At 32.0% G+C, this 72,089-nt stretch overlaps 4 protein-coding genes across 6 annotated transcripts in view; 3 read left to right on the top strand and 1 right to left on the bottom strand.

The window, feature by feature from the left end:
* Nucleotides 1–2,664: 2,664 nt before the first annotated feature.
* On the top strand, nucleotides 2,665–14,834 carry LOC101262630 (subtilisin-like protease SBT2.5). Of its 2 annotated transcripts, none has more exons than XM_004242779.4 (11): nucleotides 2,665–2,874; nucleotides 3,690–3,912; nucleotides 5,772–5,916; nucleotides 6,026–6,420; nucleotides 7,010–7,105; nucleotides 7,204–7,276; nucleotides 9,106–9,391; nucleotides 10,193–10,518; nucleotides 11,771–12,038; nucleotides 12,410–12,691; nucleotides 14,068–14,834. In XM_004242779.4, exons 2-11 carry the CDS (start codon nucleotides 3,737–3,739, stop codon nucleotides 14,472–14,474), a joined length of 2,454 nt encoding a protein of 817 aa, XP_004242827.2. In that variant the 5' UTR covers nucleotides 2,665–2,874; nucleotides 3,690–3,736; the 3' UTR covers nucleotides 14,475–14,834. The 2 variants fall into 2 exon arrangements, with proteins under 2 accessions (XP_004242827.2, XP_010323354.2); XM_010325052.4 differs by having other exon boundaries at nucleotides 2,777–3,207.
* Nucleotides 14,835–15,795: 961 nt separating this feature from the next.
* On the top strand, nucleotides 15,796–21,463 carry LOC101262931 (uncharacterized). Its single transcript, XM_004242780.5, has 8 exons — nucleotides 15,796–15,989; nucleotides 16,077–16,188; nucleotides 16,653–16,772; nucleotides 16,867–16,945; nucleotides 17,165–17,251; nucleotides 18,704–18,766; nucleotides 20,837–20,936; nucleotides 21,021–21,463. The coding sequence occupies exons 2-7, from the start codon at nucleotides 16,133–16,135 to the stop codon at nucleotides 20,912–20,914; spliced, it is 483 nt and encodes a 160-aa protein (XP_004242828.2). The 5' UTR covers nucleotides 15,796–15,989; nucleotides 16,077–16,132; the 3' UTR covers nucleotides 20,915–20,936; nucleotides 21,021–21,463.
* A 10,411-nt stretch (nucleotides 21,464–31,874) lies between these two features.
* Nucleotides 31,875–40,257, top strand: LOC101265450 (oxysterol-binding protein-related protein 4C). Its single transcript, XM_010325053.4, has 7 exons — nucleotides 31,875–32,171; nucleotides 35,535–35,693; nucleotides 37,015–37,260; nucleotides 38,187–38,283; nucleotides 38,424–38,712; nucleotides 39,350–39,452; nucleotides 39,942–40,257. Exons 1-7 carry the CDS (start codon nucleotides 32,169–32,171, stop codon nucleotides 40,194–40,196), a joined length of 1,152 nt encoding a protein of 383 aa, XP_010323355.2. The 5' UTR covers nucleotides 31,875–32,168; the 3' UTR covers nucleotides 40,197–40,257.
* Nucleotides 40,258–70,378: 30,121 nt separating this feature from the next.
* The window catches only part of LOC101263427 (glycosyltransferase BC10), a 6,606-nt gene continuing 4,895 nt past the window's right edge, over nucleotides 70,379–72,089 (bottom strand). For both annotated transcript variants that reach the window (XM_004242782.5, XM_019214926.3), the window contains 4 exons: nucleotides 71,772–71,834; nucleotides 71,568–71,690; nucleotides 71,098–71,136; nucleotides 70,379–71,002 (listed from right to left, as the gene is read on the bottom strand). In XM_004242782.5, coding sequence (XP_004242830.2) covers nucleotides 70,874–71,002; nucleotides 71,098–71,136; nucleotides 71,568–71,690; nucleotides 71,772–71,834 — 354 coding nt within the window. In that variant the 3' untranslated portion in view covers nucleotides 70,379–70,873. The remainder of the gene's footprint in view (nucleotides 71,003–71,097; nucleotides 71,137–71,567; nucleotides 71,691–71,771; nucleotides 71,835–72,089) is intronic.

The raw sequence follows: 72,089 nt of genomic DNA on the forward strand, positions 1-72,089 counted from the left end.
GATAAACATAGTTTTTTCACAAAAAATGAGTATTTCATAGTTATAATAAATTAATACACAAAATCATATAAGAAACTATCTTTTTAACCATAAAATGCTTACACAATAATTAAATTTTTTAAAATAACATGGTTATACATTTTAACAAATACAACCAAAATAACATAAATATAATTAATAAGTAAAATATGAAAATGATATATACACAATATAGAAAAAGAATAACTCACATCAACATAATAAATAAAGGACATACAATAAATACAAACAACATTTGTTTGTAATTTATTTACTTTGCAATAAGTGCACTCAATTATTCAAAAATTATTTTCATAGGGAGGAAATGTGATTGTGACTATAGGCTCAATCTTTCTATATTCAATTTAATTAGAATATTTCATTTTCAACCCACTAAAAATGGGAAATGAAAATCCAACTACTTAATATTATTTAATTCTTCACTTTTTTGACTTCATAATCTAAAAAGTAAAAATAAATTAAATAATTGTCTCTTATTACTCAATCTTCAAAAGTATGTGTCATGATGAAATAACTTTTTGAAGAATTAATTAATGGCGTGAACTTTTTTACAGCTATAAAAAGTAAAAAAAAAAAAAAACATCAAATTTCCAATTGTACACCCTAAACTTTTCAAAAATGTCATAACACCCCTTAATGTATTTGAATTTGTAATTAGGTATAGTAATCAAACTTTTATTATTTAACTAATTGATTTGTAAGGTTTATAAAATTTTAAATTATGTGGTTACATGATTAAAATAACCTATAATATTTTTTTAAGCTCTAACTAAGTATTGCTTATATCAAACAAAAATTAAAAATAAATAATTTCTTAAAGCTACGACAAATAATATAAAGATGATCGATGTAAATATATATTAAATTTTTATCAGATATCTTATGTGAAATACAATTTAGTACTTTGTTGTTGTCAATATGAAGTTTAGCAAAAACCAAGCATTAAAAAGTCACATGATATATAGCTTTAAGCTTACTTATATCTAATATGGATTAAAGTGCAATATTAATTTTATAATCTATACAATAAGATGCTTTCCAAAATAACATGGAAACTCTCATCTTTTAACAGTAATTTTTGTCATTAGTGTATTCCTAAAGAATCTAAATCTAGTTGTTAATTATAAAATCTATTTTAATTATTGCTCTATTTTTTTTTACGTTCATAAAATATAAATAATATGTACTAAATTATTCTTTTTTAACATAGAAAGTTAATTATTTCGTCTTAAATTTTTAGCATTGGTGAATTCGTAAATTAATGCTATAATTATTTCGAAATACGTAATATTTTAGAGCTAAAATGACAGTTAGTTTGAGACGAAAGGAAAAATTCATTTTTTTTCATTGTAGATTTTAGAATTTTTTTGTACTAATATTATCATGTCTATTTTTTCACGGTAAAAGGTGTTATTTTATAAAAGAAAGATGGTCCTATTTTAATTATTACAAAATAACTTTTTTTTTTTCCCTTTTAGTTTATAATGATTTCATACAAAACTCCTCCATCTATGGTGATTTTGTCTAAACGCGTTTCTACAGTAAAAAACAGGTAAAAGCATCCAAATATATATACATAAAAATAAAATAATATAAGATATAAAAATTGATATATTAAAGTAATCATAATAACCTTTAATTGAAGTTAGTTATATAAATTATTTATATTAAGGATAAAGCACAAGTATCCCTAGAATATAATCAAAATTTTAGAGACACACCTTAATTAAACTAAAGTCTTATTATCTGCGAATTTTATTTTTTTTTTGATAATTTTGTATACCTTTTGTCTTACGTGACACACTTTGTGATTCCACACAATTGAGGCTCGTGAGAGACATTTGGATGTCATATGAACAAAAAAGGTGCACAAAACTTAAAAAAAAAAATGAATTTAGGAATAATAGGATTTTAGTTTAATTAAAGAGTGTCTCTAAAATTTCGATTATAGTCTAAAACGTATGTATACATTTTGCTTTGTACTATAATAAAAAATAATTAATATGATAATTACGTCTATCTAATTTGAGAAACTTTTATAATTAAACATAATTGATGTATTAAACTTTATTAAACTTGTGATAAATAATAATATGCATGCACAACTTTAAGAATATAATGAGTTTGAATACTAAAAACCTTAAAGATTGAACGTTCTATATGATATTTTCATATCTACACAATCTTACTTTTGATTATTATTATTATTGTTTTTTTTAATTTGTGTTCGATATTTATATTAGAGTTTGACTACTTCAGATTTATATCAAAAAATTTACTTTAAAAAATAAAATACTTTCTAACAAAAACAACTCTTACTTTACCTTTTTTATTATTTTAAATTTATTCTTGAGATGAATATCTGATTGAATAGAACTAAGATTTTTATACACTTTACTTCTTTTATATTTACTTATATAAGATTATATTAAATACATCGGTTTATTATTATTGCTTTGTATAAAAATCATATATATATATATAAGAAAATTACATAATGCTATTATTTAAAAATAATGTTAATTTTAAAATAAGCTTATTTTGAAATTATACTGTTATTTTTGTTTTGTTTTGAGGATTTATAATTAATTTTGATTTAATTAATATCGAAATAACTTATTTTCTAACCAAAGGTTTCCTAAATTTTTTTCTCTCTCACACATTACTCTGTTTCTCTCTCTACAAAGACATACATTTTTCTGTATCTATAGGTTTTGCATTCCCTACTCTTTTAACTCTCTTTTGAGTAGTGACCCTCTAACAAAGCTACATCAACAACTTCATCATTGTGTGATCCTTCATGGTGCCTCTGCTTTTCCATTGATACACAAAAAAGTATAATATACACATATATTCCTTCTTTGTTTGTGTAAAAAAGAGTTCATATTTACCATTTTTGATGATTTGATTCTTTACTTGGATCATTTTGTGACTAAAGATCTCACCTTTATTTATTTTCCTTCTTTTTCTTACTTGGGTTTTTGTGCTTTTTCTCTGATTTGCTTTAGCTGCTTCACTTCTAAGTTAAAACACATTTTTTCAAGTAATGTAGTTGAAGAAGAAGAAGAAGAAGGGGTTTTGCTTCAGCTTGTGGATCAACTTATATGACTACTTCTGTTTTAGTAGTAGAGATGAACATTTGCTTTATCTAGTCTATTTGGCATCTGGGTAGTTTTCATTTTTTTTTTTTGTTGTTGATATATTTGGATTTTCTTAGTTTAGTTGTGAATGCCCTTTTAAATTATTTGAGCTGGAGATATAATTGGTGCTCTGTATTTTGCTTGATTTTTGAGGTGGGTACAAGGGGTGATGCATAGAGTACAACACAAGTTTACTATACTGTTAGTTTGCAGGGTTGTACAATAATGGTATTTTATGGTATTGGACATCTGGGGTTTTCTGTATTTTTTGAGTAGTTGCTTTGAGATAGATGAAGTTATGAATACCCTTTGAGTTTCTTGAGCTGGATTGAGTTCTTCTTTGTGATTTCTTGCTTTTGTGAGGTGGGTACAAGAAATGATGCATATGGTACTATTACTAGTGAATTTCAAAGTTATACGTGTGTGCTACTGTGTGTTTGTGTGAAACTTTGTGGTAATTGTGTTATTTATTGGTATTTTGGATTTGATATTTTGTGTGGATTGGAACAGACACTGTAGGCATCTTGGATTTGGAGGTGTCTGAAAAGACTGCTAAAATGGGAGTGATATGGTGTAGTGTTGTTATTGTCTTGTTATTCGGTATCTTGAATGTCGGGAAGGCTGAAATCTACATAGTGACAGTTGAAGGAGAGCCTGTCATAAGCTATAAAGGTGGCATTGATGGTTTTGAAGCCACTGCTGCAGAGTCTGATGAAAAAATTGATACCACTAGGTATGACCACTTCTTTTGCTTTTCTCTTATTTCACCTTTTCTTCCATCAGGTGTTGGAACATCATGAGGTGAAGCGTGAAAATAACAGTTGATTAGTATCCTTCGGGGTGGCTCAGATGGTTTGATATAATGGAGCTCTTGAGTTTGAAACCACTTGCCTGCGACAACAGGGGGTTGGCTTTCGGGGTCGAGCTCATCACACAGAGCTTGCGTACTGTGGCTTAACTCTGTGATTTGCGAGCTATTGCACAGCTGCGGGGTTCACCTTGTGCACACCCAAGGGGTAGAGGTTGTGGGTTCCCTGTCACACAAAAAAATAAAAAATGAAAAAGTAACAGTTGATTAGTCTGTCTATGTGACTACATGGTTCATTTGATATATTTGATAACTTTCAATAATTGATGAGAAAATAAACGATCTTGTTAAAGTTGTTAGGTGCCACCTCAATTTTTTAAATATCCATTTTATGAAGGTGCTTATGGAGTTGATAACTTCTTAAAACATTATTTGACCTTTTCTCAAGTTGTTTTTATTAATGACTTATTTGTTTTTCCGCTAAGATGGATGCTGACGTAACTAACATCTAGGGTCTTTCATTGTCTTTTTCATTCAAGGAAACAAAATTCATCTGGAATTAACAGTTAACTTATCAGAGAAAAAAAAGAAAAAAAATATATTAAGTTTGTGCAAAATGCATTTGTTTAGAGCTAAAACTAGAGTATTTAGGAGAGATTGCAAAAACTGTTGCATGACTATTTTTCAGCAGGTTGATTTTCTTGGAATCAGTTGCTGAACTAAGCTATGTTTTAATTATGCTTTTCCAGTTTTGATAAATCCTATCAAGTTTTCAATCATGTAAATTTTACTTTCACTTTTAGGTATATGTTAGAAAGGAAAGTGATGTTACAATTGGTTGTGACAAAAATGTGATAACTTTACAACTTAGTAGAACTTGGTAATATTATCAGTGTGACATTGCTATTTTATTGCTTTGAAGTTTATTTTCCATAAAAGATTATTTCTCCATGCATTTGTATTTTTTGTACAAAGGAAAACGGTGTTACAATTATTTGTGAGTCATCACAAAAACTGTGATAGTTCTGAAATTTGTAGAGCTTGGTAGTATAATCAGTGTGGTATTGTAATGTTATTTCTTTGATACTCATTTTTACATAAATTGTTAATTCTCCATGCATGTGCATTTTGTACAATGTTAACTTTGTTCCACGATGCTCACTTGTAAACAATAATACCATGATGTACCTAAAAAGAAAAAAGATGAAAACAGGTTTGAGTTCGATATAAAATGAAATATTTACCTCAAAAATGATTTCCTTGAAAATGTTTTCTAGTCTTTGGATAGTGAGTAGAAATATTTATTTTAAGGGTGATGATAATGTCATCAGTTGGTTGGTATTTAACATGTTCAAAATGTTGTCAGTTTGCTAGTGTTTTGCATTGATAAGTTTGATGAAGCTTGGAGTGTTAAAGATTGCTAATGATATTCAAGTTTTGGTTGGAGCAATTAGTATAGAGTAACAGTTAGGATATCTGTAAAAGAATTGTTTTTTGCTTATAAGTAATCAAAACACCAGATTGTACGAGTATAGAGAGCAATTAGTCTTCATGATGGAAAACATTTTCAAGAAAATGTTCTCCGTCATACCATACATACTGAGAGTTCTCAGTTTGTACAAGAAGCTTTATTCTCATTCGATATTAGCATGTCACTATAGTTCTCTCTTCCAGATGCCTGTCTGTGATATGCTTACTCTTATTTCCATTGTGCTTACCTATAGTTCTCTCTTTCAGCTGACCTTTCTGTGATATGCTTACTCTTATTTTCATTGTGCTTTTAGTGAATCAGTTACATCCTATGCCCAGCATTTGGAAAAGAAGCATGATATGCTTCTAGCTTTGCTATTTGACCGTGGGACCTACAAGAAAATCTACAGCTACCGTCATTTAATTAATGGCTTCGCAGCTCATATTTCACATGAGCAGGTGACACTCAGCTCTTTCAGAGACTGCTCTTCTTTTTCCTTCTATTTATTGTTGAGAATGATCAATATTTTTCTACCTGTATTTTCTTACATAAAGAATACATTAGTAGGCAGAAATCCTCAGACGAGCTCCTGGTGTGAAGTCTGTGGAGAGAGATTGGAAGGTGAAGAGACTTACAACTCACACGCCACAGTTTTTGGGGCTTCCTACAGGAGTATGGCCGACAGGTGGTGGATTTGACCGGGCAGGCGAGGATATCGTAATAGGTTTCATTGACTCTGGCATCTATCCACACCATCCAAGTTTTGCAAGCCACAACACTGAGCCCTATGGACCACTTCCTAAATATAGAGGAAAATGTGAAATTGATCCTAACACCAAGAAAGACTATTGCAATGGGAAGATTATAGGTGCTCAACATTTTGCGAAAGCTGCAAAAGCAGCTGGTTCATTTAATCCTGCAATTGATTTTGATTCTCCTCTAGACGGTGACGGACATGGAAGGTTTGAGATTAGTTATTTACGATGTTAACTTCATTGTGTTTTACAAAGCTAAGTAATGGTGTTCTCCAAATGCTATTCTGTTGGGTAAATTTCATTTTTTCTTGGCAGTGTCTTGCACAATTGCAGATGCTAAAAGAAATTTAGCACTTTGTGGGAGTAGAGAAGTAGCTATGTTCAAGAAACTGCATAATTGCCTGTATACAGAAATATTTTATTCTTCAGTGTGTACTAGGACCAAGTACCTCTAGTTGTCGAATCACCAGAATGATACAGGCTTAGTGACTACTAACAACAGAACATTATTATTATTTTGTGGAACCTCAAGTTTTTCCACTCTTTACCAACATCAATACATAGAGCTACTTTAATGGGAAATCATTCTATCGACATCGTCATTTAGTTTTATTGAACAATTCGATGCAAGAAGAATTACTTCATAAGATTGATCTCCCCATTTTTTTTTTCAATAAAGCTTCTGTATTTGAAATCTACTTTTCTCATATAGACTATATTTATTGTTTTAATTTTTTTCACTACTGCCTTTCACAATATTTGTGTCCAGACTGACATTAATTGTACTTTTTGCCAGCCACACGGCAGCTATCGCTGCTGGAAACAATGGGATTCCTGTCAGAATGCATGGATTTGAGTTCGGAAGAGCAAGTGGTATGGCACCTCGTGCGAGGTAAGTCAATGTAACTCTTTCAAAATTTGACTAGCATATTTTGTGGTCTATTTAGTATTATAAAGTGGTCTAAACATTGAAATTCTTATTCCTTGTAGAATTGCTGTATACAAGGCACTATATAGGCTATTTGGAGGGTTTGTTGCAGATGTAGTTGCCGCTATTGAACAGGTATTGATGAACTTTAACTTGTAAGTTGTTGCACAACGGATTTGAGTGGCACTGAGATTTCATGCATAGGTCTTATAATCAATATTTGAGTTCACAGTGGATAGGAGGACATTCGAGTGACCTTCATTAAAAAACAAGAGTTCACTTGGAGAATTAGTTATCCTCTGTGGCTCAGATACTTTTTGTATGCCCTTAAAGTAAAATAATCACAAACGTACCCATTTTCTTGCTTACAGGGTCTCTCTCCTCGATATAGTCTAAATGGTTTCCCCAGGGCCTAGGCATAACAAAACTTCTAATGATTAAGTTATCATTCTCAAAAAAAAAAAAGGGTTTATACAAGTTGAGACTAGAAGTCTTGAAACATCAACTAGATATCAAATCTAACAGAAACAATGTAAAAGCAGATTTCCTTACAGTGACAGAAAATAGAAGCAAAAGATGATACCTATATCTGAGCTATCACCCTTTGTAGGCAGTGTATAGTGTAATAGCCAACATATTATCGAGAAGGCTAGGACCGGGTAATGTATTGGCACTAGGTGGAATGTATATATTGGCCACTTGGTGGAACTTATATAGTCTAGTAGGTGCAATGTATATATCTCACACTGACGACACACTAATTCTTTCGGAATCACATGCAAGATGGTTGTGGTATCTCTTTAGGACACTGCTGTGGCTTGAGACGATTTTCAGATTGGCAAATTCAAATTGATATCAGTTGGAGAAGTAGGATATATGAACTCAAAAGCGCTACAATACCCATTAGGTGCTTGAAAATGCCTTTAAAATGAAAACTGATATACAAAAGTCCTCTTTGGTAACTGGTTCTTGAGGCCAAGAAAACAACACCACCTCAATCCCAAACAAGTTAGATTGACAATATGGTTAATCATCTCTATCTAGCTTCTCCAAATTTTTCACGTCCTCATATAGTGTTGTATATATCGTCACCTGTCCCAAATCAACTGGGAGATTTGATGAGAGACTTCCAATAGGACGTAAGGACGGGGAGAAAACAATATCATCTGTTCTAATGAGGAAATGGACAATATCCATGTAAGGAGGGTTGGTGATTCTGTGGTAGAGTATTTTCTACAAGTCATTGGTGGGAAATGGCTGTGAAGTTTGCTCACGAGGGATATACACTATGGAAAGGATTATATCAGGGACTAGGGAGCATATCATCATTTACTACATGCAGGATCACTGCTGAACTTTTAGTCTTTGTCATTGTTTAATATTAATTTGTTGTTATGGACAATGGTTAAGTGAGAGTTGAAGATTCCAAAAATCTGGAAGAGGAAAAGCTGCTTGAGAAGTAACACCATTCTGCATTTTCTGGGTATGGAACGAGAGGAACGAAAAAATGATTTCATGATTTGTACCATTTAATGAAATTGCAACTAAAATAGCTATTCAGTATACAATAATGCCGGTATTAATTCAACTCCTCTAAATTGTGATTCAAAGAACTAACAGCAACTCGGTAGGGATCACTTCATGTTCAAACTTCTCCTGAGCGTATTTCTTCACCTATGAAGAGATGACCCCTTGTTTCACATTCTTCACTTTCAGCATCAAAGATATGGGTTTTTAATAACACTGCGTACAACTCGTTCATTCAAAGCATACAGAGCTGAAGTCAACTTGGAATCAGCAAGTATTTTGAGGCATGATTAGCAAATTCTTGTGATTAGTGTACTCATTTGGAAAGTCATATATAAAACTTATAAATTTGCTCGAATTTTATAACTGATTGGTCTTACAGTGATAGTGTCATCTTTTAGACTGTAAACCTGATAAAAGAGCACTTCCATTTACAGGCTGTTCATGATGGTGTGGACATTCTTAATCTCTCAGTGGGGCCAAACAGTCCACCAGCAACTACAAAGACAACATTTTTGAACCCTTTTGATGCTACTCTTCTTTCAGCTGTGAAAGCCGGTGTATTTATTGCACAGGCTGCTGGAAACGGAGGTCCTTTCCCCAAAACTTTGGTGTCTTATAGTCCATGGATAGCATCAGTGGCTGCTGCAGTTGATGATCGTAGATACAAAAATCATTTGACATTAGGAAATGGGAAAGTCTTAGCTGGACTCGGTCTATCACGTAAGCTTTTTATGCATTTGACATACTCTTAAGTGGTGCCCCTCAATCAGTTGATCTTTCTCTGGTTCGTTCATTAATAGTCTAAATCATCTTTAGACACCATCACCCTTTGTTTTTACATTAATTGCAAATGGATGATTCATTTATGTTTGATCCAGAACTTTTACATGCTCGGTCTTTGAAGAAAATTTTGATTGCTAAAGTTTTTAGATGTTTCTTTTTAACTCTTCTGTTATGGTCGGGTCGTATTTTTTTCTTTCTTTTTTTGTTCTTCTTTGTTTATTTGATAATGTCGTTGATTAATCTACTTGTCAGAGTAATGATCAATTTATGATCTTTGTGTTTTAAAGTAACACATCCAGTTTAATAGCACCATGAAGAACAGCTTAGCAGCTTCTTTGCTGTAGCTGGCATCATTTCCTTGTAATCCACCTTCCATAAGTATTTAGTGCTCATGACATCATTCAACTAAGGCTAATCCACATCCTCAATTGCCATATCATTGATATTGTGTAACATCCTTACTTGATCCCTCTTCTCCCTGTCTGTCTTCACAAAGTTCAGCGGCTTTTGAAACTTCAGATCCCCTAAATAGTGTAATCACTGAATGAAGCCAAACGTAGAAAATAAAAAAGAAGGGAATAGTCAGATACTTATTGATGATGAGAAGTGAGATCCTTATATATGGTATGCTTCTGTGGGGTGTTATATCTTGACCATTTTTACATTCATGCTAATATAGAGACTTAGTTTTTTGTTTTGAATCTCTGCCACTACTAAGCAAACGTCTGGTTGCTTCAGCTTCCACACATCCGAACAGGACATTCACTATGGTAGCAGCAAATGATGTTCTTTTGGATTCGTCGGTTGCTAAGTATAGTCCTGCTGACTGTCAAAGGCCAGAAGTTTTAAACAAGAATTTGGTGAAGGGTAACATCCTTCTTTGTGGCTATTCTTTCAATTTCGTAGTTGGCACAGCATCGATTAAAAAAGTTGCGGAAACAGCAAAAGCTCTTGGCGCAGCTGGCTTCGTTCTTGCTGTAGAAAATGCTTCACCAGGAACAAAATTTGACCCAGTTCCTGTTAGAATTCCTGGGATTCTTATAACAGATGTTTCCATGTCAATGGCAAGTATCAACACACTCTCTGTACTCTTTTATTCGTGTCATTGATATTGTCTTTTAGCTTTTTATGTGTAGGAAAGTCATAGTGCGTGGTTTCCTTTATACTTCTTGTCTCTTGCAATAGACAAGTTTATTTGCTATATTATTATACGTTGCAAACTGCCATGAGAGATTCTTAATATAATTGCTTTTTCCACCTTCTTGAGAATGGTAACAGTTAACCACTGGTATAGACAAGTTTATTTGCAAAATTATTATATGTTACAAGTTGCCATGAGAGGTTCTTTAATGGAAAGATAATTGCTTTTTCTGACAAGGTTGAGTGTACACCTTTTTGAGAATGGTAGCAGTTAATCTATATGTCCAGTGGATAGACAAGTTAATTTGCAATATTATTATACGTTGCAAATTGCCATGAGAGGTTCTTTAATGGAAAAATAATTGCTTTTTCCACCTTCTTGAGAAGGGTAACAGTTAATCTATATATCCACTGGTATAGACAAGTTTATTTGCAATATTATTTACGTTGCAAATTGTCATGAGAGATTCTTTAACGGAAAGATAATTGCTTTTTCTGATAAGGTTGAGTGTAAACCTTTTTGAGAATGGTAACAGTTAATCTATATATCAAAGTATGTAGTCGCCCTTCAAAAGTATTACAACTTAAATCTTGAACATCTATTTGTTCTTCCTATGAATAGTCTGAAGCTTCAAAAATATCTTCTGATGAGCTAATAATTTCTGTTTACACCAAAAATAAAACAGCGCTAAACAATTCATTTTAAACTCCTCTAAGTTGCTCTGCTTGCTTGTCTTTAAAACATCTCTTATTTCTTTCTTTCCACACTGTCCACGGAGTGCATTCAGAGACAATCTTCCATCTTCTTGGTTAATGATCTTTTCTTGGTTATTACTTATATGAAATATCGTGTCCAGAAATTGGTAATTCTGTCCTGTTTGTATGATGTTGCACTACATTCTAGTGATATATATGATTTCTGTGTCTTTGTCCACCACATAACTAGTCTTTTGTCTCCCTACCACTAAGGCAAATAGGAAAAAAACTAATAACTGATCTCTTTTCATATATAGCATCCGAAGGAGAAAAAGTAATTGCTGTTCCTTCTAATGACTCGCATCATTGTTTGGTTCAACTTGTGGTCTCATTGCATGCTATTGCAATTAGCTTCTATAGGTAGAACTTTCTCTTTTTTTCTCACATAATTTAATTTTGTATGCTTGTCTCTATTTTCAGGAGCTTGTAAACTACTACAACATCACCACTTCAAGAGATTGGACTGGACGTGTTGAGAGCTTTAAATCAACAGGAAGCATTGGGAATGGGTTGAGGCCGATACTCCACAAATCTGCACCTCAAGTTGCTGTCTTCTCTGCTAGAGGGCCTAATATCAAAGATTACAGCTTTCAAGATGCTGATCTCCTGAAACCCGATATACTGGCTCCTGGTTCTCTTATTTGGGCTGCCTGGGCTCCCAATGGGACAGATGAAGCCAACTATTGTGGTATGTAGCCTTCATATTATTGCTTATAGGTAAATCAACTAAATTGTTTATGTTGTCCATTAGATGGTAGATTTATATGTTTAACAGACATCTTTATTTCATTTTCAAGCCTAATTTTTACTTGGACATAAACAATGAACTAGCAGTTGAGGTTGTTGCTTTCTTTACTGATTTAGAAATATAAAAGATGCCTTGTATCCTGAATTGGATGGACTAAAATTTTAATCTGATACCCTAGAAAATTGATCATTTATGTCCATTTGGTTTGCTTTTAAGTTCAGACTAAAACGATAAGTTCAGTCTCAAGAAGAAATGTACTCCAACAGTATTTCAATGATATGTTCATACTTCAAAATATTGGCTGGAATCAGGTGAAGGATTTGCATTGATCTCTGGAACTAGCATGGCAGCACCCCATATAGCAGGAATAGCAGCCCTTGTCAAGCAGCACCACCCTCATTGGAGTCCTGCTGCTATTAAATCAGCATTGATGACAACTTCATCAATCATTGATAGGGCGGATAGACCACTTCAAGCACAACAGTATTCTGGATCTGAGACCTTGATGCTTGTTCCAGCTACTCCATTTGACTATGGAAGTGGACATGTTAATCCTAGAGCAGCTCTGGATCCCGGACTCATTTTTGATGCAGGTGATCTTCTGTTCCTCTTTCCCTCTAGTTTTGATATAGTTTATTGTTTCTAACTACTTAGATAATCCTCTTGCTAATTGGGAACAGTTAGTGCCTTTAACAATTTCTAAAGCTGGGGATCCTATTGACTAATTGCCTTTGATGCACTTTGAGTTGTAGTCTAGTTGCAAGATTTTCAGTCTCTCTTTGTTGTTTCCTTCTAACTTTGAATGACACACGAGCATACAATCATGACTTGTTTCCTCACTCGAGTTGTGATAATTTTCCACTCTTGGGCCCAAGGGTTTGGTCTAGTGCTAGGAATGCAACATCACAGGTTCGAACTCTGCCATAGACCAAAGATATGTTAAATGGAGGAGGGTAGAGGGAAGATCCATTATCCACGGAGTTTTGGACCTTGCGCCATTAGTACTCGGGGATTTCTTGGTTATAAAAAAGAAGTAATTAATTTTTTCTCTCTAGCTTCGTGAAGAAAAAATCAGCTGCATCAGATACCAAACTACCCTACATTGTCTCCTGCTTTGCAATTACTTTTGGTTGGCTGGAGTCAAACTTGACATTTTGGAATGTGCTGTTGTCATTTCTGTTGACTTGCAATGATTCTTGTTAAGTTCGGCATGTACTTATCTTCTCTATGGCCCTACTTTAACTTCTTCCCCTAGCCATCAAGCCCGAAAGCAGCAAGGAGTGTGAAAGAGTAAAGTACAATTTGAGAAAGCTAAATGCATATATGAAATTTTAGTTTGCTGAACCTGCATATTTAAGAAACTTATATGCATGTAAGAAATTTTAATTTGCTGAACCTGCATATAAGAAACTTATGGATGAATAGTATAACGTAAGATCGTGTATGGTTTCCTGTAGTTCGATTATAGTATTATTTTTGTTGTGGTACTGCTCTGCTACTATTTGTTGTTTTTCTTATTATATATTATATTCTGTTGCACTTCTATTACGTCTTTTTCTACACTGTTTTTCCTTGATCCGAGGGTCTATTGGAAACAACCTCTCTATCTCACCTTAGAGTTAGAGATAAGATTTGCGTACACTCTACCTTCCCTAGACGCCACTTTGTGGGACTACAATGGGTATATTGTTATTGTTATTGTTGTTGGGAGATTGTCTCTTCATCAAAGATGATATAAAAGAAGATTGTATTCTTGCTAAATTGCGAGAGTCGTGATGGCTCTTTTGGTTTTCAGGAATGTTATACTAAATAGTTTTTTTCTCCAGAACTTTTGCAGCTCTACAGTAGGTGTAACATTAAAACCGGATTGAATACCATATGCAAACAGCTTTCTGAGCTCCAGTCTGACACTTGATAACAAAGGTTTCAATATGTCTAACTGCTTTAGCTTTTGTTTGATTGATTTTAGGTTATCAAGATTATTTGGGGTTCTTGTGCACTGTGCCTGGAATTGATGCTCAGGAAATAAAGAAGTTCACACATTCCCCATGCAACTACACCCTTGGTCACCCATCAAATTTCAACTCACCCTCAATTGCAGTTTCACACCTTGTGGGAACACGAATAATCACACGTACAGTGACAAATGTTGCTGAGGAAGAAACATATGTTGTAACAGCAAGAATGGCTCCAGAAATTGCCATTGAAACTAATCCTCCTGCAATGACTTTAAGGCATGGTGCATCAAGGAAATTCACGGTAACTCTCACTGTCCGATCAGTAAAAGGAGCCTATAGTTTTGGAGAGGTTTTACTGAAAGGTAGCAGAGGTCACAAAGTCAGGATCCCTGTTGCAGCTATGGGTTATGATCGATAGACTGGTCGATGGATGATTGCTTAATCCAAAGTTGAAATATCTTGTTTGCTGCATATTCTTTGGATCTGTGAGAATAAGATGCATATGGTTTCTCCAAATATATAAGGTATGAAGTGAAAATGATGTAAAGTTTAATAGTAATGAGGGGAGAAGGTAGTTTCTTCCCATCCTAAGTTTTGCTAATTCTGTTGTAACATGATGGAATGCCCCCTTGTGGTATGTATGGCATATATAGGCCCTCAAGCCTTGTTTTAAGAGTTAGTAAAGGGAAGATAGGTAGATTTGTATCTTCCCTAGTTTATTTTTGACTTCCTCTTGTATAAGTTATATTAATCAAAGCTTCCAATTTATTGCATCCAATTTATCTCTATCTCACATTTGAAGATAGGTTTCTAATAAACGCTCGGCTCAAAATATATACCGTTTAAAAGATGTAATGAAAGTACAAGAGATAGGTTTCAAATAAAAACTCGGCTCAAAATATATACCGTTTACAAGAAGATGTAATGAAAGTACAAGAGATAATAGATACTCCCTCCGTCTCATTTACGTGGTGTTATTTGAACTGGCACGGAGTTTACGAAATAAATGAGGATTTTGAATTGTTTACCAAATTGTCCTTCAAAAGTGAATTCATTTTTCTGTCTCCTCATAACTGTATTAAAGTACTATTTAAAATTAAATGGGATCAACAAGGATAAATGAGGAATTGTACCTTTAAATGCTTACCATATAAGGAAATGTGACATTCTTTTTGGAACTGACCAAAAAAGAAATGGTGCTATATAAAATGAGACGGAGAGAGTAATAACAGTTAATAGTACTATACAATAATCTTATAATTGAACTACACGAAACAACATATAGGATAAATCGAAGAGCAAAGACACTACAAGAGTAGTACAACGACTACTAGTAAGGGGGAGAAAATAATACATTCCTATCTACTAGTATTTGATATTAAATTCCTCTTTTGAATGACCTGTGTATCAAATCTCACTTCTACGTGAGTTTCATGTGTTACATTACTAAACTTATATTCCAAGTATTTCATCCCGATCCTGCTCAACCTGAACTCTTTTAGACTCCAGGTTTAGCTCCAAACATCCAACTTAGTTTCAAAATTAACCTATTTTGAAAATGACATACACCATCACATCTCATCTTGAATTTGTCGCGTGAATATATTTATCGCCAAAACAAATAAAAATAGACTAAAAAATTAATACCTGGTGTAACCCCACCCAAAACATTGATCCTTGTTAAATATTTATTGAATTCTTTATATTAGATTTGATAAAAACAAATATAAGACAATTTTGAACCTACACAAAAGATAAGGGACCATTTTGTCATTTTGTCTTCTTCTTCTTCTTCTTCACTGCAAAACCCTGTAACCCTTGTATTTTTGTTTTTTTCAAAATCTCCAATTCCATGGAAATTCTCCATTTTCGTTTCTGAAAGTTGTAAATTCGATTTCTCGTTAGCAATAAACTTGATCTGCATCAAATTTGGGTTAGTTAATTTGAGTTTTTTTTTGTTTGGATTCAGCATCTCAACTTGCTTGTTGATTTGAGAGAGTTTGGTGTTCTCTTTTAACAGGATTTTGAAATTTATAGCATAATACGGAGACTAAATCTGCATTTTGATTACTTATTATGGAGGAACAATCATTCTTTACCAACTTCCTTGTCAACCTTCGTTCCTCTTGCAAGTATGTTAAACACTCACTTTGGCTTATTAACTAGCATTATTTGTGCGCATTCATCTTCTGTCTTGGTTGATCTTTGTTAAAATAATATGTTTTCTGCTTAAAGTTGCTAGCTTTGCTACCGTGACATGTTGTTAGCATTGTATAGAGAGTGATTGCTTAGCTTTACTGTGCTGTTTTTGCTAACTAGGAGAAAGGGGGTTCAATTGAATTACTTTCTCTGAAAAATTATACTTTGATAATAGGGTAGAAATTAGTTTTCTTTTTGGGTTATATAGGGGGTTGAATTCCCTTGACATGAGGGGAAATTCTAGTAAATTTAAAAAATTGGTTTAGATTGCTGGTTCTAATACTGTGAATGATAACTTTTGAATACCCTTCATGAACTTGGGGCACTGCCACTGTTTTGGTTTTTTATAATTGGTTGTACTTTTATCCCTGGTTAACTTTTTGTTTGGTATTTGAAGGTATTACACAGGCTATCCTAAAGATCTTGGGCCATCGAAGGTTATTCACTTTACCTCGGAAAGGGAATTTGTCCAACTTCTTCATCAAGGATACCCGGTAGTCGTTGCATTTACGATCAAGTAATATGAGTTTATAGTTTCTTTTCCTTCCTTTCATGTCTTTTGTAAATTTATAGTATTAATCCCTGGATCATATCGTTTTTGGATGCTGTAGGAGTAACTACAGCAAACATCTTGACAAAGTTTTTGAGGAGTCTGCAGCCGAGTTTTATCCACATGTAAAATTTTTACGTGTAAGACACTTCTTGAACTTCTCATTCAAGTGTAGGAAGAATATAATTGCTGGTATGGCATAAAAAGGTCTCTTCAGGCATCTGGAGTGTGGGGGTCTATGAGTTTATTTTTCAGTGCTGGAAATATGGAAAAGACCTCATTGTTTTAAATTGGATTTTGATAGTATAAAATGTTTTCATGCAAGGTCCATGTTTTTATTTTTATTTTGTATTGTTCAGGTCGAATGCCCAAAGTACCCAGGGTTTTGCATAACAAGACAAAAGACGGAATATCCATTTGTAGAGATATTTCATAGTCCAGAACAGGTATTTTTGTTGAGTCGGGGAATCATATGTTCACATAAGTGTGGTTTATGAGTGCCTCGATAGACGGAGGTCGAGACTAATATGCATTTGCAGATTTGCTACATAATGCTCTTGGCCTACAACTGGCAACTGGGTGGGGGGTGGGGGGGGGATGTGAATTTTTGCAAACAAATTTATTGATTTGTGAAAAGATACAAACTGTAATGGAATGATCGACTCCTCCTCAGAATCAATTGCAAGATGCAGAACACACTTCCACAGATTTACACTCTGCTAAAGTAGGAATAATATACTGGATTTACTTTGTGATTAAACTTATAGTAGGTAACTAATAGAGCGTGATATTAGGCTATATCGAATACAATGGGTGAAGAGAGGGAGTGGTTTTATTCTTCAGAACTTTTTGCCGTTGAAGCATGATAGGTCGTCATTTGTTTTTTTATGCTGCCTGCTGTAAAGGCTTGACTTGTTAGAATACTTAGAGGTCCAAACATCCCTTATCTTATGCATAATTCTTCAGCAATTAGAGGGGTGAACTTTTTGTTGCGTCTAATCCCTGCCTGACAAACTCAGCTATTTCCTGCTTAATAAAATGATGTCCTGACCTCAAAAGTGCCACTATCATCCAATGAGTTGGTGACTTACAACAAGCTATTGAATAATCTAGCTGAAGCACAACCAACCAATAGCTAGTGGCAAGCTTGTAACTACCATCTTACGCTACAGACGGCAAAACATGAACAAAAAGTAATCTTCTCTGTGTATGTTATTGCCATGACGTTCCAGGAGTTACTCTCATCCTTCCTCCCCCCTCTATCTCTTTCTGTCCGAGCAATTGTTTAATAATCTGTAAAGAGAGTCACAAGTTTATATTGCTTGCTTTATTTTCTTTCAATAGTTCAGGGCATAAGACAATTAGTCACTTTGTCCTTTACATATTACATAGTTTTGATTTGGGACAAAAGATTAAGAGGTTCATTTTACATTCATATCATAGAAGACATGATTGAATTGGTATGGTTTTTTAGTGAGAAAAACTCTTTAACGAATGAGTTAGTGGAACTTTTTGTAGGGTATACTTAACTCTTTAGTATTACTTGGAGAAGTTGTGAACTGTTCAATTCTATGCAGAAGTGGGAGTGTGTGATTTCTCTTCTCTTTCCGTTTTAAATTAATGCTACTTTAGTTTGTTTATTGTTTTTCTCTGCATGTGTACTGGATGTCTCCGCTACACTATTTGATTTCCGCTTTAAATTAATGCTACTTTAGTTTGTTTATTATTTTTCTCTGCATGTGTACTGGATGTCTCTGCTACACTATTTGATATGTCTCACAGTTCGTCAATAGCAAGGGCTTGGTGCTTAGATGTTTGTTAGCTGTGTGGCTTCACATAGCCATGAATTTCTTTTTTCTTTGTCTTCAATTGAGTGATTCTGGTTTGCTCTCTACCAGGCAGCTGCTCAGGGAAAGGTTGCTGATCCTAATATTACCAAATACTCTGTCAAAGTTTTACCTGTAAGTTCTCATGTTTGTGAAGTATCTGTAGAGAAAATGATTACTATATTTGCTTCTGTCCTTGAAATTTTATGTGCAAAATTATATTGTACTACATTGAAGTTATAGTTGGTGTAATTTAAGATCATATCTTAAAACTTCTTTTATAGTCAGTGTCATTTGTTCCATTAGCTTTTTGTTGTTTTTGATGAGGTAAAGGTAATATTTAAAATGGGAGTCTTTACAAGCTCTCCTAGCTTCGGAGAGTCTGAAAATCCAAAAATCGTATCATTCCATCCTTGCACCTTACATCAATAAGTATAAATTTTGCAGACATCTAGCTTTATAAAGGAAGTGTGTTCTATCTTCCTTTCAAAACATCTCTTGTTCCTTCCTAACCAAACAGTCCATGTAATGCACACGATGAATAGTCTTCCAAATGCGCTCTCTGTTGTCAATGTTTTTAAAAGCGAAAAGCATAAAGAATCGACAAAGCCCATGAAACTTGAGAAAGATGATAGGTGAAGCGGATCCTTCTCTGAAGAGAAGTGCACAAGCTACAGAATTTTTTTTTTTGACAACGGTAACAAGCTACAGAAATTAAAAAGTACCAAACATACAAATTTAATACTTTAATGATCAATTTACGGTTTAATCACTAATTTTAGAATCCAGTTTACACAGATGTTGATATCAATCCAACTCCTTTAAGTTGAGATTCAAACAATCAACTGCTTCTCATTAGGATCACATTGTGCGTCATTGTTTGAAGCGCCCTATACTCTGAAGTGCATAGCTTTGCCCATGAAATGATATCCCCTTGCTTTGCATTGCTTCATCCTTTAATTGATGCAATGATGGCTTTTACTGGCTTGCTATCTTCTTTGTTTCATCAGCTTGTATGTTGCTTGCTCTTGAAAACTCTACCATAACCTATTGGGTACATCAGGATGCGGAGTTGTTAGACTATCTTAATTGTACCATACTGCTAGTTGTCCTTGTTCCCCTTTTTCAAATCTTGGGGAGTTATTACCAAATTTTTGCATTCTAGAATTCTTACGAATGTCCTTACTTGTCATCAAGCCCGAATGTTGAATCCACTTCTTTTATTTTTTTCTCTTTTCTTTCTTATTCTAAAGCTGGTTAAAAAAGATTCATTATGGTTATACACAGCTTCATAAGGTTGTAGGTGGCAGGGAACTTCTCTCTTGCATTTCTTTGAGAGGAAATTAAGGCCTATAAAGGTGACAAATTAACAAGAAAAATAATTTTTGAGTTGCATGTTCCAAATTCACCTATTAATGGAGCCACCAGACACCCAATGAGTCCATGACCAACTTTATTCCAGGTGGAATGTTGTTAGGTTCAATATCCAGGTCAATAAGATCCTCGTGAAGGAGAAGCTCAACAATCATACAACCGATAGTAGTTCAAGATCTATTGCTAACTGGATTCAAGTCTCCCCTTGCTTATCCTTCTTCTTCATGCATTTCTTCTTTGCAATATTATCTAGCACAAGAAGAATGGTCATCAGTGGTGTTACTAGTGAGTCCAATTTTGTTACTAGTTATTTTATAACATCAAGTATCGAGTTCACAAAACTAATATTGTGCCACCTCCTCCATTTCTATCATTTGCTTCATTTATCTGCTAGATAAGTTGCCTGCCATTATAATCTTACTTTTCTGCTTTATCTCCACCAATCACACTGTATCTGAGTGACCCTTCGGGTAGTCCAGTGGTTTGAGCTTGCGACTTCCATGTTGGAGGTCTCAAGTTTGAAACCCCTTGCCAGCGAAAGCAAGGGATTTCCCTTCTAGGTCGAGCTCGTCGCACCAGACTTGCATAGTGCGGGTTACCTCTCCTATGTAATTTGTGAGCTATTGCATAGGAGCGGAGGTTTTACACTGTGCGCACCTAAAGGGCAGCGGCTGCGGGTTTCCCTTGTCATAAAAAAAAATCATACTGTATCTGAGTGAGATCTCTCTCATAAATGACAGAACAAGAGCATGTCGGGAAGTTATTGTGTAAACCAAACTCATCTTGTATTTTGAAGTGGTTCTGATCATTAATATATTCTTCTTATTTCAGTTCAACTATGATCTAAGTGCTTATGGATTTCGTGAGTTCTTCAAACGACATGGAATCCGATCATCAGATTCAAATTAAAAGTCAAGGAGTATCAAACATGGTATTTCCTTGCTCCAGATAGAATTATATGCTTTTTACCTGCTGTTTTAGACTGATCTCCCTCGTCTCTTTTTGAATTATCTAGCATATTGAGTAAAATGCTGTTCCTGAACGATCATCGATGAGCACAAGCAGAAACGAATGGCACGGGTGGTTTATGTTTATCGACGAACACAGTGAAGAAACTGGCTCTTGTGCATATATAGCTTTAATAATAGGCACCAGCAAAAACAGGTTTGGTTGGAGCACATAACTTTCTGGTCAGCAAATGAGAAAACTGTAATAAATTTCTTTAACCATGCCAAAATGAGCCTTAATTATATAGTATTACTATCTGTATCCTAAATTGTTGCACACTTTTATATTTTATAAACTGTCAAAACCTTCTAAACAACCAAGCTTCAATCGAAGTAGTTTGGGTCGAGTATATGAATTTTCGATGTATATTTAGTCCAGTTTGTAATGTTCGTTTTGGGAAAAGCGTCTTCTTTTGTATTGAATAATGTGAGACGCGATTTCTTTTGTTCATTACGATCTTTTAACTATGCAAGGGTCTTACGCACTACTCCTTTCGTTCACTTTTATTCTCGATGTACATTGCAATTTTTTCATATCAATATGATGAAAATATATATATCGTAAAATGTTAGTCGAAATTTTTATAGTTCGACTTTAAAAATGAAAAATATGATAATTAATAGTGGACGAAAGGAGTATTTTTTTGGTTCTGATAACAACAAAAATAGATTGAGTGTTATTTATGCACCACCTTTTCGTTCCAATAACAACAAAAATAAAATCTAAACTTTCTCAATTAGTCTTGCTTTTTAAAAAATAAGTATCATTTTAATAAGAAAAATAATTTTAAAATAAGTGTTGTTTTCGAAATTCAAAACAAAAATATCGTAGTTTCTATATGTTTTTATTTATCCACTATTAAAAATAGATATTCATTTTTACATGTCTAGTTTGAAAAAATCAAGAGATAATTTATCACTTCATTTTTAATTTATCTTTATTATTAATTATATAGTCACTAATAAAAATATTCGTGCTTCGCGCGAAAATTTAATATTACAGAATTTATAAAATAATACTTAAATCTATCGGTCATTAATACTAAAGCTCTATATTATCTGATTATGTAGTAAGAACCATTAACAATGTAAAGGAATATAAAAATTATCTTTAATAACATAGCATAGATTAGTGACTTTAAAAATATATATCAGGATCTGTAACATAAGCAATGATGGATGTTAGTCACTCAACAGGAGCAAGGTACATAAATATTTGATTATGAAGAAGAAGAAGAGGTTCAGAGAATTTTCGTTTTTTAAAATGAGAGGAAAACTCTCTATTTATAGACAACAAAGGGTAGTGTGAACGAATATTTATTGTGTCTTATCGGAAATATTACAACTAATTGGAAAAGCTGCAACCTTTGGTAATGTCACAACCTTTCATAAAAGTTACAACTCTTTATAAAAGTCGCAACTCTTCATTAAAGTCACAATTTTTCATAAAAATCGCAACTCTTAATAAAAGTCGCAACTCTTCATTGATGTTGCAACTTTTCATAAAAGTCACAACATTTCATAAACATTACAACTTTCTATGAAAGGGGAAGATTAGTTTTGAAAATAAATAAATTAAATTCTTGTTTGTGGTGGCACCACATAGACAGGGCAGACCCATGCTAGGTCCAGGGTGTTCACCCGAACACCCTCGGCTAAAAAATATACGATATGTATAAGGTAAATTTTCTATATTTTTTGTAGATGCATATATTTTGAACGCTCTCAATAACAAATAAAAATAGATGACTCAATGGTAAGACTCCTTTCCTTTATAGTTTCAGTTTATTTTTATTTAAAAAAATCAGTTATGTTTTTCAAGCATTTTTTATTTCAAAAATGTGCCAAGAGTGTGGTTTTAAACCCAAAAAAATTTAAAGGGCCCATATTTACACGTTTATATTTTTATTTTTCGAACCTCCTGAATGAAAATTTTTGGTCCGCCACTGCACATAGACGTGCCTAAGGTTCTCTTTCATGTAATTTGTATGATTTTTCAAAATACTGGGTTTTCTAAATTTAAAAGAGTGATATAATTAAATTATCATTTTATTTATTGCTTTTTTAAAAATGTGTCAAGAAATAAAAATAGATAAAATATATTATTCTTAATAGGCATTAAATGAGCTAAAACAATAGTCTAACTTTTTTATTTTTCCTAAAAGTGTTATTAATGTGTTAATTAACCACCTAATACCTAAGTGGATCCCCTCCAAGTTATCATAATTTAATGAGTTTTAAGAATACATGCTGTGATTTTGGTGACTTTACTAATAATACGATGTGAGAGGAGTATTTCAATTATTAGTTATCACTATGAAAAATAATAAATAATTCGATAACAATATGTTAATAATAATAATAACAACAACAATAATAATAATAATAATAATTTTTTTAAAATTAAATTCTTTTAAAGTTGACTATTTCTTATAAAGAGTGAATCAAGTCATTTTTCAACTCAAAATAGACTTGAAAGTTGAACTTTCCAATATAATTACTTATTTTTTTTCTATTTGGAGTTCAACATTTATATTTTCTAATTTACATTTTCATCTTGCGCATAAGACCAATTAGAAAAAAAGAAACGATTATTATTATCTTTTAAATATCTAAATTTGAATTTAGGATTTTTAATTAAAGTTAGATAAATTTAATTTATTTGATCGACGATGACTCAATTGCTACCATCTCCTTCTATTAGTTCTATAAGATTTTGGTGGTTCTTATTAACTTAGTTCTGATATTACGTGATATTCAAGACAAAAAAAAAGTCGTGAATTACAAAAATAAATTTTTTAAAGAATTTATTTGTTTTTACACTCACAATATCACTTTTCTTAATATAAATACATATTTGCCCTAGACTAAACATGTCCTAATAGAATTACATTATAGTATTTTCTCTCTAAATTGAATTGCAATTCAAGAGAGATTTAATTTGAACTATGTGGCTCTGCTCCTGAATAGTTTCATAAATTTTCGTAAAATAGTATTACGTAGAACTTGATCGTCTTGTTTTTTTTTACCTGGTGTTGTTATTTTACCATCAACTTGACTAATTCATATTCATGTTCATCAAAGAGAAGTCACTTTCTATCATGACTTTTAAAATATTCAAATTCAAATCTAAGGCGTTTAATTAAAGTTGGACGAATTCTACTCATTCGATCACAATAATTGATGGTGTCTCTTATTTGTTACTATCACTGATAGACATCTACAATAAAGAAATAATGACACCTCAATTTTCTTTTGTGAATGTTCAAGCCAGTTTCATATGTAATATACTTTTCGAGCTATTTAATTTGATTTGATTTGTACATTTATGATGAAAAAAAATATGTTGTAAACATAAGTTTGCACATGTTAGAGTTTGAGACTTTTTCTTCTAGTGTTACAATGTATTAGCCACCTAATACCTAAGTGGAACCCTTTTGATGTATCAAAAATTATTGAATTTAAGAATACATGGTATTAATTTGGAGATTTACTTATTATGATGTGAAAGGAGTATTTTAATTTTGACTATGGAAAGTTTATCTCGTGCATTATTTAAATTTTTTATTTTTTGAAATATAGAAAATAAAACGTCCCTAAATATACTGACAATTCACAAAAATGATCTTTATCGATTGATGATCAATTATATCGTATCTATAGTCTTAAATTACCAAATTATATTTTTTCTTTGCTTCTTTCAATTCTCGACACTGATCGACTCGACTCTTTTTCTTATCCCCGGCCAATCACTTTGTTACACAATGTGAAGCCAACAACCATTTTGGCAATTCATTTTGATTCGTTAGTTAGTAACGCCAACAAGATGAAAGAATAGTACATACAACTAACTTCTTTATGACTAATCTATATATTTGCAATGTGTCAGATTCTTTAAAATGAAAATTGTTGTACATCATAACTTTTAAAATATTAAAATTTTTGAATTCGAAACATTTAATTAAAGATAGATAGATGCTCCTTCATTTCATCACGTACACTAATTATTGGGCCTAATGGTCCTTGATACTATAGACAATAAGAATAAAGTGATAATGATGCCTCAATTTTATTTTATTTTTTTGATTGGATTCGTTGTATACTTTTCAAGCTATTTAATTCGATTCAGCTTACACATATCATCCCGTTTACTAATAATATATAGTAACAACTTTCACATTTATAATGAACAAAATGAAAATACATGTTGTAAACCTAAGTTATGCTTTTTTCAATTAATGTATTAGCCACCTAATACCTAAAAGTGGAACTTGTCCAAAGCATCAAAATTTATTGAATTTAAGAATATGTGCTACAATTTGGTAATTTACTTATAAATATGATGTGAGAGGAGTATTTCTTTTATGACTATGGCAAAGTATATAATGCATAAAAAATGGTCAAATTTTATTATCCTTATTTTGTAAAATTGAACAAAAACATCATCAGTTAATAGTTTTTTCTAAAATATTCTTTATCGTTAATAGATTGATCCAGAAAAACTTCTATTGTATTTGGTAGATCAAACTTATCACTTTTTTTTTAAATGAATATATTATTTTATTTCTTCTTAAAAGTACATTATTTTCTAATTTTTTTTAATTAGCAAATCTTTATTCTACTTATGTTCGAAAAGAATTAAGAAAAATAAATATCATTATTATCGAAATGAAACTAATGATAGTTAAAATGAAACTTAAGCCTTTAAAACTTTAATTATACACATGATATCAATTGAGGATTCCTAGAGGGGATCCCATCCCATTAAAAAGGTATATGTAGTTGTTTATATTATATTAATAATTGATTAAATGATATTAAAAAGAAAAAAAAAGATTATTTCCTACTTAATTAGAGTACTAGTTAAAGTGATTTTTTTTTCAAAAAAAGAATATAATTTTTTAAAAGTGATATTTTATTAGAAATAAAATGTATCTAAAAGAAAAGTAATATATATTTATCTTGGAATAATATTTTCGATTCAGTAAGGATATTCATTAGGAAAACAATAAGGATATTTTATGTCAACCAAACTATCAGAAATAGGGATATTTTAAAAAAATGGTCAAATATCTTCTTAATGTATATTCGAATTTTAAACTATACACTTCAATTTTACAAGGTCCTTTCACCCCCTCGTAAAGTATTTAAAATTGAAATTATTATCACCCTAAATGCATAGCTGACAATATGAAACACATCCGTTAAATTGAGTAATTAGACCTCTAGTTTTGCATGCTGAGTAAAAATCATGTTTAAATTTTTTTTCCTCATTTAAATATTCAATCTTGAATTCTACTTTTTTATTAAAAGATTGACAAATTCTATCCATTCCATCATGGTAGTTAATGATGTCTTTTTTTCGTTTTTCTGTTAAATATCACATAGAATAAATAGATAATGATGTTTTTTTAAGAAATTGTTAACCTTTTGCATATACAAATGTATTGATGATCAGAGCCGGAGTTAGGTAGGGTTCATGGATTCGGATGAACTTATTTGTTTTTATAAATTTTATATTTGTATTAGAAAATTAATTTTTTTTTTTTTATGTATATGAACTTGTGAACCTTCAAATAAGTTGATTTGAAATCTCCGAACTCCTAATCTTGGCTCTGTCTCTATTGATGACACCAAAATTTTTCTTATTATTTATTTTTATTTATGTCTATACACCTTTCAAGCTACTTAATTCGATTTGCCTTGAAACAATGTCACTTGTCTTTTATAAATAGTGGATCCAAGTTGAACAAGTCAATTTTAAAAATACTTATAATTATTTTTATAAATTAAAAAAAAAAGAGGGAAAAAGAAAAGGCCTAGAGCCAGATCACACAACAACATCCTCGTTAAGTTTATCTGTTCGGACATGTGAGATGAAATTATATGAGGTGAAATTAAGAGTTTTGTTTGGATACGTAGTTTAGATTTTTGAGTTGTATTTTTTGCTTATAAAAATAAAAAACTTCATAGGTCGTGAAAACTATCAAAAATTACATCAATTCTTTATACAAGCTTACCAAATAACTAAAATTTATAACCAAAAAAATATAATACTCTATCGCAAAGTTATATGTAATAAAACTCCAATATTTACTAATATAATTGAATATTAGTTCAATAAAAAAGAATTGAACATGAGTTGTAGACTTGTAGTGTATTACTCTTTAATATAATCATTCATCTCCGCGCATTGAATATACATTTCTTGATATAAATGGTTTAAATTTTGATAAAAAAGATAATATCAATTATAAATTTGATTGGTAAGAGTAATGGTTATACCATATATAAATGGTTTACCTATGAATAATGGTTGATAAATATAAAATGGTGGATTTTTCTTTTTTATAAAATATAAATTTGTGGGTCAATTTTAATATTTGAAAATTGTAAAATCATGATATGAAGTTGGGATTATTTTAAAGGCCTCTATCAAGGTTTCGATCTATAATTCTCACTATTCATATGGTTTACGACCTTACACCTATCTCCCTTGTTTTGATTGTTTTTGTAACCATTTTTTAAATCTACTTGAAATAAATATAAATTAATTATAATTTGTTAATTTTATCCCTCTATATTAATTTCTTATAATCCATATTTATTAAATAAATGACTTATTTAATAAATACTTTAAAAACAAATTAAAAACCATAAATTATTACTATAATATATACTATACATAATACAATAAAATATTATTCTATAAAAATTTCAAATCAAGTTCTTTGAATTTTTTTTTGAAATTTCTTCCCATGAGATGAAATTACATGTTTTCACATGATATGAAATCAATAATTTTTTCGTAAAAGTTGTAGCTTTATTTTCGAGCCTGGTGAAGTACTTTAATCGTAGAGTAAAATATAGTGTTCCACCTCATTTCCTCTAACAAGCTAACTAGAAAGTTTCATAAACTAAAATAATTTTCACTGAAATACTGAGAATAACGATTAAATATTTTTTTTCCTTTTTCTTAATAACTCAATTAAAATGTTTGTAATAATTTTGTAGGCTTTTAACTCTTCAATTCTCCATCACATCATTTCTATAAAGTTTCTTCGATACCTCATACGTAGTCCATATAGGCCATGGACCATTGGAGATGTAAGAAATTTAATGAAGAAAATGATGAGCCACTTAGTCGATATGTATATGTTTTGTACATATTTATACCAAAATATACAATAATGACTTCACTTTCATCTTTTTAAAATTTTTTTTATATCAAATTGAAAATTATTTTACTCACACATCGTAGTTATGTTTGTACGTATATAAAATTTTGTTCTAAAACTTTGTTATCTCAAATTGTATCGACCTTTTGTATAACTTTGCCTCTATTTAAACAATTTGAGTTTGTAGCAACTGAATCGTTATCGATGAATTTTAAAGTTTTCTTTTCGATTTAATATAAATATGAACACTAGTAGCATTGTAGATAGGATAGTTATGATCAAGTCATCCTATGAAATAAATTTAACCCACACACCTCAAAGATATGAATGTATATGAAGTTTTGAGAATAATGAATTGGATTTCTTTTTATTTTGAAAAACTATTGTAATTCGTAATATAACATGATAAATATAATAGGTAAATTGATGATTATATTTTGGTCAATTTCGACTTACATATATTCTTATAATAACGAATTATGACTTTGACTTTTTAACAAATATCTCAATTATATCATACTGTAATCCCTTACACATATATAAATATTTGAAATAAGGGAAAACGATCAAATATATCCCTAAATTATTTGAAAATGTTTAGATATACCCCAATTTAAGGTTTGGCTACCGTTCAATTTTTGCATAGATATGTCCTTATGGGCGTTAGTTGGTATGTTGAAAATATCCAACTCATTTGATATTTCTTTAAATTCCAAATGAAATTGTCACATCATTTTTACATTACCACATGACATTTATATTGAAAGGGAAAATGATCAATTATTCCTTTTCTTTTTAATATAAATGTCATGTGGTAATGTAAAAATGGGAATTCCATTTAGCATTTATAAAATGTAAAATGAGTTGAATATTTTCAGCAGATCAACTAACGTCAATAAAGGCATATCTATGTCAAAAGTTGAAAAGCAAGGGCACGAGTGAACCAAACTTTAAACGGGGATATATCTAGACATTTTCAAATAGTTTAGGGGCATATTCAACCCTTTTCCCTTAAAATAAAATACAAACAATTCTCTTTGTTAATATCAATCACAAAAATAATAATATTTGAATCAAGATAAAGTAGTCAACGTTTCAACATCTTGTAATTAATTACGATGTATTTGTTAGTATTTATATAATCAGAGGCAGAGTCAAGGGGTTTCACAAGTTAATATACATATTTTTTTAAAATTTTCTAGTACAAATAGAAGGTCTAGAAAAAAATAATGAATTTGTTCGAACTCGTAAACCCCCATCTAGCTCCGCCTTTAAATACATAACTTTAATTAAAAATGCATACCAAATGCTATAATATTCAAAAATTTCAATTTCGATATCGATCATACTATTCCCACACCTAATTGAGCTAAGATTCGAACGGTAGGACGGTAGAAAATGGATGATAATCTAGAAGAATAAAGTTGTGTCCAAATAAGAAAATCAAGAATCCAGTGTACTATATAGTGTTGGACAAACTAAAATTGAGTTTGAAAAATTGGCAGAGTATGTTAAGTAGAAAATGACAACATCAAATAATAATAATAATAATAATAATATTAATAATAATAATAATAATAATATTGAAATCGGGTGGGGGTGGGGGGGGGGGAAAGCTCCACTATAGGGTCGGAAAAAGAAATAGTTGTGAGGAAGAGTCTGTAATAAAATCAATTGAATAGATAGAAAAGCTCGGTAAGTCTATTGATTCAAGCAAGCCCGACTAGTTTAGGTGTCTTTTAGACTTCTAAAAGTGATGGTTTTAAGTCTAGAGCCCTATTCTGATTACAGAGTGCGGGTATTCGACAAATAGGTTAGCAAGTGGTGAATAAATAGGCTTTGCTCCAGCCTTCGCTTTCAAGAGGAAATTTTATCATTCATGACGAAGATATCGTATCATAAGAAAGGACTTACTTTTCAGAGAATCTTTCTCGATTTCAAAACAAAAAGGCTTGGTTCAAGATAAAATTCGATATAATTCTCTATTTTTTTATTAAAAAAAAAACGTATTAAAAAATCTTGCTTACTTTTATAATAATTAAGTGATAAATGAGATAATAATACTTTCTTTTAGATTTGACATCATATTATAAATATTTTTTGTAGTTTATAAATTATGATTTTTTTAAGAAAAAATATTTCAAAACTATTCCTAGAAAGAGAACTTTTTTGGAGACTTTTTTTGTCAAATAAGTGGATTCGAATATAAGTAAAATATGGTAGTGTCATTAGATATTTTGCCAAATAAGAAAATATGTTTTTCATTTTGGAATTGACTAAAACGAAAAATATGTCATATAAATTGAGACAAAATAATACTATTTTTTTCCTAATAAACGCACTATTAATAGTCTGTTTGGTCTAACTTTCAAATTAGCTTGTTATAAAAAATATTTATTTTAAAAATGTTTCTTTAAAAAATATTGTTAATGAGAAGCAATTTGTGTTTATATGAGACAATTAGTGTTTAACAAAACTTTTAAAAGTTCTAGATTTTACTTTTCTCAAAATTGCTTTTCAGAAAAGTAATTTCGAAAAAAATAATATATTTTTTATCTTATGCAAAATAACTTTTATTACTGCAAATAAGCACTTATCTTTTTCCAAAAATTTAATCGAATATTTACACACTTTTTCTATCCAAAACTTTTAGTGTGAAACTCAAAACTCTAAAAGTTTAGAATCTCGATCTTGAACTCAAACTCAAATAATTTTTCTATCTGAAAAATAATTGAAAATGAGTTTCTACTTTTAAAAAATGATTTTGATCAATTTTTCACGTACAATTTCCAATTAAAAAACTTCTGGCTTTTTTCAAATTAAATTCATACCTAAATGTGACTTCAACTTTTGAATATCTTTTTCAAACTTCTTTTTTTAGTACACTTTTTTTTTTATTTGTGTTTAAATGCCTACTAAATCCTTTGGTGCAAAAAGCAAATAAAATAACAAATCTGAAAAAAAAAAGTAGAAGAAAAGCATGTTCGTCTCCATGAAAAAAGAGAAAAGAGTCACAAGAATCATGATGTGATAGAATATTTTTATTCTTAATTAAATATTTTGACTTGAATTTTAATTATGTTTTTTTTTAATTTAGAAAAACATTTTTTTGAATGAATCTGCAACATTATAAATTTAAGTTTATCGAAGCTCCTGTATGAATATCAAACATCAAACAAGAATTTAAAAAGAAAAAATGCGTTGTAGGTATTTAGAAATGAGATTTGGGACCACAATTCAATTTTTTTTTTATAAAATAAATAAAATAAGTGCTTATTTAAGAAATTTATCTAAAAATTTGAATTTCAATTTTAAATCTCGAAATTCCGCAAAAGCTAGGAGTTCAAATCCCAAGTTATAATTTTTTAAAAAATATATAAAAAACACAAGTCATAAGTTTGCATTTTAGTTTATAAATTTATGTTAAATGTAAAGAGATTGTTCGTACTATGCCAAATGATTACATCATAGAATAGCTAGAATTACTATAATTATTAATCCGTTAAATCAATAAATCTTCATAAAATTATTTCATATTTAAAAGTTTAAAACAACATATAATCACAAAAAAATATTTATATATAAAAAAACATAAATATATATATATTATGTTACTTAATTTCATCCCTTTAGAATATTTCCTTATTCAGTTTATAAACAATGATTTACTCACTTACTAAAATTGAATAACAATTTAAATTTCCTAAAATAATTTTCGTAAATTATTAAAATTTCCATATTTACAATCTTTTTTTTTAGACAAATATAAATATCTAAATAAAATTTCAATTTCAAATCAATTTAAACGACAAACGAAGCCCTAATAAGAAGGAACAAGCCGCGTAGCCTGCACTTCAAAACCCATATAAACCTCTCATTTTTTGCTTTTTTTGTTAAATTTAATTCACTTCACATTATTTTTCTCTCTCTAACACAACAACAACTATTTCTTAGCCAACTTCTTCTCATCATCTTTCAATGGTAACTTCTTCTTCCTCCTCTCTTTATTTATATCGTAAATTTTTAAATTTTTCACGATCTTTAAGATTACGTATACATCATCATGATCTTCTTTATATCGGTTTTATCTATCTTATTACATTACATATGTTGTTCTTGTTATTGCTTTTATCTTTTCAATGTCATGAATTTGCGTGTACAATACTCTGTTCAAATTCAATCACGTTGTCGTTATCGTATTTTTAAAATTTAGTTAGATGCAGAGAAGATTGTGTACACGTTATATCTTCATGAAATTTTACTTTCTTGAAATTTCTTGATTGCATTGTTATTATATGTTTTGAGTATTAGATTTTGATTTCTTTGATCAATTATACCTCACATGAAGTAATTTTTTTTTTTTTGGGAATCTTTCTTTTGTTTTTTTTTAATTTTTAATTTTTTTTGGACTAGTCATTATAGAAAAGGAATATTAATAAAGAGAAATTAAAAATAGTACGACAAAAGTTGGTGTATCATTATTTTTTTGGTCTAAATTTATTTCTAAAATATATTGATATTACTATTATTAAGTATTGTAACAAAATTGCTTGCATCATATATTCAGAAAGACTAGACTTATAAGTTAACAGGGTTCGAGTGAATTTAATATTTATTCAAAATTTAAACCTAATAAGATTATATATTGATTTGAATTATTCATAAATTTTAAAATTGTTTGAGCGAGTGTTCATAGACTATTATACTCGTTATTTGAAAAAGAGATAGAATTTAATTATTGACAAATTTTGTTGATAATTGAAAAAATTCATCTAGGTTTGGGCTAATTCTTTTTTTTTTTTTTGGGGGGGGGGGGGGGTAGTGACTCTACGACATTATCTATTAATGTTTGAAATTAAACTATAATACTAGTTTAGTGATTAAATAGTCAATGTTTTTTTATATTTTTTTAATAAATTCAACTAAAATTGTGATATTTTTTTAAAAATATTTCTCCTCTTTTGATGTTTTCTTTTTTCGTGCACGTCTTAGTTTCCTTTTTTTTTCCCAACTTTTTCTTGTTTTGCTCTTTTTGATTTATTTATTTTTTGGAGAAAGGAAAAAAGTTTGATACACTTTTTGATATTTAAAAATTTTTGGCATCTTTTTAATTCTCTCTTTTTTTTCTTCCCTTTATTTGGTGGTGATAAATGGTTTTAAAATATCTAAACTGCTATTAAGATATTTTTCACGAAAAAACTTAAATTTAGCATATATTTGGAGAAGAGGAAAATTATTTTTTTTATTTTTCTCACGTTTGATGGCATGTTAGGAAAAATAGTTTTTATAAAAAGAAGAAAATAACTTTCCTAATATAAAAAGAAGAAAATAACTTTACTAATATAAAAAAAAAACTTTCCTAATATAAAAAGAAGAAAATAACTTTCCTAATATAAAAAAAAAGAAAATAACTTTCCTAATATAAAAAGAAGAAAATAACTTTCCTAATATAAAAAACAAAAGAAAATAACTTTCCTAATATAAAAAGAAGAAAATAACTTTCTTAATATAAAAAGAATAAGTTTTATAAATGATATTTTAAATCTATTATCTCCTCCTTATCTGCCCACCCGATGTCCTCATAACCTACTCCCAAAATATTTTTATTAAATTGTATATAAATATATAGAAATAATATTTTTTTTAATTACTTACCGAATATTAAAAGATCAATAAAAAACCTACTTAATTTTTAAAAAATATTTTCTAGAATTTTTTTTAATTTTTTGGGTACCAAACACACCTTTAAAGAAATGTCCACAAATGCTCAAGTAGGGTAACATTTACTAAAGGTCAATATATATACTATGCTTAATAATATATTTTTCAATTGGAATAATTTAGGCCTGGATAACAACACAAATATTAAGTTAAGTACTAATTAATTAATATTTTTGCTTAATTTCTACTGGAAGTTAGTGATATTTTTAATTTAGGTTTGCTTCTTTTGAGGGTATTTTTCTCCACCAATTTAGCTATTCTGCTAATCACTTTTTTAAATATGATTAATTATGTTTAAGGCAGAGTTGGCACAGTTACCTAGGAGTAATATCATTCAGCTTAATTAGATAATTTGAAACTTTGAACTTTAAAAAAATTAAATATGTGAAGTATATATTACTCATGCTATTATTGTATTTTAACATGTTATTATAATAAATAATTTGTCTTTATTTATCAAATTATGACTACTTTTATTTTTATAAGAGTACAAAATGCATGTAAATATCATTTAGGTAATCTAATTTCTACACTTTGCTTAAAAGAACACAAGAATTAACTATGAAGTTTATCACTAAATTATTTTCAAATAGTTTGTATTATTTGTAAATGTAAATATAATTTGTCACTACTCTTATCGTTGATAAAATATACTATTAATTTTATTATTTTATTTTTATTAGTAACCATCGGTACATAGAATTTAAACATTGTGATTTCTTCTTGTAGTTACAAGAAAATCTCTAGTTTTCATCCCTTTGATGTTCTTCATTGCTAGATTCAATAGTAATTATATTTGTTAAATTTAAAAATTTGAAGCTTAAAAGTTATTTGAATTAAAATGAATAATCGTAATTCAAACATGTTTAAGTTTTTCTAAATTATAATTGTTTTTTATTTTATTCTTTTATACAATTTTATTCTATTCTTTTATAAGTATATATAACATATTAAATAAAATTTTGACAAGATTTCTCATGAGTCGATTTAAACTACGTATATGTAAACCTAATTTTTAATAGGCTGAAATGAATTAAACTGAAATGAATTAAACTAATCCATAGTCCGTCCCCAACTTAAATAGATTTCACATGTTTGATTTGATTTTGCTACTTCTATTTATGACCTAATTAATTTGACTTTAAAGTTATTACCTCTATTTATGACCTAATTAATTTGACTTTAATTAACTTTAGATTAGGCATTATTATCCTTTTTATGTGGTGGAGTTGGTAAATAATAGTAATTAAGATGCAAACAAAGTAGGAAGATTCTATTACTTCCTCTATGCTTCCTTTTTTGGATTTTTTCACACCTCCCATCAATCGAACTTTCGCCATCATTCTGACATTTTCATACTCGTCTCATCAAATCATTAGCTCTGATATCAATTATTAAGCAACGTACATATGCTCTATTAAAAATATCATTAATTGATTAGTATCATTATATTTATCGGACTTTCTTTTTTTATGCGACTTTGTTTATACACCTAACCATAATATAGTGACACTAAAAACATACTAATTTAAATTTCTTTTTGATGAAAATTTATAATATTTTTTTTTTATAAATTTAGTATTAAAAAAATTATTTTTTTTTTTTGTAATTTTGTGGGTGTAGGTTATAGAAAGAGAGGTGGGGCCTAGGGTTTTTCTAACAGCACCCTTATCATTGGAGGAGGAATCAGATGTGGCTGACTACAGAGCACCTAATCTGCTCCAACGAATTTTAAGCCTTTTCAGCAGTGTACGGCCAGGATCTGATCTCACACGTATTCAGGTAAAGTTTTTATTTTAATATTTGCTTATCGATTCGTTCGATTTGATTTTTATTTTTAATTACTGCTTCGATTTATTAATTTTCATTAGTGAACACACTAAGTCGATAACCAATTTATACGTTATCTTTATTGTTTTAATTCACTAAATAGTATTAAAAAGGATATATAACTTTTTTTGATATTTCAACCTGATGTTCGAAACTTGTATTAGAACTTCGATTAAATCTAAATCACGCACTATAATGTCCATTTAGGGGTGGTACTCGTAACAAAATTTTCGACCATATTGATAAAATATATATAATTAATTATTAATTAGGATATTATATTTTTAGTTTGGTCCTCAACTTGTTTTTTATTCTAGTATCTACTTCAATTGTTTAGGTTGAGAATCATTTGTTGGTAAGGTAAGAGAAATAACAAAATGGAAAAAAGTTATAATCTACCTAATCCATAACAATCATGATAGTTGAAATTGCAATAAAATTCAATCAATAAAAGAACATTGTCTAATATTAAATAGTAAACAAAAATAAAATAAAAATTAGGCATAGTGACTAAAACTTAATTAGAATTAATTGTTAACACGGGAATTATTTGATGGTAGTTTCAAAAATAATAAAAGAAATGTAGAATACCTTGATCATCGTCGGTTAAATTTGCTAGTATATTTTGATTAAATACTTGAATTAAGACTTTTTTCAATTAAGCATTTAAATATATAATAAAATATTCCTATAATACACTCCCGACTCAAATTTGGAAAAGTTTTTGTATATTCTCAAGCATCCATTACGTGAATAAATTAACCTAATAAAATATATTACATTCCTTAAAACCATCCACATCAACCTCAACTAGAATGTACCTATGTTATACTATACAACTTATTTTTGTTGATGATAATTAAACTATTCCTATGCTTCTTTTTTTATTGCAAAAAGTCACAAAATTATGATGGAGTATATGCATCGATAGCCTCTTAAACTTGTCAGTATATTTCATTTAGATATTTAAATTACAGTCTGTTTTAATTGAGCCCCTGAACACATGATAATGTACTGTTCAAACGGTTAGATTCTTTTAGTTCAAATTCTTATTAAACTTTGTACCTGTTCTCAAGCGTTCGCTATGCGGATGAGTTAATCACATAAAATCTGTCACCCCCTTTAATTATACACATCATCTTCAGTATGATCATGCTTAATCTGTCACCTTCTTTAATTATACACATCATCTTCAATTTGACCATGCTTGAGGTTTTACAACTTATTTTTATTGATAATTAAACTTTTTTTTTTGTTTGGAATGTAATTTCAGCTACCTCCATTATTCAACCTCCCAAAATCACAGCTACAATGTTATGGGGAATCAGTGTATTGTATCAACAATGACATGTTAAGCAAGTGTGGAAAAGGGGAGAATTCACTTGAAAGGTTGAAATCAGTGGTGGGTTGGAGCATATCCACTTTGAGGCCTTTGATGTTTGGTGTGGCTCCATATAATCCTATTCTTGGTGAGACTCATCATGTCTCCAAAGCCTCTCTCAATGTTCTCTTGGAACAGGTATAAAATATCTTCTTATAATTGAATAAGTTACATACTTTTTTTTAAAATATTATGTTTGTTACCACTAATTAAGACATATATTGAGGAAGATACATGTATTTTGCTACAAGATACATACACTATAATGAGGAGAGAGGTGAGCGAGATTTGTATATCTATCTCAGATACATGCGAACCACGCTAGATACACACTGTATACATATATTTGTATGTATCTAGTATGACTCACATATATATGGTATTCTAGATACATAGGAGAGTGGCGACTGGCGAGCGAAATAGGAGAAAGCGAGGGAGGTGAGAGAGGTTTGCTATGTATCAAGATACATGTGAATCACACTAGATACATACTATATACATGTATTTGTATATATCGGGTATGATTCACATATATAAAGTATTCCACATACATAGGAGAGTGGTGAGCGAGATGGGAGGGGGCGAGGGTGGCGAGAGAGGTTTGTATACATGTGAATCCACATAGATATAATGTACCTAGAACAAATTACACCTAATTTTAATCATATGTATCCTGAGATACATGTATCTGAATGTATCTGGTGGACAAAAATCTGATAAGATTTGTAATATCGTAAACTAAAGTATCTTAAGTAATTAATTCCTAAACTAGTAGAATTTATGTATGTTTTCCCTTTAAAATCTAGGAGTATGTGAGAATTTTCATTACCCATGAAATGGTGGGCCTTGTTGCAGCTGGGCTTAGTATTTGATGTTGTCTTCTTTCTTCTAAAGAGATGAAAAATGGGATGATTGTAGCTGGGCTTAGTTTTTCTGTTCGGGTTTGAGTCTTGTTGAGTACGATATTACTTTTGTTAGAATTACGTACAACGATTTCATAATAGTTTAAGAATTTTATTTTATTTTAATAAAAGGATCTCACATTTGGTGTTTTATTATTTTAGGTGTCCCATCATCCACCAGTGACTGCTCTTCATGCAACTGATGACAAAGAGAATATTGAAATGATATGGTGCCATAATCCTGTCCCAAAGTTCTATGGTACTATTAATTATTTTAATCAATCTTTATAAGTATTATTTTCTAATTATTTCTTCAAAAAGGAAAGAGAATAATTTGGAGTTGTTTTTGCATAATTTATATACGTTTACTAAAAGACTGACGATTTCAATATGTCACAGGTACAAAAATTGAAACCGAGGTACATGGAAAAAAGGTGTTGAGGCTTCTAAATAAACAAGAAAATTATGTAATGAATTCACCAAAATTGGTGATTAAACTTCTACCATATCCTGGTGTTGATTGGATTGGAAATGTAACAATTAAGTGTGAAGAAAGTGATCTTCAAGCTGATTTATGTTACAAAGGAGCTTCTTTATTAAGCAACAAAGGATATAGATCAATTAAAGGCAAGATTTTTGTGACTTCAACTTCAAAGACAATTTGTGAGATCAATGGACATTGGGATAGGTAAATTTGAACTTTATATTATAAATTTTCTTCATCCTTCCAATTATTTGTCTTTTGTTAGTGAAACATAAAAGCTACACTAACCAGTAGCGTACCTCGTATTGTTAACTTTGTCTCATGCTGTCTCGCGATATCTTCTACAGCTTGATCAGAAATTAAAAAATATAAAAAATGTTTATGGTATAGGGGTGTGTTTGGTAGAAAGGAAAATGTTTTCACCGAAAAATATGTGGTTTTCTTCTTATTATTATTTTAGTTGGTAAATAAGTAGAAACCAAAAAATTTATTTTCAAAATATATATTTTTATGAAATCTAGGAAAATACTATATAGAGTTGGGGTAGGGGTGTTAGGGTGATGATGATGTGAGTATTGGAGCAAGATTTTAATATTATGAATTTTACTTAGATTTTAAATATGTTTAAAGTTACGTGCTTATATCTACTCATTATTACAGTATTATTAAATTATAAGTTTAGAATATTGAATTCACGTAAACTCGATATAAATAAGTTAAATTCAGCCATGTGTGGGATTGATAGTCAATGTGATGTCATTTGAAGACTAGAAAAATAATTTTTCAATTATTTTTAATCTAAGATGCAAAAATTAATTTTTAATTTTTTTTGTTGCCACAGAAGTGTGACTACTAAGGATATAAGCACAGGAAAAGTGAATGAGATATACAATGCAAAGGAATCTCTATCTGGAATGAAGACTCCAATTGTGAAAGATCCAAAGGTAATATTTCTTTAATTCTTATAGAAAAATTGAAATTGTTATTAAAATTGCTCAAAAAAAAAAACCTTTGAAATTTTGGAGCTAATATGCACACACTGAAATCTCTTGGTAAAACAAATTTGTATTCATGACATTTTATTTAAAAAAACATTTAATAGTTTAATATAGAATTTTTTTTTTAAAAGAAGGAAGCAATAAATTACTTCTCGTGTGTTTTCTACGATGTGAAATATTTTAAACAAATTCAATTTGCTAATACGATCAGTACTTTGGATGATTTGCAATTAAATATTATCAATCAGTTGCAACTGTTTCTTAATCATGAAATAGCGCCGCTGGCTATATAAATCACATGTGACTCCATTCAAGCGATTCATCATTTTTTTATTGCTGAAAAAGCCAATCTATCACGATTTTTCTTTTTTTCGTCACAAGATATATACATTTTGTTTCTTCTAATGTACTAACTTTGTTTCTTGTGTTTATTAGGTTGTTATGCCAAGTGAATCAACATTTGTATGGGCAGAAGTGAGTCAATCAATCCTAACAAGAAATTGGGATAAAGCAAAGCAATCAAAGGCAATAATTGAAGAAAAAGAAAGAGAATTTGCAAAAGAGAGAAAATCCAAATCTGAAAATTGGATTCCAAAACATTTTAGAGTATCATATAGTAAAGAATTAGGGTGGGAGTCCACACCAAATGAGAGGTGGGTCCCACAAGCTCCAATTATTGTTCCTACTTGATCAACTTGTAATTAGTAGAATTTTTTTAAATAATAATTTTAGGTCATTTTACATCATTAAATTCATTTGTTCTATTTATGTAGATGTAGATGTAGTTGTATTCCTAGAAATTGTCAATGGCTAATTCTCTCACTCTTAATTAAGTTTACCTAATCAAAAAGTTAAATTTTCAAATTGAAAGTGTGTACTTTTTTACTTGGTTTTGTTATGTTTGATTAACTTTAATTATTGATGTCAGACTTATAAATATACAAGAATTATAAATATCTTTATTTCATATATATATATATAGAGAGAGAGAGAGATAGATAGATATGACTTTTAACTTATTTTTGCTTTTTTTTTTAATTTTAAAATCAAGTCAAAAACAATTTTTATTTTCCTAAACACAAATAATTTTAAAAAAAATGTTTTAATTTTAAATATTAGAATAAGCTAATTAAAACATGCTCAAAATAGCTTTTGTCGATTGACTTTTTCTTTGAACTTATTTTTAAAAGTTAAAGAAATAGTTGGGATAACGGTCAAATTCATCAATAAGTCCAATCAATATATAAACATGATTCTTAACTTGATTTCAATCGATAACTACGACCTATAACTTTGTGTGTGCACAAGCAGACAGTTAAATTTATATAAAATTAAACAAATAAATATACGTATCTTATGTGACATCATACATGTAAAATATAAAATTACCATTTAATCTCAAATAATACTATATTTGTTATATTTAATTTAAGTGGACCCATTAAAATTAAAGTAGGCCATCTTAATTAAGATGGAGTAATGCCATTTTTGTCTTCATTGACTTTCAACATTTTGCATCAAAAGTCCAATTTTAATCAGAAACATATGGTAACTCAAGAAACAACAATTTTTCTTCATATATTTACCAAAAAAAAAAGAAATCATTGAAAGGGCTACAAATTTTCAAAACTACCCCTAATTACCTATATGTGATTAACTAGTACTATTAACATTCACAAAAGTTCAAATGAAATTTGTATAAATCAAAGTACTAATCTTCTTCTTTTAAAGAGACTTCACAAGACTACTAGAATAGGTAAAAAGAAAAATTGTTGAGAATACAAAAGTTAACAATTTTCATCGTGAGCTATATAAACTTTACACCTTCTAAATTTTTCTCTTATAGATCAGAATCACTTTAGCGATTAAACGATCTTTCTCTAATGATATCCAAAAAGTAGTTCCCACTTTGGTGACTTTGTCGACATTCTTTGTCCCACAACATAGGTTACAAGTCATCCTTTCTCTGGATCAACTCATTTACTCTCATCTGAAAATCAATTAGGGCTACTAATTGGTGAGTTCCATACTTGTTGGCTAGTAGTACCCTTTAATGATTTGTTCAACTTCGAAACCAAGTCATGAAATGAAGAAATAAGTGAAATTGTTTCTTACCCTAGTCGCGAAAATGAGGGAAAAATTAGATCTACGTGGAAGTGGGAAATGTTTAGCGCTTACGTGGTGTCCATGTGGCGTTCTCATACTTGTGTTAATTAGAAGGGTAAGTATGACCTAATACTTAGAAGGGAAGGATAATTCTGAGCCAAAATATCATATCGTTTAGGGATAAATCTGAGTTGTTTCTGATAGTTTAGGGGTATTTTTTTTAGCCTTTTTCATTATTTTTTAATTGTTTCTTTGAATGTTTTGATGAAATATTCTCTCGCCCAATTTATATATGACATGTCTTTTAATCTGTCTACAAAATAATGATAAATTATATATTTTTAAATAATTTAATTAAATTTAAAAGTTTTATTTTACCTTTAATAAGATAATTTATAATCACACAAATACTTATAACTTTATTTTAAATCATAAATTTTAAAAATTATTCTTTCTTTCTAAGTTTGATGTTAGAATCAAACTATATCATATAGTTGAGACAAAGGGTGTACTAATTAATTTTCTATTTACATATATGGAAAAACTTCAAACTATACCATATACTCAAAGGGTGTACTAATTAATTTTCTATCTACATAAAAGGAAATATTTTATCTTTAGGAGTATATATATACACATATATATATATATACATACATATATATATATATATATATATATATATATATATATATATATATATATATATATATATATATATATATATATATATATATATATATATATATAAAATCAATGTTAAAGTCAATATCAACACTACTATCATGGTGATGTAACTTCTTTTTAATTCAGTTTCTTCATTTTTCTAATTTAATTTAATTAATGTTGTTGCATCATCTTTCGATCTAATTTTTGTGTTTTGATAAGGTAAAATTAGATAATTTGATCATCGTAAAACCAAGCAAGTAAGATTAATTATTGGAATGACAATAAGACGAATGAGGCATATACCTATTATTATACGGATTAAGATGAACTGAGGCGAGTTGAAATCTACTAAAATATAATATTTAGTGCGGTTGAGACTGATTCATTAGAATTATATATAAAATTCTAAATTTTTAAGTGTAGAATCAATATATATCTATTTGAGTTCTTTAGAATTTAAAATCATGTCCAAGAATAACTTATGAGATACTATGATAGGAAAATAGAAACTTACGATTGCAAATATATCATTTGTTGTAAGGGAAACAAGACTCCCTACAAAAACAATTATGTATCTAGTAGAGTTCAAATCTAAGAAATTTCTAGCTAAAAATGATGAAGTATTTACCACTTTGCTGTATTCTTTGTCGGTAATTCAATAATTATTTGTTTAATTATTTCTTCGAATTTTTCGTGACATATGTCTCGGTTTTAATTAGTTTGACACATTTTTTTAATAAATTTTTTTTTAAAAAAAAACTAATAACAATTTAAATTTAGTTCTCATTTTACCCTTAATAAGATTATAGATAGTCCCACAAATATTTATATCTTATTTAGATCATAAGTTCTGAAATTTGTTCTCTCTTTTTAAAATTTGATATCTCATCCAACTACAACTAAATTGAGATGGATGAAACATTAATTAATTTTCTATCTATATAATTAATGAGATGGATCAAGTACTCATTAATTTTTTATCTACATAAAAGGATAAATTTTATCTTCTAGGAGTATCTTATTTATTTTCTATGTACATAAAAGGAATTTTTTTTATTTATTATAAAGGTATTTGTATTTAGTCCAACAACATAACACTTTCACACATCAATACTATTATATTAGTGATGTAAGTACTTTTTAATTCAACTTCTTAATTTTCCAATTAAATATTATAGCATTATTTTGTGATCTAATTTTTTCTGTTTTGATAAGGTTAAATTAGTTAATTTGATCATTATATAACCTAGCAAGTAAGATTTATTATTAGGAATGATAATGAGATGAAATATGGTGTATTCAACTTTACACAAATGTAGGATGGAATGAGGCTAGACAAGTAGAAACTTACTGAAAAATATTCAGTGCGATCAAGACGAATTCAATAGAATTATATATAAAATTTAATTTTTCGAGTGTGAAATAACTATATAACTATTTGAGTTATAGAAGCATGATAAAAAAAATTTAGTTCCTTTGCCTAGTTGAATATAAATTCCAATTATTGTTCCTACTTGATCAACTTGTAACTATTAGAATTTTTAAATAATAATTTAGGTCATTTTTCTTCATTAAATTCATATGTTCCTAAAAATTGTCAATGGCTAATTGTCTCACTCTTAATTATGACTACTTAATCAAAAAGTTGCATCTTTGAAATTTGAAAGTGTATACTTTGATGGCTGGTTAGTTATCATTGGGCAAATTTAATTATCGACGCCAAACATATATATATATTGATTATTATAATTAAAATTATTCGATGGCGTTAAACGATAATTATTCATGTCTATTTATAAATACATAGTCAATTTGGATAGACATATAAGTTTAAAATATATAAATTGAAAATTCTATCTCATTGTTATAAATCTATTGTATAAGTGGATAGTCCATAAATTAGTACATGAACAACCATTCATATTCACTAGGTTACATAAACTTTTTTGGATAAGAATGTATCTATTTATTATGATACTTAATATGGTGACCTTTGGAGTGATTTCTCACTCTATGAATAGGGTTGTTCATTCACTATTATAATATATACATATGAAATTTACATATAAGAAAGTCTTCTCCTACATCTACTTCTGTAACGACCCGCTAGGTCGTTTTGAGAATTAGGACTATTTTTACTCTTTCTGAAAAAAAAATAAATTAAAGGGGGGGGGGTATTTTAACTATTGATAACTACAAGTACCTAGTTGATGAAACTTTTATTAAATAAGTAATATAGATAATAGATTAGTGGGGTTTCACGGTTAACATTAGAAGGGCAGAAAACAAAAGAGGTAGAAACTGATTTTTGGGCAGCGTAGATTACAGAACAAAGAGGAACGAAGTAAAATATTGAAGGTAAAAGTTTTTCCTTAACCGATCTATTTTCTGCATAAGCTTGCATTAATGGTATAGATTGTTGGCGTGAACAATCTGTTGATATCGTATTGTTTGTCGTAACTTGTTATTGAAAGAGATATAATTTTAGTAAAATTATTAGATTGAATTGAATGGGTGTTTAGTTAGTAGAGATTTCATAATGATTTCTAACGATTGACATATATAGAAATATTTAAAGTTGGAATTTATATGTAGATGTAGTCGTGGGATCTGGAAAAAAAAAACATATATAAAGAATGTTGGTCTTTAATTTTCTGCCTTAATTATTATGATTATTACTATTATGGTGGGTTGTGGAATAAAAAGTAGAGAATGGAATTGTTGTTGAACTTGAAAAATAAAATACAATAATTGAATACAAAAAGATTGGTGGCGAATGAGGAATAGGGATTTTACTATGTTAATGGTGGGCTGATGATGACAGAAAGAGTAGAGGTTTACATGTGAATATTTAATGCTTGGTGCAAATTATGGGTTCCAGCGAACAAATTTACAAATTTGCATTCGATCTTTGTTATTCGTCATTCGTTCCTTTCTGTATACTTCTCGTATTATAAATAATGTTCTTTTCTTATGTATTGAGTTAGGTAGTTAAGAATTTGGTGTATATTATATGATTTAACATTGATTCAAGGGTATTTGGAGAGGTTAGAGTTAAGTTCTTGGCTTGAAATTTAGCAAGTATGAAAAATTTGGCATACCAACATATATCAAGATTTGGAGTTTGGTTGAAAATATGAGTGAGTTTTAGCATCTATGATAGACATATAATAATTTGAATGTCTACAAAAATTGCTTACTTACGAATATTGCAAAATTGGTAGATTGGGAACGTTCCGAAACCTTGCGAAAAGGAAAGGAAAAATCTTAAAAGATTCGTGGCACAAGTTCGGCATCTAAGGTATGTTAAGACTTTTAGACTTGTTGAAGGACGTTTTCCTAATTAAAGATTAAAAATGAAAATATACAAAGGGGTAAGGGCGAGAGATGGGGGTCTCGTGTCAATGGTGTGACGGGCTTTGGTACGAGTACCGGTGTTATAAAACGGAAAATTACTATTATAGAATGTGGATTGAAATTTGAGAATGCCAAGGCATAGGGCATTAGCTGATATATTATTGACTTGAATTCCTTGTGTGATTGTGTTTTATTTATTTCACCCGTATAGTTGTGATAATTGAGGTGGTTATGTATTATATTCATATTGATTAATTGAGATGCATCATCATCCCCTCCATTGAAACAATATTGTGCACATGCATAGAGATGAGACTGAGTATAAGTTGGGCACGTGGAGATCGTCCGTGCTGGGATGGTGAGATGTTAAGATTGTAATTTGGGCACGTGGAGACCGTCTGTGCGAAAATTATTTGATATTATGATAGTGCGTTGAGATCGTCCGCACAGACACGTGGAGATCGTCCGTGTCGGTATATGGACCTCGCGAGTCCCCCATGGGTCATGAACTCTCGATGTATTTCCGAGGAGTATCATGTATATACGGTTGAGTGTGTACTGAGTATTCTGAGACAATTCATTACATGGTGTTATATTGCATTGCATTTCATCACATCATTTATTTTGATGATTATGTGTTTTGTTTGGTGTTTGGAAAATACTTGATGTTTGATTACCTTTATTGACGAGACTTAAATAGTGAGTGTAATATATATATATATATATACTTGTATAATTTAAGAATTTATTTTCTTATATAAACTCCCGTCACTACTTCTTCGTGGTCGGTCAATGAGACATACTGAGTACACGTGGTTTCGTACTCATACTACACTTGTTGCACTCTTTGTGGTGCAGATTCGATTCCAAGTAGGAGCACATCTCGAGGAGCAGTTTGAGTCCGAGTTTGGAGTGTCTTGGAGTTGTGGTGAGCTGCTTGGCTGTTCCGTGGCCCACACCTCCCTCTATCTTTTACTTATTCTGTTATTCAGTATTCAGACAGGATATCCCTTATGTTAGATTTGCCTTTTTAGTTTCAGACTTGCATCGTATTTTAGAAGCTCTTGTACTCATGACACCATTTCTTGGGTAGTATTTTTTTTCCAGTTTTCCGCATTCGTACTTATAAGAACTCAGTGTTGGAGATTTGGAAATTGTTGTCTTTTCACTTCTTGTTAGTTAAGTTTGTTAAAATATGCTGGTTGGCTTACCTATTGGTTGGGAATATAGGTGCCATCACGACTCGTGATTTTGGGTCGTGACAAATTTGGTATCAGAGCCCTAGGTTCATCGGTCTCAAGAGTACAAGAGCAATGTCTAGTAGAGTCTTGCGGATCGGTATGAAGACGTCCATACCTATCTTCGAGAGGCTATAGGACATTTAGGAAGTATTCTGTTCTTTTATTCATTATCGAGCACACTTGACCTTGTAGAAATTCTAATCTTGATATCTCATTCTCTCTCAGATGGCGAGGAATCGTACATCGGCAAATGGTGGTCAGGATCCTAATCCTGCGCCTGCTTCTGGGAACACTATCCGAGGTAGAGGTAGGGGACGAGCTCGAGGTCGGGGTAAGGGCCGTATTGCAGCACCTGTGGGTGGTCAAGTACCAATAGCTACCCAGGGTCATGATAGGACCGTACCTCCTGATGCAGATGTTCTTCATGGGGATGTGCAAGATCGTGTCGAGGGGGATGGGCCAGCTCAGGCTCCAACCAGTACTATTGTTCCCCCAGTGCTTCAAGATACCCTGGCTCGTATGTTAGGAATCCTAGAGGGGATGGCCCAGGCAGGAGCTTTGCCTGTCACTTCTGATGGCTCACAGACCCGTGTTGGAGGTCAAACTCCAGATCCGATAGTTGCTCCAGATTCTTAGACTCCCAGGACTCAGCCAGCTGCCGCTGTAGCTCCTCGTTTGGATAGTATGGAGTTTCCAGATATGACATCACATTTGGTGAACAGGCCTTCTATGACTATTGATGAGCAAAAGATGTTTGGGAGGTTCAGACTAATGAATCCTCCTACTTATACTGGTGACTTAGCTGAGAATGCATATGAGTTTATAGTTAGTTGTCATGAGAGGTTGCATAATCTTGGATTAGTGGAGTCTCATGGAGTTGACTACACAGCATTTCAGATGACTGGCTCTGCTAAGCAGTGGTGGAAGGATTATATTAGTAGTAGGCCAGCTGGATCTCATCCACTATCCTGGACTGAGTTTACTCAGGTATTTCTATCCAAATTTGTTCCACGCAGTGAGAGGGAGCGCAAGAGGGCCGAGTTTGAGGGTTTGCAGCAGAATGGTATGTCAGTTGCAGAGTATGAGGGTAAATTTCATGCCTTGGCTAGGCATGCTTCGATGATACTTCCCACAGAGGCGGAGAGAGTGAGGAGGTTTGTTAAGGGGCTGATTATTCCAATTCGTCTAGGAGTTTCTCAGGTTGCTGCTTCTGGTGTTCCATTCCGGAAAGTGGTAGATGCTGCTAAGGAGTTGGAGATGATTCGACGTGAGGGATTTGAGCAGCGAGAGGACAAGAGGACTCGTTATTTAGGTGATTATGGTGGTGCTCCGCCTAGGAGTCGGGGTTACTTGGGCAGAGGTTATCACCCTCAGTCCAGCAGACCCATTCATGCTGCTATACCAGCGTCTGAGGCTGGTTACGCTGGGCATAACTCTTCGAGCTCGGTACATACTTCGCAGGGTTCATCTTCTAGACCTGTAGTTCTTGGAGGGCATTCTGGTCATTCGGGTTCCTCTCATCAGCCTGCGTCTCGTAGGGGTTGCTTTGAGTGTGGTGATATGGGACACTTTGTGAGAGACTGCCCTAGGACCAGACGTGGTGGCTTACGTCAGGGTTCTCAGGCTTCGACTTCCAGGGTTGCACAACCTCCAGCTAGGGGTGGTGCACAGAATGGTAGAGGTGGTTCTCATTCAGGTAGAGGTGGTTCTCCTTCTGGTCGAGGTGGTGGTCGTGGAGGTTCACAATCTGATGGAGGTCATTCTCACTGTTATGCTTTTCCAGGTAGGCCAGAGGCTGAAGCCTCAGATGCTGTTATCACAGTTATTATTCCGGTTTGTCATCGACCAGCTACTGTATTATTTGATCCAGGCTCTACTTATTCTTATGTGTCCACATATTTTGCTCCTAGTCTGGATATATTGTGTGAGTCTCTTGATTTGCCGATACGTGTTTCTACTCCTGTCGGGGATTCTGTAGTTGTAGATCAAGTGTATCGTTTATGTACTGTTACTTTGATGGGGTATGACACTCATGCAGATTTAAAGGTCTTAGATATGATAGATTTTGATGTGATTCTTGGTATGGATTGGTTATCTTCTTACCACGCAATTTTAAATTGTCATGCCAAGACCATCACTTTAGCTATGCCTGGAATTCCTATTGTAGAATGGAGAGGTACTCTTAGTCATCCTTCTAAGGGTGTGATATCATTCCTTAAGGCTCGTCAGTTGGTACAGAGAGGATGTTTGGCGTACTTGGCCCACATTCGAGATACTAGTATTGAGACTTCTATGCTTGAGTCTATTCCAGTAGTGAGTGAATTTTCAGAAGTATTTCCGACTGATTTGCCAGGTCTTCCACCAGATCGAGATATTGATTTTTGTATTGATGTGGAGCCGGGCACTCGGCCTATTTCCATTCCTCCTTATCGTATGGCACCGGCTGAATTGAAAGAGTTGAAGGAGCAGTTGCAGGATTTGTCGAGCAAAGGTTTTATTAGACCTAGTGTATCTCCTTGGGGTGCTCCAGTGTTATTTGTGAAGAAGAAAGATGGATCTATGCGTATGTGTATTGACTATCGACAGTTGAACAAGGTAACCATCAGAAATAAGTATCCGATACCTCGTATTGATGATTTATTTGATCAGTTGCAGGGTGCTTCAGTTTTCTCCAAAATTGACTTGAGATCTGGCTATCATCAGCTGAAGGTTAGGGCGGAGGATATCCCTAAGGCGGCTTTTCGAACACATTATGGTCATTACGAGTTTTTGGTGATGTCTTTCGGACTGACTAATGCTCCAGCAACTTTTATGGACTTGATGAATGGAGTGTTCAGACCGTATTTAGATTCCTTTGTTATTGTCTTCATAGATGATATATTGATATACTCACGCACTAAGGAGGCACATGAGCATCATTTGAGGATTGTTCTTGGGATTCTAAAGGAGAAGAAGCTTTATGCAAAGTTTTCAAAGTGTGAGTTTTGGCTTAGTTCGGTAGCATTCTTGGGACATGTAGTGTCCAAGGAGGGTATCATGGTGGATCCTAAGAAGATTGAGGCGGTTAGAGATTGGGTCAGACCTACTTCAGTTACTGAGATTCGGAGTTTCTTGGGCCTTGCAGGTTATTATCGACGGTTTGTTGAGGGTTTCTCATCCATTGCATCTCCATTAACTAGATTGACACAGAAGGAGGTGACTTTTCAGTGGTCTGACGAATGTGAGGTTAGTTTCCAAAAACTCAAGACTTTATTGACTACTGCTCCGATTTTGACCCTACCCGTGGAGGGAGAGGGTTTTGTCGTATATTGTGATGCTTCTCGGGTTGGTCTTGGTTGTGTGTTGATGCAGAAGGGAAGGGTGATAGCTTATGCTTCGAGGCAGTTAAAGGTTCATGAGAAGAACTACCCTATTCATGATTTAGAGTTGGCGGCTGTTGTGTTTGCATTAAAGATTTGGAGGCATTATCTTTATGGCGTGCATTGTGAGGTGTTCATGGACCATCGTAGCCTCCAATATATATTCAATCAGAGAGATCTGAATTTGAGGCAGCGGAGATGGTTGGAGTTGCTTAAGGACTACGACATGACTATTCTTTATCATCCAGGCAAGGCAAATGTTGTAGCTGATGCCTTGAGTCGAAAGGCGGTAAGTATGGGTAGTCTAGCCATGTTACAGGTCGACGAGCGTCCTTTAGCTAGGGATGTCCAATCCTTGGCCAATAGCTTTGTGAGACTTGATATTTCAGAACCTGGTAAGGTGTTGGCTTATATGGAGGCTAGGTCATCCTTGTTGGAGCAGATTCGGGCTCAACAGTTTGATGATGGTGATTTATGTAAGATTAGGGACAAGGTGTTAAAAGGATAAGCCAAGGCTGCAATTCTTGATAGTGAAGGAGTTTTGAGGATTAAAGGTCGTATCTGTGTTCCTCGTACAGGTGATTTGACTAGATTAATCATGGAGGAGGCCCATAGTTCGAGGTACTCTATTCATCTGGGGGCTACTAAGATGTATCGTGACTTGAAGCAACACTATTGGTGGTGTCGTATGAAGAGGGACATAGTAGATTTTGTATCTCGATGTTTGAATTGTCAGCAAGTGAAGTATGAACACCAAAAGCCTGGAGGTGTGACTCAGAGGATGCCCATACCTGAGTGGAAGTGGGAGCGCATTGCTATGGACTTTGTGGTAGGGTGTACCTTGGGTAAGTTTGATGCTATATGGGTCATCGTGGATCGACTGACTAAGTCTGCACACTTTGTACCAGTTCAGACTACCTATAACTCAGAGAAGTTAGCCAAGATCTATATTCAAGAGATAGTTCGTTTGCATGGGGTTCCTGTATCTATTATTTCAGATCGTGGCACCCAATTTACCTCTCATTTCTGGCGGTCTATGCAGAAAGAGTTGGGCACTCGGGTGGATCTTAGTACAGCCTTTCACCCTCAGACTGATGGTCAATCTGAGCGGACTATTCAGGTTCTCGAGGATATGTTGCGGGCGTGTGTGATTGACTTTGGTGGTCAGTGGGACCAGTTCTTGCCTCTAGCGGAGTTTGCTTACAATAATAGTTATCACTCGAGCATTGAGATGGCACCATTCGAGGCTCTGTATGGTAGGAGATGTCGATCTCCAATTGGCTGGTTTGATGCATTTGAGGTTAGACCATGGGGTACAGATTTGTTGAGGGAGTCCTTGGATAAGGTCAAGTTGATCCAAGATAGACTTCTCATGGCTCAAAACAGGCAAAAGAGTTATGCAGATCGAAAGATTCGTGATTTAGAATTTATGGTTGGAGAGAGGGTTTTATTGAAGGTTTCACCCATGAAGGGTGTTATGAGGTTTGGAAAGAAGGGCAAGTTGAGCCCAAGGTCTATTGGTCCTTTCGAGATTGTTGAGCGTATTGGTGAGGTGGCGTATCAGTTGGCTTTGCCACCTGGTTTGTCAGGTGTTCATCCTGTATTTCATATATCAATGCTTAAGAAGTATCATCAGGGTGGTGATCATGTGATTCAATGGGATTCAGTGTTACTTGATCAGAATTTGACTTTTGAGGAAGAGCCGATCACCATTTTGGATAGGCAAATTCGGAAGCTAAGGTCCAAGGAGATTGCTTCAGTAAAGGTTCAGTGGAAGCATCGTCCAGTGGAGGAGGCTACCTGGGAGACAGAGTCAGACATGAGGAGTAAATATCCTCATCTTTTTGATCATTCAGGTTAGCTCTTTTATTTTCCCGTTCGAGGACGAACGTTTGTTTAAGTGGTAGGTGATGTAACGACCCGCTAGGTCGTTTTGAGAATTAGGACTATTTTTACTCTTTCTGAAAAAAAAAAATTAAAGGGGGGGGGGGGTATTTTAACTATTGATAACTACAAGTACCTAGTTGATGAAACTTTTATTAAATAAGTAATATAGATAATAGATTAGTGGGGTTTCACGGTTAACATTAGAAGGGCAGAAAACAAAAGAGGTAGAAACTGATTTTTGGGCAGCGTAGATTACAGAACAAAGAGGAACAAAGTAAAATATTGAAGGTAAAAGTTTTTCCTTAACCGATCTATTTTCTGCATAAGCTTGCATTAATGGTATAAATTGTTGGCGTGAACAATCTGTTGATATCGTATTGTTTGTCGTAACTTGTTATTGAAAGAGATATAATTTTAGTAAAATTATTAGATTGAATTGAATGGTTGTTTAGTTAGTAGAGATTTCATAATGATTTCTAACGATTGACATATATAGAAATATTTAAAGTTGGAATTTATATGTAGATGTAGTCGTGGGATCTGGAAAAAAAAACATATATAAAGAATGTTGGTCTTTAATTTTCTGCCTTAATTATTATGATTATTACTATTATGGTGGGTTGTGGAATAGAAAGTAGAGAATGGAATTGTTGTTGAACTTGAATAATAAAATACAATAATTGAATACAAAAAGATTGGTGGCGAATGAGGAATAGGGATTTTACTATGTTAATGGTGGGCTGATGATGACAGAAAGAGTAGAGGTTTACATGTGAATATTTAATGCTTGGTGCAAATTATGGGTTCCAGCGAACAAATTTACAAATTTGCATTCGATCTTTGTTATTCGTCATTCGTTCCTTTCTGTATACTTCTCGTATTATAAATAATGCTCTTTTCTTATGTATTGAGTTAGGTAGTTAAGAATTTGGTGTATATTATATGATTTAACATTGATTCAAGGGTATTTGGAGAGGTTAGAGTTAAGTTCTTGGCTTGAAATTTAGCAAGTATGAAAAATTTGGCATACCAACATATATCAAGATTTGGAGTTTGGTTGAAAATATGAGTGAGTTTTAGCATCTATGATAGACATATAATAATTTGAATGTCTACAAAAATTGCTTACTTACGAATATTGCAAAATTGGTAGATTGGGAACGTTCCGAAACCTTGCGAAAAGGAAAGGAAAAATCTTAAAAGATTCGTGGCACAAGTTCGGCATCTAAGGTATGTTAAGACTTTTAGACTTGTTGAAGGACGTTTTCCTAATTAAAGATTAAAAATGAAAATATACAAAGGGGTAAGGGCGAGAGATGGGGGTCTCGTATCAATGGTGTGACGGGCTTTGGTACGAGTACCGGTGTTATAAAACGGAAAATTACTATTATAGAATGTGGATTGAAATTTGAGAATGCCAAGGCATATGGGCATTAGCTGATATATTATTGACTTGAATTCCTTGTGTGATTGTGTTTTATTTATTTCACCCGTATAGTTGTGATAATTGAGGTGGTTATGTATTATATTCATATTGATTAATTGAGATGCATCATCATCCCCTCCATTGAAACAATATTGTGCACATGCATAGAGATGAGACTGAGTATAAGTTGGGCACGTGGAGATCGTCCGTGCTGGGATGGTGAGATGTTAAGATTGTAATTTGGGCACGTGGAGACCGTCCGTGCGAAAATTATTTGATATTATGATAGTGCGTTGAGATCGTCCGCACAGACACGTGGAGATCGTCCGTGTCGGTATATGGACCTCGCGAGTCCCCCATGGGTCATGAACTCTCGATGTATTTCCGAGGAGTATCATGTATATACGGTTGAGTGTGTACTGAGTATTCTGAGACAATTCATTACATGGTGTTATATTGCATTGCATTTCATCACATCATTTATTTTGATGATTATGTGTTTTGTTTGGTGTTTGGAAAATACTTGATGTTTGATTACCTTTATTGACGAGACTTAAATAGTGAGTGTAATATATATATATATATATATATATATATATATATATATATATATATATATATATATATATATATATATATATATATATATATATATATATATATATACACTTGTATAATTTAAGAATTTATTTTCTTATATAAACTCCCGTCACTACTTCTTCGTGGTCGGTCAATGAGACATACTGAGTACACGTAGTTTCGTACTCATACTACACTTGTTGCACTCTTTGTGGTGCAGATTCGATTCCAAGTAGGAGCACATCTCGAGGAGCAGTTTGAGTCCGAGTTTGGAGTGTCTTGGAGTTGTGGTGAGCTGCTTGGCTGTTCCGTGGCCCACACCTCCCTCTATCTTTTACTTATTCTGTTATTCAGTATTCAGACAGGATATCCCTTATGTTAGATTTGCCTTTTTAGTTTCAGACTTGCATCGTATTTTAGAAGCTCTTGTACTCATGACACCATTTCTTGGGTAGTATTTTTTTTCCAGTTTTCCGCATTCGTACTTATAAGAACTCAGTGTTGGAGATTTGGAAATTGTTGTCTTTTCACTTCTTGTTAGTTAAGTTTGTTAAAATATGCTGGTTGGCTTACCTATTGGTTGGGAATATAGGTGCCATCACGACTCGTGATTTTGGGTCGTGACAACTTCTCTTGTCTTCTTCTTATAATCTTGATTTTATAACACGTTATCAGCACAAGTCTCTGCCAGTTCAAGTAAACACTTTAAAAGCCTCGGAGGTATGAATTTCCTTTTTTTTTAATAATGTCTAATCTTTCTAAACTTGAATTTCTTGCTCTAGACATATCGGGAAAAAGCTATCTATCATGGGCACTCGATGCAGAAATTCATCTTGATGCGATGGGTCTAGCAGACATCATCCAAGAAAATAATCAAGCATCGAATCAAAATTGTGCTAAGGCGATGATATTTCTCCGTCATCACCTTGATGAGGGTTTGAAAATGGAATATCTCACTGTTAAGGATCCTCTAGTGTTGTGGAACAATTTAAAAGATAGATATGACCACCTGATGTTGGTCGTCCTTCCACAGGCACGTTATGACTGGATCCACTTGAGACTTCAAGATTTTAAATCTATCAGTGAATATAACTCTTCCATGTTTAAAATTATCTCACAATTAAAATTATGTGGAGAAAATATCACTGACCATGATATGCTGAAAAAAATATTTTCCACTTTTCCTGCCTCGAGTATGCTTATGCAGTAGCAATATCGAGAAATGGGATTTAAGAAAATATTTCGAATTAATTTCACATCTCCTTGTTGTTGAACAACATAATGACTTACTAATGAAAAACAATGAAAGTCGACCTACTGGTTCTATGCCATTTCCTGAAGTAAATACGGTAAATTTTCACCAATCTAGGCGTGAAAAAGGTCGTGGCCCCAGTCGTGGCCGTGGTTGTGGTCGAGGAAGAAATTTCAATCATGGTGATCGTCTTGCACTAAATAATAACCTTCAACACCAGCAGTGTAAAAAGAAGAATGAAAAACATGACATAGTGTAGAAAAAAAATTCAGACAACAAATGTTATCGATGTGGAGGAAAAGGACATTAGTCACGTACCTGTCGTACGTCAAGGCACATGGTTGAGTTATATCAAGCTTCCCTGAAGGAGGTGAAAAATAATGTAGAAGCCAACTTTATCACGGAAGATACTGTTGAACCCATGCATCTAGATGTAGCGAATTTCTTTGAGAATTCCGAAGGAAAGATAGATCACCTGATAGGTGATGGGTCTGTGATATTGTAAATATATTTCATTTTCGTCATTTATATGAACTAGTATGAATATTTTTTCCTAGACTTGTAAATAACTAAAAGGTTGTGTAATGTTTTTGTTTAGTAATAATATTATAATGTGTATTTCTTTTATATCTTTTATCTTAAAGAGTATATGGATACCTCAATGATCAATTATGAAGATATTTGTGTAATTGATAGTGGAACAACGCATGCCATATTCAAAGATGAGAAATATTTCTTCTACTTGCTTAGAAGAAAAGCAAATGTTACTACAATTTCTGGTAATTCAAACTTAATAGAAGGCTCCGGAAGAGCTACTATATTTCTACCTAAGGGGACAAAAATTGTCATAGAAGATGCTTTGTTCTCTTCTAAATCCCCAAGAAACCTGTTAAGTTTTAAAGATATTCGCCGAAATTGATATCATGTTGAGAGAATAAATGAAATAAATGTTGAATATCTTGGTATTACCAAGATTGTCTCAGACCAGAAATATTTGTTGGATAAATTATCAACTTTATCCTCTGGCCTATATTATGCAAAAATAAGTAAGATTGAAGCACACTCTATCGTAAACCAGAAGTTTACTGACTTAAAGACTTTTGTGTTTTGGCATGACCGAATAAGTCATCCTGGATCAATAATGATGAGACGAATCATTGAAAACTCAAATGGACATCCATTAAAGAACCTGAAGATTTTTACAAATGATGAGTTTTCGTGTGCTGCTTGTTGTCAAGGCAAATTAATTAGTAGGCCATCACCAATAAAGGTTAATATTGAATCTCCTTAATTTTTAGAATGAATACATGGGGATATTTGTGGACCTATTCACCCATCTAGTGGGTCGTATAGATATTTTATGGTCCTAATAGACGCATCTTCAAGATGGTCTCATGTGTGCCTCTTATCATCTCGCAACCTGATATTCTTAAAGAGATCAGTGAACCCGAGACTCAAATAAATGAAGAACACTCAATAAGTTCTTCTACAGGTGATGGGATAAGTTTAGACCGATCAAAAATCATAGTGGATAATGTTTTCTCATATGATGTTGCACTTAACTTTATGCAAGGAAATGAGGATCTTGAACCTTTATCTGTCGAAGAATGTCGACAAAGACGTGATTGGCCAAAATGGCAAGAAGCAATTCAATCAGAATTAAATTCACTTGCTAAGCGTGAGATTTTTGGACTAGTAGTCCAAACGCCTAGTGATGTTAAACCAATTGGCTATAAATGGGTCTTTGTACGAAAAAGAAATGAAATTGTAAGATACAAGGCACGCCTTGTTGCACAAGGATTCTCTCAACGACCTGGTGTCGACTATGAAGAAACATATTCACCTGTTATGGATGCGATAACTTTTCGATATCTCATCGGTTTAGCTGTACATGAAAATCTTGAAATTCATCTAATGGATGTGGTTACAGCTTACCTTTACGGTTCACTTGATAATGAAATTTATATGAAAGTTCCGGAAGGACTTAAAATGCATGAAACATGTAGTTCAAAATCTCGAGAAATGTATTCAATCAGATTACAAAAGTCATTATATGGCTTAAAACAATGAGGGCGCATGTGATATAATCGCCTCAGTGAGTACTTGATAAAACAAGGTTATATAAACGATTTTATTTGTCCTTGTATATTTATTAAGAAAACAACATTGGGATTTGTTATTCTTGTTGTTTATGTTGATGACATTAATCTCATTGGAACTCCAGTAGAGGTTCATAAGGCAGTTGAATATCTAAAGAAAGAATTTGAGATGAAAGACCTTGGTAAGACAAAAATTTGTCTTGGACTACAAATAGAATATTTAGTAGACGGGGTCTTTATCCATCAATCTGCCTATACTAAGAAAATCTTGAAACGATTTTACATGGACAAAGCACATTCATTAAGTACTCCAATGGTTGTCCGATCACTTGAAGTGAGTAAGGATCCATTCTGATCTCAAGAAGAGAATGAGGAACCTCTTGGTCCAGAAGTACCTTATCTTAGTGCAATTGGGGCACTTATGTATCTTGCTAATGCTACGAGACCTTACATAGCATTTTCAGTTAAATTGTTAGCAAGATATAGTTCTTCCCCATACACGAAGACATTGGAATGCAGTTAAACATACATTGCGATATCTAAGGGGAACTAGTGATATGGGTCTGTTTTATACTAACAAAGATAGTGCAGATCTTCTTGGTCATGCTGATGCAGGTTACTTATCTGACCCACATAAAGCTCGATCACAAACAGGCTCTCTGTTCACATATGGAGGTACTGCTATATCATGGCGATCTACGAAGCAGTCTATTGTCGCTACTTCTTCAAATCATGCTGAGATAATAGTCATTCATGAAGCAAGTAGAGAATGTGTATGGTTAAGATCAGTAATACATTTTATCAAAGAAAGATGTGGTTTGAAGTGTGACGTCAAGATACCCACAATACTCTTTGAAGACAATGTTGCATGCATAGCTCAATTAAAAGGAGGTTTTATAAAAGGAGATAGAACGAAACACATTTCACCAAAATTATTCTTCACACATGATCTCCAGAAGAATGGTGATATTGATGTGCGATAAATTCGTTCGAGTGATAATCCAGCAGATTTATTTATCAAATCTTTGCCGGCCTCAACTCTTGAGAAGATGGTTCACAAAATTGGAATGCGAAAACTTAACCATCTGAATCGTGATTTTTATCAGGGGGAGTAAAATACGCACTGTACTCTTTTTTCCTTAGTCTAGGTTTTGTCCCACTGGGTTTTCCTAGAAAGGTTTTTAATGAGGCAGCAAATAATGCGTATCAAAAGATATGTGTACTCTTTTTCCTTCACTAGAATTTTTTTTCACAGGTTTTTTTTAGTAAGGTTTAACGAGGCACAATATTTATGGACATCCAAGGAGAAGTGTTATAAATCTATTGATTAAGTGGATAGTCCATAAATTAGTACATGAACAACCATTCATATTCACTAGGTTATATGAACCTTTTTGGATAAGAATGTATCTATTTATTATGATACTTAATGTGGCTTCACACAAGACCACGGCTGATTTGACACGCTCTTTTTAAAAAATAGTAAATAAAATAAAAATATTTATTTTTAATTATTATAAATCGTTTCACTGAGAAATGAATTTTAAATAATAATACCTAAAAATAAGAATTTATTAAATTTTTAAAATGGAATAAACAAAAACAATCAATTAAACAAGTAAAGATAGAAGAAAAAAATACTATCTCAAAGGGCTGATTTTAACAACTAGGTGTGCTATCTTTTTTGGTTGACAAAAGCTATGGAATTTCTATACAGTTTTCCCTTTCCTTTTTTCTTTTCTTATTTTATAATTCCACACATAACAAAATAGTCAAATTTATAAAGTTGTAGTATGAGTTGGTGAACAAACAAGTCCATGCTATTTCCTTTTAAGCATCTTGATTTATGTCAATGACATTGTTGTTTGATGAAAATCGATACTAAGTCGAAATATTCACGTTGAAGTGTGTGACTGTTATTTAAATATATTAGAGTTATTGTTTACAATGTGATTTTGTGAATTGAAGCAAAGTGAATGATGTTTAGTTCATTTGAGTATAGCTATAGTGATCCCATAGCGAGACGCCTCCCACTATAGTGAGATTGACAAAAGTTTTGCAACCTAAACTTCAGAAAAATGTCATTTGTACAATACAAGCTCTCCCTTGACGTTTCGAGTTCGACGCATACTTTTCATTTCAAATTCAATTTCAGAAGTTTTAAATTCAATTTCAAAAGGCTTTATGGACTCCTTAATGTCTTGACTACAAGAATATACCAACCAAAACTCATAATTAAAGTATATCTATTCTCGGATGGTCCTAGACCTCACCTAGCCCAGATTTCATCCGAGACTGTCCTAGCCAATAAAGTTTAAGTCACTATTCAGAAGATTTTATGACCCAAATTCTTTTCCTATCAATGTATTCATTATGATTAGGTCAGACCGTTACAATATCAAAGTTAAGATTATATGTATTAGAGGAGAGAGATTTTTTATGCTCGAAACAAATGAGAAGAAATTTGAAATTTTTGAATCAATGACACGATAGATAAATATATACGTGATTTACTCCTAGTTGATGTTTTTGATCTACATATATTCAATATTTAGATACAGTAAAATGTATATGTTCAGTATGATGTATCCTAGATAAATATATCTAAACGCTCCTGATATATGCATCTTTAGATTAATATATGGCAGAAATTAAAGACATATTCAAAATACACAACTAATTGTCCAATTTCATTTTTTTAAAATATTACATTTTCAATGTCTAATTTATCTGGACCCATAAAAATTAAACTAGGCCATCTTAATTAATGCATCACCATTGACTTTCAACATGCATCAAACGTTTAATTTTCATCACAAATATATAACTCAAGAAACAACAATTTTTCTTCATATATTTACAAAAAATAAAACCATTGAAAGGGCTACAAATTTTCAGAATAACCTATATGCGATTAACAAAAGTTCAAATGAAATTTGTATAAATCAAAGTACTAACCATCATCTTTTAAAGAGACTTCACAACACAACTAGAATAGTTACAAAGAAATATTGATGAGAATACAAAAGTTAAGATTTTTCATCATGAGCTATATAAACTTCACGCCTTCTAAATTTTTCTCTTGTAGATCAGACTCACTTCTGCGATTAAACGATCTTTCTCTAATAGTATCCAAAATCGGTTCCCACTTTGGTGACTTTGTTGACATTCTTTGTTCCATACCATAGGTTATAAGTCGTCCTTTCTCTGATTCAACCCATTTACCCTCGTCTGAAAATCGATTAGGGCTACTAGTAGGTGAGTCCCAAACTCGTTGGCTAGTAGTACCATTCGACGATTTTTTCTTCCTTGGCTTGTCCTTATTATAGACCATGGTTTTTTTGGCTATGCCACTAAGTCTTTTAGCAATTGGAGCCAAATCAATAGGAGATACACATGATTGAAAAGTTGAATGAGGTAATAAGAAGTAAATATTGCCTTGTTGCAACATGTAATCAAGATTTAGAGGTTGTAAACAAGTGGATAAAAGTTGAGATTGAGTGAAAATAAAGTGTTTTTTGGTTTTTCCCATGACTTCACTAACACTTATAGGATGATCAAAATCTTCTACATAGCCATTCAAATGCACCACTCTAATTATCTTGAGTTTATCAGAGTGTCCAATTTTGAAAGAGAAACAACAATACATTTTTTTTTCTTGGTTTTGAGATAGATGATAATTGGCCAATTATATATATATGTTGGACTTTGAAAATCTTAGGTTTATCTAATAAATAAATAAAATCCAAATCAGCCTATTAGGCTAGTTGCCCAATTGGAGAATTAAAAAAATATACACCCACATGTACCTACTTTTGAATGTGTCATAACCGTGGGAATTGGGGGACTCAAAGAAAGCATGAATAACACACTACATCAAATTTAAAAAAATAAATTAATATCGTTACGTAATATTGGATGCAATGACACTAAATACGATAATAATTGCTTCTTAAAAAAGTTTTTTCGTACGATGTTCGATATTTTTATTAGGTATTGACAAAAATTGAATCGGTACCAGCAATATGAAGTCATAAAATAGCACGTTTTGCCTTTTGAATGAGATACGATTTTATTTCTTTTATCCATCAAATTGTGTTATATTTAATTTTTGTTCTTTTCTAATAAAAAATATATATTTATTACTAGAGACATAAATTAAATTTTAGGAATTACATTGTTTTAATTTAAAATTAGAAAAGGGAGTAATATACTTACCATTTTGTCTTATCCTTGTAAGTTGATTATTATTTGTTTAATTGTTTTTTTTTTTGAATGTTTTGATGATATACTGATTAATTTTCTATTAACATAAAAATAATTTATATCTATTAGGATATTTATAAGTATTCCAACAATGTAGCTTTCATACACCATTAAAGTCTTTTAGTCTCGTGTGAAAGTCTAACGCCGCCTCATCCTAATTAATTATAATCATTATAATACTATTTTATTTATTTTTTCTATAATTATCGTGTTAAGTTTTCGAGTTTGACCTAGACCTAATTGCAACATAAGCCAATAATAGATTATTTGAATTGAGTATTTATATCAAATTGTGTATAATATACTATAAATAGTAATTTAAATGTGTTTGATATGGTGGAAATTCAAACATTTTTCATTCTAAGTCATATTAAATTAGTTAAAGTTCTAAAAATATATTTATCTAAAAAAAAGACTCATTTGACGAAGCAGGAAAAACAGATTATAGAAATAGGATTGTTATCTAATTTGTATTACGAAAATGCTTAGAATATCAACTTTGAAGAATGGGTGGGGCTTACCTACTTTACGGTTTGATTGAATTTGAAAAATGTGATCATTTGCCTCTCAGGACCAACTGGATTCATTATTAAGGTTTTAACGGACGTTCACAAAAAATTTAATAAATAAATATGTCAGAATTTAGAATTATCAAAAATCATTGGACTATGCATTTGAAAATCCATAAAATGGGAGCTTACCTGCTTTGAGGCTCGTTAGAATTTGAAAATGTGTTTGTTTTTCCCTCAAGACCAACTGACTCCATTACTAAGGTCTTAATGGACTTCCACAAAAAAATTTGGCCAGGATCACCAAAAATCCATAGACTATATCAAACGAAAATCGACAAACTTAGGTTTATTTGTTTTGGGGCTCGTTTGAACTTTAAAATGAACTTATTTGCCCCTCGAGACCAAATGACTCCATTATTAAGGTCTAACAGACGAACATGAAAATTTTCGGCCAAAAACACATCAAAATTCAGGATCACCAAAAATTCATGAACTATAGCACACAAAAATTGACAAAATGGGGGTTTACCTACTGTGAGACTCGTTTGTACTTGAAAAATTTGTCTGTCTTCCCCTGGAGGCAAACTAGCTCTATTACTAAGGTCTTAACAAACGTTCATAAAAAATTTTGGCCATCAAAAATCCAGAATTTCGGATCACCAAGAATACATGGACTATAGTACACAAAAATCAGCAAAATAGGAATTTAACTATTTTGGGCTCGTTTAAACTTGAAAATGTGTCCATTTATCCCTCAGAACTAGCAAACTATTAATAAGGTCTTATTGAATGTACATGAAAAACTCCGAACAAAATTGAGCTGAAATTTGGATCACCAAACATTCATGGACTATGTCACAAGAAAATCAGCAAAATAGGAATTTACCACCTTTAGAGCTCGTTTCAACTTGAAAATGAACATGTTTGTCCCTCGGGACCAACTGACCTCATTAATAAGGTCATAATAGACGTCCATAAAATTTTCAGCCAAAAACACATTGAAATTGCGAATCACTAAAAATACATGAAGTATAACACACGAAAATTGACAAAATGGAGATTTACCTATTTTTGGACTCGTTTGAATTTAAAATGTTTCTATTTGCTCTTCATGACCTATTGGTTCATTACTAAGATCTTAACGGACATCCGTGAAAAATTCCAATCACAAAAAATGCTAAAATTTTGGATCACAAAAAATTCATGGACTTTAGCACACAAAAACCAAAAAAATGAGGGTTTACCTACTTAGGGACTTGTTTGAACTTGAAAATATGCTTGTTTGCCCCTCGGTACCAACTGGCTCCATTACTTCTTAACAGACTTCCACGAAAATTTTGATTAAAAATATGTTGGAATTCTAGTTCAGCAAAAATTTATGACTACAACACACGAAAATCAATAAAATGGGGGTTCACCTACTTTGGTGCTCGTTTGAACTTGAAAATGCACTTGTTTTCACCTCAAGACCGATTGGCTCCATTATTAAGGTATTAACGAACGTCCATGAAAAATTTCAGCAAAAAAACATGCTTGAATTCTGGACGACCAAAAAATCATGGTATAACACACAAAAATTGGCAAAATAGGGGTTTACCTGCTTTAGGTTGTGTTTGAACTTCAAAATGTGTCTGTTTGCCTTTTGGGACCAATTGACTACATTACTAAGGTTTTAATAGACATCAATGAATTATTATTTTTTTTGCAAAAAATAGGCCGAAATTCGTATCTCCAAAAATTCACGAATTATAGCACATGAAAATTAGCAAGATAAGGGTTAACCTGATTTTGGGCTCTTTTGAACTTGAAAATGTGTTTGTTTGCCCCTCAAGACCAACTGGCTCCATTACTAAGGTCTTAAGGGACATTCATGAAAATTTCAACAAAAAACACACCAAAATTTTGGATCACCAAAAATTCATGGACTATGCACACGTAAATCAGCAAAATGAGAGTTTACCTACTTTAGGGCTCGTTAACTTGAAAATTGCATGTTTTCCCCTCAGTACTAACTATATCCATTACTAAGGTTTTTAACGGACGTACATGAAAAAGGTCAGTCGAAAAAAGGCCAAAATTTTAAATTACCAAAAATCTATTGACTATAGCACACGAAAATCGGCAAAATGAGAGTTTGCTTACTTTGGGTTTTGTTTGAACTTGAAACTGTGCATGTTTCCCCATCAAGACCAAATGACTTCATTAATAAAGTCTTAAGGTACGTCCATGAAAAATTTCGATCCAAAATATGCTGAAATTGTGGATCCCCAAATATTCACGAACCATAGCACATGAAAATTGATAAATGAGAGTTTATCTGCTTTGGGGATTGTTTGAACTTGAAAATGTGTTGATATTCCCCCGGGATCAAATGACTCCATTAGTAAGGTCTTAATTAACGTCCACAAAATATTTCGGTCCAATACACGCCGAAATTTCATATCACAAAAAATTCATATACTATAGCACATGAAAATCGACAAACTTGGGGTTTACCTGCTTTGGGCTCATTTGAAATTGAAAAATTAGTTAATTCGCTACTCGGGACCAACTGTCTCCATAACAAAGGTCTTAACAGTTCTTGAAAACATTTTACCAAAAATACACCAGAAATCTTGAATCTTCGAAAATCCATGGACTATAGAAAATAAAAATCGGTAAAATGGGGGTTTACTTACTTTGAGGCTCTTTTGAACTTGAAAATGTGCTCGTTTGTCCCTCAGGACCAACTAGATTCATTACTAAGGTTTTAACGAATGTCAATGAAAATCTTTGGCCACAAAACAATGTTGAAATTTTGAATCACAAAAAATTTATGTGCTATAGCACATAAAAATTGACAAAATTGGATTCAACTATTTGTGCACATTGTAACATGAAATTGCGCATGTTTTCCCCTCGGAAAGGTCTTGACGATTGTATATAAAAAATTTCGAACAAAAATACATCAAACTTTGATTGATCAAAAATTTATGCACGAGAAAATTGATAAAATAAGGGTTTACTTGCTTTGAGGCTAGTTTGAACTTGAAAGTGCATTTGTTTTCGCCTCGGAACCAACTGGCTCCATTACTAAGGTTTTAATGGACATCCATGAAAAGTTTTGCCAGAAACATGCAGGAATGATGGATAACCAATAATTTATATATTATATAGCACACAAAAATTGGCAAGAAAGGGGTTGAGCTACTTTGGGTGTCATTTGAACTTAAAAATGTGCCCCGTATGTCCGTCTGAACCAACTGGCTCCATTACTGAGGTCTTAACGGACTTCCATGAAAACCTTCGATCAAAAACACTTTGAAATTTTGAATCACCAAAAATTCATGGACTATAGCACACGAATATCAACAAAATGTATGTTTACCTGCTTTAGGGATTGTTTGAATTTAAAAATGTGTTTGTTTGCCCCACGTGACCAAGTGAATTCATTACCAAAGTGTTAATCGATGGCCATAAAAAGTTTTACCAAAAGACGTTGGAATTTTGAATCACCAAAAATCAATGGACTATATAGCACACGAAATCAGCAAAATGAAGTTTTACCTGCATTATAGCTCGTTTGAACTTAAAAATGTTCATGTTTTCCCTCGGAACAAACTGGTTCCATTACTAAGGTCTTAACAGCTGTTCATGAAAAATTATAGACAAAAACATGTTGAAATTCTGGATAACAAAAAAATCATGGACTATATCACATGAAAATCATAAAAATGAGGATTTAACTACTTTGGGGCTCGTTTGAAAATGAAAATGCATCTGTTTTCCCCTCGGACCAATTGGATCCATTACTAAATTTTTAAATGGCATCCATGAAAAATTTTGACCAAAACATGTTTAAATTTCGGATCACCTAAAATCTATGGTTAAAAGCACACGAAAATCAGCAATATGAAATTTACCACTTTTGGGGCTTGTTTGAACTTGAAATGTGCATGTTTGCCCCTCAGAACCAACTACTTTATTATTAAGGTCTTAACAAATGTCTATAGTAAATTTTTGCCAAAAACACACCGAATTCTCGGATCACCAAAAATCCATGCTCATGAAAATTGGCAAAATGTGAGTTTACCTGCTTAAGGGCTCGTTTGAACTTTAAAATGTGGTCGTTTGAACCTCGAAACAACCTTTCTCTATTATTGATTATAGCACACAAAATCAGTAAAATGGGTTTATCTTATTTGAGATCGTTTCAACTTAATAATGCATTTGTTTTCCCTCTGGACGAACTCACTCAATTACTAAGCTCTTAAGGAAGGTCCATAAATTTTTTTGACTAAAAACACATTGGAATTCTGGATCATCAAAAATCCATGGACTATATTACAGGAAAATAAAAACAAAGTGGCTTACCTGCTTTGGAGATCGTTTAAACTTTAAAATGCACATGATTGTCCCTCGGGACCAACACACTCCATTGCTAAGGTCTTAACAAACTTCTATGAAAAACTTCACCCAAAAAGAAGTCAAAATTATGGATCACTAAAAATATATGGATTATAGCACATGAAAATTGACAAAATGAGAGTTTACATGTTTTGGGGCTCGGTTGAACTTTAAAATGTACATGTCTGCCTCTGGGAACCATTAGGTTCCATTATTATGATCTTAACGGACTTTCATAAAAATTTTGGCATAAAACACGCTGGAATTCAGGATCACCAATAATCTATGGACTATAGCACAAGAAAATTGGCAAAATATGGGGTTACCTGTTATGGGACTCGTTTGAACTTAAAAATGTGTATGTTTGCCTCTTGGGACCAACTGAATCCATTACTAAGGTCATAACATACCTCCATAAAATATCTCGACCAGAAACACGTCAAAATTTCAGATAACCAAAAATTCATGTACTATAGCATACAAAAAAACAGCAAAATACGAGTTTACCTGCTTTGCGACTCGTTTAAACTTGAAAATGTGCATGTTTGCCCCTCGAGACCAACAAGATCCATTAATAAGTTCTTAACAGACGTTCATGAAAAATTTCTGTCAAAAACACGCCGAAATTACGGATCACCAAAAATCCACAGATTATATCACTTAAAAATCGAAAAAATAGGGGTTTACTTGCTTTGGGGCTCGTTTCAACTCAAAAATGTGTCCGTCTTCCCTTCGTGAAAAACCAGCTTCATTACAAAGGTCTAAATGAACGTCCACGAAAATTTTCAACCATAAACATGCCAAAATTTGTGATCAGCAAAAATGCATGAAGTAGAGCACAGAAAATTGATAAAATAGCGGTTTACCTGCTTATTGACTCGTTTGAACTTGAAAATCCGTTTGTTATCCCATCAGGACCAACTTGATCTATTGCTAACATCATAGCAGACGTCCATTAAAAATATTGACCAAATAACATCGTATTTTTGAATCACCAAAATTTCATGGACATATACCCGCTTTGGGACTTGTTTGAACTTTAAAATGTGCATGTTTTCCCTCGGGATCAACTAGCTCCATTACTAAGGTCTTAAAGAATTTCTATGAAAAATTTCATCCACAAACACGCTAAAATTCTATATTACCAAATGTTAATGGACTATAACACACAAAAATCGACAAAAATGGGTTTTTTTTTGCTTTAGCGCTCGTTTGAACTTGAAATGCGTCTTTTTTCCCTAGGGACAACCTGAATCCATAATTGAGGTCTTAACTGACATCCATGAAAATTTTCGACAATAAACAAGTCAAAATTTTAGATTACCAAAAATTCATGAATTATAGCATACAAAAATAAGCAAAATGGAGGTTTACCAGTTTTGGGGCTTATTTAAACTTAAAAATGCGCTCGTTTGCCCCTCAAAACTAATTGGATCCATTACTAATGTCTCAACGGACGTCCATGAGAAATTTCAGGCAAAAACATGCCAGAATTACGTACCACCAAAAAACCATGGATTATACCACATGAGAATCGACAAATGGGGGTTTACCTGCTTTGGGAATCATTTGAATTTAAAAATGCACTCGTTTATCCCTCGTGACCAACTGGCTCCATTACTAAAGTCATTACGAGCGTGCATGAAAAATTACGCCCAATAACACGTTGAAATTCCAGATAACCAAAAATTCATGAACTATAGCACCAAAAAAGGTGGAAAGTAGGGGTTTACCTACTTTTGGGCTCGTTTGAACTTGAAAATGCGCTCGATTTTCACTCGGGACAAACTGCTCCATTACTAATATCTTAACGGACGTCCATGAATGTTTCGGCCAACAACACGCCAAAATTCCGAATCACCAAAAATCCATGGACTATAGCATATAAAAAATAAAAAAAAAAAGGGGGCTTACCTGCTTTGGGGCTCGTTTGAACTTTAAAATGCGCTTGATTGACCCTCGGGACCAACACTCTCCATTTCTAAGGTCTTAATGAACTTCTATGAAAAACTTTGACCAAAAAGACGCCAGAGTTCTAGATCACCAAAAATTCATAGTCTAAGCACACAGAAATAGACAAAATAAGGATTTACCTGCTTTGAGTTCGTTTGACCTTGAAAATCATTCGTCTTGCCCTCGAGGCCAACTGGCTCCATTAATAAGGTCTTAACAGACGTCTATGAAAATTTTTAGTTATAAACATGCTGCAATTTTGCACCAAGAATGTATGGACTATAGCACACGAAAATCAGCAAAATGGGGGTTTACCCGATTTGGTGCTCGTTTGAACTTAAAAATGTGCATGTTTGGCCTCGAGTCCAACTAGATCCACTACTGAGGTCTTAACGGACGTCCATAAAAATTTTCAGCCAAAAACACACCAAAATTCAAAAAATTGAAGGACTAAGCACACGAAAATCAGCAAAATGGGGATTTACCTGTTTTGGGGCTCATTTAAACTTGAAAATATGCTCGTTTTCCCCTCAGAACCAATTGGCTCCATTATTAAGGTCTTAATGGACGTCCATGCAAAATTTTGACCAAAAATATGTCAAAATTTTGGATCACCAAAAATCTACTGACTATAGCATATGAAAATCCAAAAATTAAGGGTTTACCTGTTTTGGGGGCTCGTATGAACTTGAAATACGCTCATTTTCTCCTCTTGACCAACTAGCTTTATTACTAAGGACTTAATGGATGTCCATGAAAAATTTCGATCAAAAACACGCCAGAATTCAGGATCACCAAAAATCCATGGACTATGGCGCACGAAAATCGATAAAATGAAAGTTTACCTGTTTTGAAGTTCGTTTGAAATTTATTGTGTAGTTATATCAATATAATATATAAAAAAAATAATTAGAGCTATTTATTTTAAATGTATATTAATGTTTGCCATATTTTGTAGTTTTTCCATAATTTGTGCACCTTCGTGATAACAGTGTCATATTTTCCTTTTTGTTTCAATTTATATATTATCGAGAGTCAAATCATGAAGTTTTGACCATAAATTCAAACATAGAATCTTTAAGGTTTCTAAAATGAAATCTAGTATTGAAAACTACGTAAAAAGTATTATATGTTATAAGAATTAACAGTTCAAAAATTTAAGACATGAAAAAATCATGATCAAAGAAAACTCATATAATTTTTGAAATCCGAACAGATCCACATAAATGGGAGTAATTATTTTGCTTGTGCGACGAATATAATGTTATAAATTCTTTGTGTTCCATTTAATAATAGGTAATGATCTCTCCCGGAAAATATCACGATTATAAAGTGAGGAAAAAGGAAAGGAAGTTATACATTGATTATATACGAGGCAAGGAAAGGAAGTCCTTTGACACATATATATCGAATAACTCTGATCAACAAGAGGTTGATATGAAACGAATTCGTCTATTAACATTTTTTATGTACATGCTCAAATTTGAGTACTATCTTCTCACAACTTCACTTCGATCGATTGTTCAACCACACCCTTAAATACTACAAAGCTCAAAGTTTAGTTTTCTCTTATGGTTGTATAATTTAACCTATTCATAACAATATTCTTGTAAGAAACATAATATAAAATAATTTGAAAAGTCGGCTCCAAAAGAAATTAATCAATTTTGATGAATATTTCATACTAATCACCTGATTTTCTATCAAAATAACCGACTCCAACTGACTTGGGATATCGACGATATGGAAAAGAAATACAATGATATAGGTATATAAGAACTTTATAGGAATCTGAAATTTCTATTTGATTCAAAAAAATTAACCAAAAACCAAAATTTGACAGTTTCTTTAAACAAAGGGCCATATTTGCAACTTCTACACAAAGGTCAACAATACAAGTGCTGCAGTTAAATAAGTCCCCAAAAATTTTCTTAATCCCAATACTAAGATAAATATAACAAAAATAGCCCAAAACTGAAAAAAAGAGAGGGAAACTAAACATAAAATCACCTACCCCCAAAGGAAGCACGACGACTCGAGGCCAGTTGATTCAATGTTCCTCGGCTCTTAATACAGTCGCCCTTAACTGTGTTTGCCAGTAGCCCGCCCTAGCGCTCAAAAAATAAGCCTGGTTTTGGGGGCAGCACTCAAACTCGATCCTTCTGTAAAGAGGGGGGCGCTTTTTACAACACTGGAAGATACACAAGAAATGAGGATGAAGGGGGGTCGGATTGAATCGACCAAAGAATCAGTGTGGGGTGTTATCTACCCCCACTTAAATCGATGTATAATTGGGGTAAAGCTGCAACAAGCTATCTAGAGCTTCAGGTAAGAATTTTCTTGCAAACAAGTAACATGGTCGTTGATTTCCATTCCATTGACAAGGATTAATTTGAACTTCCTTCTGCAAATATGGAAATAACACGGTGCTTTCAGATAACATTAGGCTTACGAGTGAGAAAACGCAAGGAAATTGTCAAAATGAGTAATTGTTCGTACCCTAGCATCGCTTGTGACATGCACATTCTCTGAAATAGACTGCAGAAACAGCGAGATAAAGCATTAAATCATGTCATGGTTTCGATATGCCATATAGAATATCGTGATTAAACTTTATTTATCTCTGAAAAAGAAGTAACTACTGCAAATAACAGAGCTAATGCAAGCTCTAGAGTGATCAAGATTCTGCTCAATGACCAATGCTCATACGTAATACTGATGAAAGAAAAATCAAGTAAAACTTAAAGAGGGGGGCAACAGATGTATATAAACAACACAAGGAAAAACACAAAACCACTTTAGTATCACGCTGACGATAGAAACAGAAGGGAAGACGAGAAGCAATAAGAGAGAGGAGAACAAAGAGGCATAAAGTATAGAAGTCAAGGGAACTAAGCCTTAAATGAATTTTAGAAAAAGGGTGGCCAGGGGGTCGGGTTGGGGGTAGGAGTGAGAGGAGTAAGCCTTACAGTTATGTTTCTCATAAGTTCATATGTAATATCTTTTTGCACGTATGATTTTGGGTGCCATTTCCCTTCAGACCAATCAACATGTGTTACTGACCAATTCGAAATTCCAGTTGGATCAAACATCTGAAATTTAGAAAACACAAGAAAACAGTTAGTTTGAAAATGTTAAAACTTGAAAACAAGCTGGTGAAGAAAACTACTCACATGGAAAAAGGTTGGTAGATAGTGCTCATCAGAATAGCAGTTCCGATTACCCTCCATGTTTGGCTGTCGCATTAGAAACAGATGCGCCGTGATTAATGAAATCAATTTAAATTCACCAGCTAGACAAAACAAATAAAAGGAGCAAGAAGAAAAGAGAGCGGGAAATGGAATATAAGCATGTTTTGTTGTGCCTATCTATAGCGATCCCATGCGATCAACATTATTGTAGTTTCCAAATAGTGATATAAATAGAGTTAGAGAGAAACAAAAAGAAACTAGTTTAGAGGAAATAACATATGAATATTATTTGAAAAAGCA

The sequence above is a fragment of the Solanum lycopersicum genome, chromosome 7 (assembly GCF_036512215.1).
Source record: "Solanum lycopersicum chromosome 7, SLM_r2.1".
NCBI classification, from domain to species: domain Eukaryota; kingdom Viridiplantae; phylum Streptophyta; class Magnoliopsida; order Solanales; family Solanaceae; genus Solanum; species Solanum lycopersicum.

Excerpts from the sequence above, each read along its gene's own strand:
- LOC101265450 (XM_010325053.4), top strand. Across the intron at positions 37,261-38,186 it reads TCAATGTTCTCTTGGAACAG|GTGTCCCATCATCCACCAGT; the intron begins GTATAAAATATC and ends TTATTATTTTAG. Across the intron at positions 38,284-38,423 it reads TCCTGTCCCAAAGTTCTATG|GTACAAAAATTGAAACCGAG; the intron begins GTACTATTAATT and ends AATATGTCACAG.
- LOC101262630 (XM_004242779.4), top strand. The coding sequence starts at position 3,737 with ATGGGAGTGATATGGTGTAGTGTTGTTATTGTCTTGTTATTCGGTATC. Across the intron at positions 7,106-7,203 it reads GGTATGGCACCTCGTGCGAG|AATTGCTGTATACAAGGCAC; the intron begins GTAAGTCAATGT and ends TATTCCTTGTAG. Across the intron at positions 10,519-11,770 it reads CAGATGTTTCCATGTCAATG|GAGCTTGTAAACTACTACAA; the intron begins GCAAGTATCAAC and ends CTCTATTTTCAG.
- LOC101262931 (XM_004242780.5), top strand. The coding sequence starts at position 16,133 with ATGGAGGAACAATCATTCTTTACCAACTTCCTTGTCAACCTTCGTTCC. Across the intron at positions 16,946-17,164 it reads CACATGTAAAATTTTTACGT|GTCGAATGCCCAAAGTACCC; the intron begins GTAAGACACTTC and ends TGTATTGTTCAG. Across the intron at positions 18,767-20,836 it reads ACTCTGTCAAAGTTTTACCT|TTCAACTATGATCTAAGTGC; the intron begins GTAAGTTCTCAT and ends TTCTTATTTCAG.